Source organism: Rosa chinensis, chromosome 6 (genome assembly GCF_002994745.2).
Source record: "Rosa chinensis cultivar Old Blush chromosome 6, RchiOBHm-V2, whole genome shotgun sequence".
Lineage (NCBI taxonomy): Eukaryota > Viridiplantae > Streptophyta > Magnoliopsida > Rosales > Rosaceae > Rosa > Rosa chinensis.
The window spans coordinates 52,312,457-52,381,838 of NC_037093.1; the positions used below are offsets into that span (position 1 = coordinate 52,312,457).

At 38.6% G+C, this 69,382-nt stretch overlaps 9 protein-coding genes, 1 long non-coding RNA gene and 2 pseudogenes across 23 annotated transcripts; 4 read left to right on the top strand and 8 right to left on the bottom strand.

Annotated features, from left to right (window-relative positions):
• Window positions 1–356: 356 nt before the first annotated feature.
• Window positions 357–2,111, bottom strand: LOC112173574 (annotated as a pseudogene).
• A 2,594-nt stretch (window positions 2,112–4,705) lies between these two features.
• Window positions 4,706–6,448, bottom strand: LOC112173176 (cytochrome P450 94A2). Its single transcript, XM_024310757.2, has one exon. The coding sequence runs from the start codon at window positions 6,357–6,359 to the stop codon at window positions 4,854–4,856; it is 1,506 nt and encodes a 501-aa protein (XP_024166525.1). The 5' UTR covers window positions 6,360–6,448; the 3' UTR covers window positions 4,706–4,853.
• A 1,347-nt stretch (window positions 6,449–7,795) lies between these two features.
• On the bottom strand, window positions 7,796–12,509 carry LOC112173723 (myosin-binding protein 3). Of its 3 annotated transcripts, none has more exons than XM_040508841.1 (4): window positions 12,194–12,509; window positions 10,430–11,613; window positions 8,383–10,218; window positions 7,796–8,293 (listed from the first exon to the last, which is right to left on the bottom strand). In XM_040508841.1, the coding sequence occupies exons 2-3, from the start codon at window positions 11,532–11,534 to the stop codon at window positions 8,411–8,413; spliced, it is 2,913 nt and encodes a 970-aa protein (XP_040364775.1). In that variant the 5' UTR covers window positions 11,535–11,613; window positions 12,194–12,509; the 3' UTR covers window positions 7,796–8,293; window positions 8,383–8,410. The 3 variants fall into 3 exon arrangements, with proteins under 3 accessions (XP_040364775.1, XP_024167169.1, XP_040364776.1); XM_024311401.2 differs by having other exon boundaries at window positions 8,383–10,215; window positions 12,194–12,508; XM_040508842.1 differs by lacking the exon at window positions 12,194–12,509 and adding an exon at window positions 11,902–12,162.
• Window positions 12,510–13,977: 1,468 nt separating this feature from the next.
• On the top strand, window positions 13,978–16,909 carry LOC112172891 (iron-sulfur protein NUBPL). The gene is made up of 8 exons (XM_024310388.2): window positions 13,978–14,136; window positions 14,230–14,347; window positions 14,687–14,809; window positions 14,979–15,076; window positions 15,340–15,466; window positions 15,674–15,759; window positions 15,879–16,004; window positions 16,615–16,909. Exons 1-8 carry the CDS (start codon window positions 14,110–14,112, stop codon window positions 16,783–16,785), a joined length of 876 nt encoding a protein of 291 aa, XP_024166156.1. The 5' UTR covers window positions 13,978–14,109; the 3' UTR covers window positions 16,786–16,909.
• An 805-nt stretch (window positions 16,910–17,714) lies between these two features.
• LOC112174072 (fructokinase-1) lies at window positions 17,715–21,187 on the top strand. The gene is made up of 5 exons (XM_024311770.2): window positions 17,715–18,253; window positions 18,416–18,666; window positions 18,789–19,080; window positions 19,559–19,711; window positions 20,403–21,187. The coding sequence occupies exons 1-5, from the start codon at window positions 17,894–17,896 to the stop codon at window positions 20,787–20,789; spliced, it is 1,443 nt and encodes a 480-aa protein (XP_024167538.1). The 5' UTR covers window positions 17,715–17,893; the 3' UTR covers window positions 20,790–21,187.
• Window positions 21,188–22,011: 824 nt separating this feature from the next.
• LOC112170763 lies at window positions 22,012–25,529 on the top strand. The gene is made up of 3 exons (XM_024308069.2): window positions 22,012–22,189; window positions 22,338–22,391; window positions 22,905–25,529. Exon 3 carries the CDS (start codon window positions 23,011–23,013, stop codon window positions 25,303–25,305), a length of 2,295 nt encoding a protein of 764 aa, XP_024163837.1. The 5' UTR covers window positions 22,012–22,189; window positions 22,338–22,391; window positions 22,905–23,010; the 3' UTR covers window positions 25,306–25,529.
• A 5,679-nt stretch (window positions 25,530–31,208) lies between these two features.
• On the bottom strand, window positions 31,209–33,116 carry LOC112171541 (putative pentatricopeptide repeat-containing protein At1g12700, mitochondrial). The gene has a single exon (XM_024308710.1). It carries the CDS (start codon window positions 33,114–33,116, stop codon window positions 31,209–31,211), a length of 1,908 nt encoding a protein of 635 aa, XP_024164478.1.
• Window positions 33,117–34,795: 1,679 nt separating this feature from the next.
• Window positions 34,796–39,376, bottom strand: LOC112171542 (annotated as a pseudogene).
• A 1,175-nt stretch (window positions 39,377–40,551) lies between these two features.
• Window positions 40,552–44,449, bottom strand: LOC112172570 (pentatricopeptide repeat-containing protein At3g22470, mitochondrial). Of its 11 annotated transcripts, none has more exons than XM_040508981.1 (4): window positions 41,921–44,449; window positions 41,620–41,672; window positions 40,961–41,471; window positions 40,552–40,860 (listed from the first exon to the last, which is right to left on the bottom strand). In XM_040508981.1, the coding sequence occupies exon 1, from the start codon at window positions 44,391–44,393 to the stop codon at window positions 42,261–42,263; it is 2,133 nt and encodes a 710-aa protein (XP_040364915.1). In that variant the 5' UTR covers window positions 44,394–44,449; the 3' UTR covers window positions 40,552–40,860; window positions 40,961–41,471; window positions 41,620–41,672; window positions 41,921–42,260. The 11 variants fall into 11 exon arrangements, with proteins under 11 accessions (XP_040364915.1, XP_040364916.1, XP_040364911.1 ...); XM_040508982.1 differs by having other exon boundaries at window positions 41,620–41,683; XM_040508977.1 differs by having other exon boundaries at window positions 41,825–44,449.
• Window positions 44,450–45,141: 692 nt separating this feature from the next.
• Window positions 45,142–48,278, top strand: LOC112170546 (calmodulin calcium-dependent NAD kinase). 2 transcript variants are annotated; one of them, XM_040508336.1, is made up of 9 exons: window positions 45,142–45,343; window positions 45,451–45,627; window positions 45,729–45,952; window positions 46,077–46,138; window positions 46,228–46,449; window positions 46,635–46,761; window positions 46,907–47,232; window positions 47,362–47,506; window positions 48,039–48,278. In XM_040508336.1, exons 1-9 carry the CDS (start codon window positions 45,334–45,336, stop codon window positions 48,276–48,278), a joined length of 1,533 nt encoding a protein of 510 aa, XP_040364270.1. In that variant the 5' UTR covers window positions 45,142–45,333. The 2 variants fall into 2 exon arrangements, with proteins under 2 accessions (XP_040364270.1, XP_024163643.1); XM_024307875.2 differs by having other exon boundaries at window positions 45,143–45,343; window positions 45,448–45,627.
• Window positions 46,520–48,988, bottom strand: LOC121049912. The gene is made up of 2 exons (XR_005801619.1): window positions 48,068–48,988; window positions 46,520–47,790 (listed from the first exon to the last, which is right to left on the bottom strand). It is a non-coding gene; the product is annotated as an uncharacterized LOC121049912 (long non-coding RNA).
• Window positions 48,989–55,054: 6,066 nt separating this feature from the next.
• On the bottom strand, window positions 55,055–56,536 carry LOC112170547 (histone H1). Its single transcript, XM_024307877.2, has 2 exons — window positions 56,196–56,536; window positions 55,055–56,052 (listed from the first exon to the last, which is right to left on the bottom strand). Exons 1-2 carry the CDS (start codon window positions 56,388–56,390, stop codon window positions 55,327–55,329), a joined length of 921 nt encoding a protein of 306 aa, XP_024163645.1. The 5' UTR covers window positions 56,391–56,536; the 3' UTR covers window positions 55,055–55,326.
• Between the last annotated feature and the right edge of the window lie 12,846 nt (window positions 56,537–69,382).

Consider the following 69,382-nt stretch of genomic DNA (forward strand, 5'->3'; position numbering starts at 1 on the left):
AGCGGCTTATGGATGACTCTTATTTGTTTGTTGGGAAGTGGCTTTTCTGTTGGTACCGCAATTACGCGCTTGGCTAATGGGGATGTTAGTCAATGATTTTGCCCTAGAAGACACGGAGTTGTTCTTTGTTTATGGGTCCGCTTCCAAAGCGAGCTCAAAATCGACTTGTAATGAGTTTACATTACTTAGATAGGAGCGTGGTAGCTACCCCGCCATTTTTCTGTCTTTTAAGTGTATATTAGACTCTGACTTTTTGGCTGGTCATCGAATGCAATGAAACTTTGTTTCAAAAAAAAAAAAAAAAAAAAAACAACCACCCTACAAATAAAGTGTAAAAAAATCTTTAAAATACCAAATTAAAACCGCGGGAAACCGTACGTATATATAGTCTTTAAGAGCTATAAAAATACACACTATAAATAGTCCAATACTCAAGCTCTCTCCACAACGGTCACCGGAAATCAACCTTTCATTTCTTCGGTGAGGTAGGCAAGGTTTCCATTCTCCCTCTTCTCTGGCACAACTTTAAACCTCTTCAAAAACCTCACCCACCACCATTTTCATCTACAAAAACGCCATCTCCTTCCTCAAACAGATTCTCGGCCCCGCCTGAAACACCGGGTAGCTAAAGGAGTCATTCACCGCGAACCTCCACTTCTCCGTCGCCACATCACGCTCCAATCACCTCTCGGGACGGAACTCGGCCCAATCCTTGCCCCATATCTGCTCCATCCGCCCCATCACGTACACGTGGTACGTCACTGTCGTCCCATTCTTCACTTTAGTCCCGTCCGGCAAAACGTCGTCTTCTACCGCCTCTTTGTTGTCAGTCGGAACCGGCGGGTACAGCCTCATGCTCTCACAGATCGCCACGTGTGTGTACACCATCTCCTTCGCTTCATCATATCTGGCTCCGGTCTCCGTTTTCTCATTGATCTCCTTGAGAATTTGGTTTTCGACTTTTGGATGGTTTGAGATTAGCCAGAAGAACCAGGTCAAAGCCGCCGAGGTCGTGTCCCTTCCGGCGAGAGTGAAGCTGATGACGATGTCAGTGACGAATTTCTCATCGGAATGGCCGGTGCTCAAGAACCTAGACAGCAGATCATGAGACTCCAGAGTCTTCTCCTCGTCCATTTCATGCTTCTTTTGCTTGACGGTGGTGTTCGCAAACTCTCGGACGTTAGAGACCACACAGTGGAGATGGCTTTCCGATCCGATTCCGAGAGCTCGTTTGATCTTCCACACCGGGCGCGTGGAACTGAACCTTTCGCTGCTGATCTGGACCTCATTGTCGAACGCCACCGCGAATTTAGCTTGCGGCAGAGAAGGAAGGAGATACTCCGGGTCGTACCCGAACCCGATCCGGCAAATGTTGTCGAAGGCGAACCGCTGGAGAATGTCTTGGAAATCGAGAATGCATGGTTCGGTCGCTGGAAGATCTGGATAGAATGGGGATCAGCCGATCGTAGAGCTCAGTGTCCACCACGTCTTCCACAAATTTCCTGAGGGACTTTGTGTTGAATTCATGGCTGGAGAGTTGCCACTGGAACTTCCAATTGTCACCGTCGGCGTTGAAAATCCCATCGCCAAGGAGGTCGTGGAGAGTTGTACGGAAGGACTCGCCCTTTTGGTAGATGTGGAACTTTGTCTTGAGGATGTGCTGGACCACGGCCGAGTTGGCGGTGACGACGAAGTGGCAGGCTGGCAGCCCAGAGAATGGTGCATAGTAATAGTAGATGTGGGCGAGTCTTGGAGAAGCTCAGTGAACCATGGGAGTCTATTGGCATAGTTCTTGTAGAGGGCTGGGAATGAACTGATTATTGGGTATGATTTGGGGAGCTTGCTGTTGCTGTTGGTTTTCGAGTTGCCGGAAAGCTTGAGGATGAAGAAAAGCAAGGGGAGGATGAGTAGGGAGGAGAAGGCTAACAGCTCGAGAAACATGGCTTATCGATCAGTAGGCTTTAATTTCTTGATGGAGATTGGAGAAGGTGAAGTCTGTGTGTGTTTGACTTGGATAAAGCTCTGTGTCTGTGAATGAGTGGGTGGCAATGGTGGTTCTATTTATAGATAGCCACTGCTACACTTAAATATTTTGTGGTATTCTAACGTCCTTCTCAGGCTGACCAGTGGATTATAATTAAGGACATGATATGGGCCATTATATATTAATCAATGATGTAATATACATCTAACCCCTGCAAACCCACGTCAATTTTCCAAAAACAAACTGGAAAGACTCATAGGATAGGCCACACTTGTAATAGAGAGAAAATTTGAGAGAATCCTCTCCCAGACTCCCACCTAGTATATCTAGAGCTATTTTATTTGATCGTTTAGTCTGGGTGTCCGAGAGGCATTTATATTTAGCCTTCTTCTGTAAGTTTCTTACTAAAAAAAAAAAAAAAAAGGGAAAATGCTCATTTTCACTGTAAACTTTTAAAGACAAATAACGGGCTCTCTTTTCATACATAACTTGACTTGGCTTAATTTTTACATATGGTCTTAGATTTCGCGTGAATATGAAACATGTACATACTATCACCATAAGTGTAATTAATAAAAGGAGTCTCTCTATTTTACAATACATACTTCATGTTTCATTTCTTGATATCTTAAGTTTTGTCTTTTTGTAATATAAATTATAAAAATGTGATGTTAAGATAATATAAAATGAAACATAGAGTGTTGATTGTAAAATGAGAGTGTAAATAATAATTCTCATTAACAATCGAGAATAATATCAATACATACCAGGTAATTAAAGCGTCTGGTTGTTTTATTTGTTAATTTTACTAAAATCGATTTGACGTCTTTAAACTCTCAAGTCCTCAACAAATAAGTAGCAAAATCATAAAATGATATCCACACCTAAGCAAAGTCGTCAGCAAATTTGGCTTGCTTCTAGTTGTTTTTCGGTTTTCCCAATTTAAATTTGATAGTTCTTCTCACTTGATTTTTGCATAAAGATATAGGACCCATTATTCATACAACTACGCAAGCAAAACCGTCACCAAAAAGTTAATGTCGGTTGTTTTCAGCTGGTCAAGTCTTTTCTATCTTTGATGAATTTCGTAGTTCCGTTTCTATAATGGGAAGGACCTAGGAACAATCTAGCAAACAATGTGCATCTCACTGCAAACGTCATCTCTTGTGCTAAACGTTTACATCTCTTAGGACCGTAATGAACAAGTAATGAATAATAAATAATTAAATATGCAATGTTGCATTTCTGTACTAACAACTAGTCAATTTTACAGGATTATGAAGAGATGGAGGAGTTTGAAAAATGAAGAAGAAATATTTATGTGACATATAAGTTTCTGAGAAAAAAATCTATGATTAACTAAATATAAAGTTAAATTTTGTTTTTTCTCACTAAATTTAAAGTGCAACTTAAAACTTAAGAGAGTTTTTTAAATAGTTTTCACTGCGGTTAATGGTGGAGAGAATTTCAAGAGGGTTTCTTTTCCAAGATCTATCAATGTTTGGGTCTTTTTCCTTGCATGAACGGAATGTGCTCTAACATTTTTTTTTTTTTTTAGCACCATTCTAAATTGGTTCTTCAATGAAGGCACCCAATTTGAATTGTTAAGAGGATAAAGAAAGAAGGCTATCAGCTAGTCTCCTTATTATATGGTTGAGAGGAGAGAGAGAGAGAGAGAGAGAGAGAGATTTACGTGACATATAAGTTTATAAGGAAAAAAAAATTATAATTAACAAAATACAAAGTTAAATTTTGTTTTTCCTTTCACTAAATTTAAAGTACAACTTAAAACTCAAAAAAATAATAATAATAATTGAAATAATTTTCGTTCCTGTTAATGGTGGAGAGATTTTGAAGAGAGTTCCTTAGAAAGATCTTTCAATGTGTTAGTTTTTTAACCTTTTTTTTCCTTGCGTGAACGGAATGTGCTGTTACATTTGTTCTTTGAACATCATTCTGATATTGGCTCCAGTGAAAGCACCCAATTTGAATTATTAAGAGGATAAAGAAAGAAGGCTATCAACTTGTCATAATCGTTGATACATATTAGTTTCATTGCAGACATGCAAGGGCAACCCTAAGTTTGGTGGCTTTATGGCTATCTCTCAAATTATGGAAGCCACATGCGGGCGGTGTTGAAAAAGAAAAGAGTTGTCAAGAGGCTTTGCTCCTCTTTGGTGAATTTGTTGTGGTTATTTATTTATTTTTTATTTTTTATATTTTTTTTTAGGGTTTCTAAGCTGCTAATTTGCATTATAAAAAAAAAAAAAAAGTGAAGATATTTTTCCGCTTCTTCACCTATTCACTAGTCCTACAAAATATGTTTTCAACATGCATTTTATTTTCTATATTTCAATGGGATAGATAGTTGATCGATCTTAGCATCTCCAACAGACTAGCTAAATTCAATTTTTAGCTATATATAACTATTTTTAAAGAAAAAATCAACTACAAACTAGTTATACCCAAGCTAAATTTAGCTTTAGCTAAACTGACTAGCTATATTTAGCTAGAAAATCTTGCATAACTAAAACAAAAGTTATATTTCTCTCTCTTCTTTTGTCCACATGTCAGTTTACGATTCGATAAAATTTAGTATATTATTTACAAATAGCTACTACTGCTGGAGCAACATTATTAAATCAATAGCTATGTTTCACATCTTTAGCTAAATTTAACTAAAAAGTAATTACTACTGTTGGAGATGCTCGCTATCTAATCTTAATGTACGTACATGTTTATAAAATTTTATTTTTCATTAAAAAAATAAATAAATAAATAAACCTTAAAGTTCAGATATAATAATCAACTAAATGGCGGGAAGCTCAGATTTGACTAGTCTTAGCTCAACACACACAGAGTCAAATCCTTAAACCCTCTCCACAACGGTGACCGGAAACCCACCCTTCATTTTCGCTGTAAGGTAAGCAACAAACTCCGGCTCTAATCCATTCTCTCTTTTCTCCGGCACCACCTTAAACCTCTTCAAAACCCCAACAACCACCCTCTTCATCTGCAAGAACGCCATCTCCTTCCCCAAACAGATCCGCGGCCCCGCCTGAAACACCGGGTAGCTAAACGAGTCCTTCGCCACGAACCTCCACTTGTCCGCCGCCACGTCACGCTCCAACCACCTCTCGGGTCGGAACTCTGCCCAGTCCTTGCCCCATATCTGCTCCATCCTCCCCATCGCGTAAACATGGTACGACACTGCCATCCCCTTCTTCACTTTAGTCCCGTCCGGCAAAACGTCGTCGTTCACCGCCTCTTTGCTGTCGATCGGAACCGGCGGGTACAGCCTCATGCTCTCGCAGAGCGCCGCGTGTGTGTACACCATCTCCTTCGCTTCATCATATCCGGCTCCCTTCTCCGATTTCTCTTCTATCTCCTTGAGAATTTCGCTCTCGACGTTTGGGTGGTTTGAGATTAGCCAGAAGAACCAGGTCAGAGCAGCTGAGGTCGTGTCTCTTCCGGCGAGGGTGAAGCTGATGACGATGTCGGTGACGAACTTCTCGTCGGAGTGGCCGGAGCCCAAGAACCGAGACAGCAGATCGTGAGACTCCAGGGTCTTCATCTCGTCCATCTCTCTCTTCTTTTGCTTGACAATGGTGTTGGCGAACTCACGCACATCGGAGACCACTCTGCTGATACGGCTTTCCGAGCCGATTCCAAGAGCTCTTTTGATTTTCCACACCGGTCTCAGGAAGCCGAACCTCTCGCTGCTGATCTCGACCGCATCATCAAACGCCACCGCGAACTTAGCTTGCGGCAGAGAAGGAAGGAGATACTCAGGGTCGTAGCCAAACCCGATTCGGCAAATGTTGTCGAAGGCAAACCTTTGGAGAATGTCTTGGAAATCAAGAATGGTTCGCTCGCTAGAAGATTTGGATAGAATGGGTACGAGCCTGTCGTAGAGTTCAATGTCAACCACGTCTTCAACGAATTTTCTCAGCGACTTGGTGTTGAATTCGTGGCTGGAGAGTTGCCTCTGGAACTTCCAGTTGTCACCGTCAGCGTTGAAAATGCCGTCGCCGAGGAGCTCCTGGAGAATTTGACGGGATGACTCGCCTTTTTGGTAGGTGGGGAAGTTTGTCTTGAGGATGTGTTGAACCACAGTGGGGTTGGCGGTGTCGACGGAGTGTCGGCCGAAAGGGTGGTGAATAGAGATAGTGGCCGAGGGAGAGTTCTGGAGAAGCTCAGTGAACCATGCGAGTCTGTTGGCATGGTTCTTGTAGAGGGCTGGGAATGAACCGATTATTGGGTATGATTTTGGGAGCTTGCTGTTGCCTGTTTCCGGGTTGCCGGAAAATTTGAGAATGAGGAAAAGCAAGGGGAGCAAGAAAAGGGCTAAGGCTAGTAGTAGCTCGAGAAACATGGTCAATAACTAGGCCGGCTGTGGTGGAATTTGGGAAAGGTAAAGTGTTTGTGGCTCTATTGAATTTGAGTAATGCTTGTGTTTCTGAATGGAAATGATGTTGGCTTTTGGCACTATATATAACCCTATTTGAGTTCCAGACGAGTTTGGCATACAAGTCACCTTTTTTACCGACATACGTCTCTCTTTTCATTCATGTTTTGGCAGGCTTAATTGACTTAGGTGAATATGCTCATATTTGTTTGACAAATAATTTTAATCAGTAGCCAGAAAGTCAGAAACATGCATTAGATTTGTCTATTTAAAGAACATTATTCACTATTTAATGACATGTGTGCACAAATTAATTACGGGTCCTCGTAAGTGATGGGTTGCCTGGTCCTCCGTGAGTTCCTTGTTCTTTATTTTTGTTTTTTTAGCTGTTTTGAGAGTCTCCTTCCTTGTCCTGTTCATGTCCAACGGAAGGTTGATTTTTCCCCTCTTTTGTTGCTGTGTATTTCGTCTTTATTGGGTCTTCTCCTTGGGCATTTTCTTCGGTGTTTTATTGATTGAAGTCTATTCACCAAAAAAAAAAAAAAAAAAACTATTGTTGTGGTGGCTTAATTGGAGGAGGAAATCCCCATCAGTGCTTCCTTAATTGGAGCAGGCAATCCATGCGGTGGCTTACTACATGAGGAAAGCATTATTTGCTGCAGCTTTGGTGACCCACTCAATGCAAAGAAGGCTAGCTAGTTGCTTTATGAATAGCAAAGCTGGCGCACTAGAGTTGGAAAAGTAAGAAACAATCCCATAAACACAGGTTGGTGGTGGCAGCCGACTTTGAAGATGGAGGAGGCATGCCCAACTAAAAGCAAGCATTGAATCATGAAATAATGAGGAGGCTCGACGTACTTAATTGAGAGAAAAATGCCTCAATTAAGTGAGGAGATCTTCTTGAGAGATAGGGTGTGCTATCACTTTAGTGAAGTTTAGTCACTAAAGTGAGGTTGTTTCTTGTAATCCCATTATTTTACATAGTGGAAGAAAGTACTACTACTGTCCTGGGGACGTGGGTAAATTTTGCTGCCGAACTCGTCAAATTCTGTGTCTCATTGTTTATCTGCTGCTATTTCCATATATCACATGAGGTGGAAAAAGTTAAAAACTGGGATAACCAATTATTCACTAGCCCTTCTTTCCCAACAGTAATGAGTAATGACTATAGCCTATACATTGCATTTCGATACTGTGGAGAAGTAGTAACCATGTCTCATATGGGTCTGCGTAGTGTGATTTGCATAAAGATGAAGCTCGAATTTTTTAGCTAAACCCTAAGTTTTGGACTGTAAAAGCATTAGGAACCAAAATGGGTGCTGTGTGTTGGATTGTCAAGCCTTTAATGGTACTTGGGTGCAAGATTGGCCGACTCTTAAGAATCATTCTAATGAGAATGCAGGAGCTGAACATATTCCTTTCATAGAGACATTCCAAGTCTTCTATACAAAACATTTGTAAAAACTCGGGAGTAAACTCTCTAAATATACTATAAGAGATCTACTTGAATTTACAATGGATGTGGCTTGGCTGTAATAGGAGGTAGACCTGAGAACAAGAAATTTGAACTACTTGGAAATGCCAACTTTACAATCTCGATAAGAACATCAATGAAGTTGACTTCAAAACCTACCAGCTCTCGAATCAAACAAAAATGAAAGAAAGAATAGACCCACAAGTGGAAAAGATGATGGAAAATTGTACTTCTAAGATGATATACACTATGCCCTAGTATAGACCATTTTTTTCATTCCAACAGTTTTGGCAGGTACCTGTACATAAAATCATTTTGATTTTTCATGGTGTTTGGGCAACTGAAGGAACCATTTCTTGCACCCAACTGCTCGCTGATCAAGACTTCCCGTATGTGCCCTGATTTCTGCCTTTAATTTCAATTTCATCTGTGACAAATAATGGATGAATGGTCAACCAAATGTAGGAAAATTTAAGCAGAAAGAAAAAGTTTTTGAGTCCTTCATAACATGCTTACTATGTATTTGAAGTCAGGGAGCAGAATATCATCTGAAACCCGTCCCTATCTTCCGCAACTCTTGCAGCTGATGAGCTATCTCTCGAACAAATTGTAGTCCTTCCGCTCCATTTTGAAGAGAGTAGAGCATGTGCTCAAGAAAATCATGATCAGTCTCAAGTGCCTCCAACCTATCATTAAGGTCTGAGATTTCATTTTCCAGAATAACCAAATCCATTTCTCCAGGATCCATGATATCTTTTTCCCCACGGGAATCAGCATTATTGTCTTCACATTCTAATTCATCACCGCCACCACAACCAGTTGGCCCTTCTTGAGCAGCAGAGCTACCATTAGACATATGTAAATCTTTTTGCCCATGCAGAACATTCTCTTCAAGCTGACCATTTAATAGACTCCTCCCTTTCCTAGGAGTCTCTTCTTGATTTTGTCCATCATTTAGTAGACTCCTCTCTTTTCTAGGAGTCTCTGCTTGATTCTGTCCATCATCCATATGCTTTTGGGAATGCCCACCATTAAGCATTTTGGAGGAAGCCCCTCTACTGGAAAGTTCAGAAAGCTTCCTCTCCAAGCTCTTCAAACAATTTGTAATGTACAATTTTTCATCTTCAAACTCTAAAAGAGTAGTTTCAGAAAAAGGAGGTTGGTTACTGCCTATGGATACCTCAGTAGCCATTGAGTTGCAAGTAACATTGAGATCGTTTTTTACACCGGGCATAACAGTATTCTCCACCGGGTCAATCCCCCCCATCAAATCACAACTTTTGTCAAGTGGATTCTCCATTATCGATTCATCTTGGTAGTCTAACTTAGAAAATTCTAGCTCTGCTTCCAAGTCCTGTATCTCTTTCTCCTTCTCAGCCAGCAGATCATTGGCTTTCTCCAGTGCCTCTACGTCAAACTCAGCCTGCTCTTCCATCATTCTTAAGCAGTGAAGGGCCTCCATATGGAATGCAGCTTTCTCTTCTTGGAGCTTTGTGATCATGGCCATTGCCTGATTTGCAGCAATTGCAGCGGCACTCCTTTCTTCTTCCAATTCCTTATACAACTCCTTTATGCATTTCCTGTCATAATCAATCTGTCGTTTTAACTGATCAACTATACTTTCACCTTCAATTTCACTGACATAGCCTCCATCCAGCGATTCAAGACCAGATTCTACTGATGCTGACGTGTGAAGCATCGGCTTTGCATTAGAGCTGGAGGCATCAGTTGTCTGTTTTTCACCCACACAACCATCTACTGTTGAACTTGTATTCTTTGCTGACAAGTTAGTCTCCCGAGCAGAAGAGTCCTGTGAAGCTAGCACTTCCATTTCCTCATCAACTCTATCGGGTTCCTTCACTGCTGGCTGTTCTTTAGAAACACCAGAAGAATCTCTTTCCTTAACATTTCTGTCTGACTGAGACAGAGGATTTACCTTACCATGTTCTGGTTGTATAAGAGTTTCTGTAGTAATACTGGATGAAGCTCTTTCCTTAACATTTCCCTCTGACTGTGACACAGCATTTACCTTATTATGGTCTGGTTTTATAAAAGCTTCAGTAGTAACACCAGATGAATCTCTTTCTCGAACACTTCCCTGTGACTTGGACACAGCATTTACATTACCAGGGTTTGGTTTCATAAGAGGAGCTTCTGTAGTAGTACCAGATGAATCTCTTTCCCTAACACCTACCTCTGACTCAGACACAGCATCTACCTTACTATGGTTTCGTTTTATAAGAGCTGGATCGTTTTTAACAGGTACTCCGTCTGTTGCATATACAGACTTCAGAAGTTCAACATTCTTATTGATAGATGCATATCCAAAGTCCCCTGTCCCATTAATATCTGCTAAAGGCATGTCAAAAAAAAAAAAAAAGGAGCAATGAAATAATTATTAATCTCATGCATAAGTGCAACGAGTGCTGGTTTGCAGGGATACAGAGACAAAAAAAGAGAGAAAAAAGATTTGTCTGATAATACTCTTAACCAACGAGTGCCATCTACAGAGATACACTCATATAACACAGATGTATTGGAAATGAGAGAAAGTTGAGCTTACCCTTTTCTAGAACATTGGGTGACGAAAGGATGTCATCTAGTGAAATGAGCTCAGGTAATGCAGAAGGGTTGGACTTCCTATTGGATTGTTGACAGTTAAGCTCACTGAGGCCAGTCTCAAATTCGTTATAAGAACCCAAGGATTTTACATCATAGGCTTTCCTAAAAACAGGCCATGGTTCTGAAAGTGACCGCTTGGGTTTGGGGGGACGCTTGCTAGGCCTTCCTGACCTCAAACCATTTGGTGGTGCTTTAGGCCGATATCGTGAAGCACGTACTAAACCTTCCATCTTAGGCTCATGAGTTACACTGGTTAAACCGCTACCATCATCCCCATCAGAAAACAGAAACTCTGAGTCAGTGTCAGAAAAGAACTTCAATTCACTGTATCCTACATGAAACAAGGGATCAACTCCTACTTTTGCAGAACGACAACTAGTGACTGACGCCGGAGACTTATCCCTGATCTTCTTTGAACTATCCCGGCTTCGATTTGAACGGCTACTGTTTGGCAAACGTGGCAAAGGAATATTAGGCTTGGCATGTTTTGTCCCAGATGATTTGAGTTTTAGTCCTTTAAACTTTCCTCTATGTCCCCAAAGACTACAGCAACAAGACCATTGCCCTACACCCACAGAACTGTGAACAGGACTGTGAACACAACTTCTGCTTGGCATACTCCTCCGAGAACCATAACTTTCAACATCTGATACCGAATTACCAACTGAAAACATATGCATTTCTCGGTTGGAGTTGTCCCTTGTGGTGAAAGGAAAGAGATAATCTTCATGCATTCCATTGCCATCATCCTTACCATAAATTTGACTAGCTATCCAAGATGTGAGCTTCGATATGTGGTTGCTGCAAAGTAGATCCTCATAAAGTTGAGAACTTTCATTACCAGTAATATGTTCAAACCTTGAGCACAAGATGCAGGGCTTTTGCAAGTCGCAATAGACCGCAAACTTAGTCAGCAGATAGGATAACAGTGCATCAACAAACAGAAGAAATATCAAAAACCATTCACATGCTGCAGATGTTAGAATGGCTATAAACCTCTTAAAGTTCCTCTGCACTTGTACTGATGACTTCCCCTTTGCTGCCATCTCCCCCGAAAACGCTCTACAATTTCATCATCTTCCACTCAAGTACATCACTCCTATCCCCCTTACTTAGGCCTTCCATCTTCAACCCGGGCGGAGAAAAGAACCAATGAAGCAATTAGGAACATCAAAATAGCTAATCAATTTCAGTTAAGCTAGACAGAAACACAAGAAGGAATTGAAAACAATAACCAAATTCAATGCCACACCACACCCAATTACGCATTATCAACAAGCACAGAAGCTAGTAACCATCCCAACTGTTTGATATAATACCAATCACCAACTGACACCAATAAACTTAAATGAAAACCTAACCTAATCAATGTAACAAACCAAACCCAGATTCAGTTCAAGCGCCCCCAATTACCTGTGATTCATGAACAAAGCAAGAAACTTGTTCCCAGATTCTAATTCTTCAAGCAAACAAACGATTGCCCTCATATCAATTTCTCCCCAGGATTTCAATAAAATGTAAAAGTTTGAAAATTGTTTATGATAGAACACAATGCAATGCATGTTGCCATTTCAGAATCAGATTAAAGATTGAAACTTTACATGTTGCATAGCTTTATTAGGTACAGATAATGATGACACAATGTTGGAGGAAAGAGAAAAATCGAATAGAAAAAGGGAAGGAAAAAAAAAAAAAATCTGTGTACCTGGTGTGGAGCTTGATGATTGATGTTGATGGAGGAACAAAAAAGCGGAGGGGGAGGAACAAATGCGATACTATGGATTAAAACGATTAATGGGAAAAATGGAAGGAGAAAATAAAAGGAAAGACGCGGAATTACGAGGAGATCCTTCGCCGTTGAAATCAACTGTCTTGGATTTGTTTGGAAGCAAATAAAGGCCAAGCTGGAAGCCTCTGATGAGATCTTACTTTCAAGCTGCACGAACGACACGTAATCAAACATCCATAGTTGGGCTGAGCTCGGTGGAAGCTTCTCGGTTTGAGTTCCAACAAAATTTTGTTGCTAATACAATTGCTAATTTGAGTCATAATACTAATGTAGATGCTTCTTGGAAAAATAGCGTTCCAATTGAGGCATGTAGTCTCATTTATTATTTGATATTATAAAGTTTGATTGTTACAGAGGTTTTTACTTTTACTGTATTTTCCTTTTTCTTTTTTCTTTTTTTATTTAAATTTAATTCGAACAAATTAAAAACGCATATACTTACTTTTATAGTCTTTGCATGAACATTGATGATTTGTGATCAGAAGTGTTCAACTTATGCATAACTCTATGCGATTGAGAAATTTAAGGGCAAAAAATGTACATATTTGTGTCATCACTATCTAAAACTAGTCACAAGAGGAATTTATAAAAGAAATAGTGAGCTAAAATAACTTTGAGGTATATTTTTAGATAAAATAAGAAAATTTTAGATAATATCATTGAAATTGGCACGCAAAAGGAAAATAAACCCAAAAATTAATTTTTCTAACTGTCTTCATTCTTCTCTTTGGTGCATTGAAATATATTCATATATATGGTAGTTGGGGGGCACGACTGGTGCACCTGTAAAGAGTATGGATGTGCCAGCTGATCTTACCCATGGCAACGTTGACAATTTTAGTTTTTTTGCCAAAAACAAAAAATAAGAAGAAAAAAAAAGCAGCATGAGTGATGATTGTCCTTCCGACAATCATGATGAATAATACGACTAAGAAAGGAATGAACCAGACATAGCTTAAAGTGAGCTTTCTCGCTTCATGGCTCGATTTAAATAATCAGGCATAGTTTAAGAGCCTTGGAAATGATCACAAAACATAACTCCACCCCTCAAAGGCTGAAAGATTCTCCAGGAAAATCTTTACATCAGATAAAAAGCCTTGACACATGACTACGCACAAAGATACTTGGAAGGCTTTGGGATCAAAGTACCATTAGCCTAAAAAGACAAATGATTGAATTTGAATCTTGGGGACCTCAAACAAGGATTAAGATAGTACTGGCCAAAGAAACTGAAGAATGTGGATCATGATCGGCACAATAGATATAAAAAAGAAAGAAGTCACAATTTAGGCAAAACAAGAAAAAAGTCACTAGTTTCTTAGAGCAAATTCACCCGTTGAGGTCACTGGATCAATACTGTTCACTAATTTTTGCCATTCATTTCCAGCATCTAGGTCACTAGGTTAGATATTGTTCACAAAATATCGCTGAATGTCAATTTGTTAGTCAAAAAATTGGCAAAAAACAATGAATAATATTGACCCAGCGATCTCAACAGGTGAACTTGCTCTAAACAAGAGGAAAATAGATTCTCTGGCAAACAGCAAACTCATTGCTCTAAAGTCATCCCACCATCCTCGAAACATAGAATATATCACGGTATCACCATTGGGATGAATAGGGCCACTCGATTACAATATTTTTACTTTTACCCGCCGAATGAAGTGAAAACTAAAAAGTAAAAGAAGCAACAAAATTGAAGTATGTCTCAGTCGGCCTATTCGACCCCATTTCATTTCAATAGCCACGACACAACCGTCTAGAAAGCTAAAACCCCAGAAACGAATAAACCCCACACAACATTTCGGACTCGGTTTCGTCGCCTGGAATTGATGAGGCAACTACTAAGGTCCTTCACGGTAAGTCCTTTTCTGTTTGTGGGTGAATCTAAATTCGTATCCTTTTTACGCTTCAGTGTGAAAGTAGCTTTCTTTGATTGATTGAACGCGCAGAGACTCGGAGGTGTTAGGAGTTACAGCGCGGTGAAAAAGGACCTTCGGATTGAGGGTGTTAAGCATGCCATAGCTGTTGCTTCTGGTAAAGGCGGTGTGGGCAAGTCCACCACTGCAGGTATCATTTTGCCTTTTCTTTGTCTAAATGTTTTATACTGAAAAAGGGTTCAACTTTGCTGAGTTTTTGGGCGTTTTAGCTTTCTGGGTGTGTAAAGATTAGTCCTTTTTGTAATTACATTTAGTTTTTGAAGCCTGTTTTGCTTGATGATGATCAGCTATTTGGCTTGTCTATGGGCGTTGATTGGCATCAATGTTAGATGGTCAGATTAGAAATGATAATTTTGACATCAATTGAAGCATTGGAAGTGAACTCTGATGCGGCGATGTTTATTTCAATGCTTAGTTTATATATTGTGCTGATTCAGAATGACTTATGCATAGTGGTGGTAAATTGCAGTTAATCTGGCTGTTGCACTTGCTAACAAGTGTGGAATGAAGGTCGGCTTGCTTGATGCTGATGTATATGGACCAAATGTTCCGATCATGATGAAGCTCGAAGGAAAGCCAGAAGTGACCAAAGGTATTGATTTATTTTTGCTTCAGTTCATGTAAGAGGTGAAGCATATATCCGCACAGTTTTCTGTTCTAAACTACTTAATACATGAGCACTAGACATATACATTTCTTACTATTTATTGAATCTCTAATTCACGCTGGAGAATATTGACATTACAATCTTCTTCTACCAGATAAAAAAATGATTCCAATAGAGAGCTATGGAATCAAGTGTATGTCAATTGGACTTCTTGTCGATAAGGATGCACCACTTGTTTGGAGAGGTCCTATGGTATAAGTGGTAACTAGTCTGAAAGTGATTTTCTTTCCTTGCAAATTGTGATGTTAACTAACTGATCAACACTGAGAGGGTTCAACTGTGGGTGTTATGTAATTTCTTGATACCTTAAGTTTCATCCCGTGATCCAACTCTAAACAACATCATTATTCATTGGACCTCAATATGTTTATACAGTTTATTAGTGATGACTTCCGGCAATAATAGTGTGATTTTTCTTTTCAGTGTTTCTTATTGATTTGAATTAATTCTTGCAGGTATCAAGTGCTCTTGAAAAAATGACAAGGGGGGTTGACTGGGGAAATCTTGATATTCTTGTGGTAGACATGCCTCCTGGCACTGGTGATGCTCATATAACTGTATCCCAAAGGCTGCAATTATCTGGTACTTTAAGAATTTAATGTCAAAGTGTTTCTGTGATGGTTTCTTTTTTTCTCCGCTTAAAGCAATGATAAAAATCAATTACTGATAAACATCCCCACTCCTGTTCTGGTGAAGCACCCAATTAGAAATTCATTTACCTTTCTAATCTTAGCTTCGGTTCAGCAACTATCATTTGGTTTTTCATCACAACTTTTGTTTCTTGTACAGGTGCATTGATTGTTTCAACACCTCAAGATGTTGCACTAATGGATGCTCGCAGAGGAATTAATATGTTCTCTAAAGTTGAAGTGCCGGTAAAATTATTCTTCAGTATTTTCATCTTTTGATATGTCTGCTTTGCTATTTGTAAGTTTGGTTGATGTCATCAACAAAATAATTTGCTAAGACAGATTTTTCTGATTGATGTTTGCAGATTTTGGGGATTGTTGAGAACATGAGCTGTTTTAAGTGTCCAAACTGTGCTGAACGATGGTTCATCTTTGGGGAAGGAGGATCTCGTAAGACAGCAGCAGAGATGGGAATAGAAGTTGCTGGTGAGGTAGGTCATTTCTTATTTTGTTTGATCTGTTTTATGAGTACTTACTGTAATAACTGTGCATACTTCCTGTTGAAGTTGATTCAGTTCCTTTTGGGTCTAGATGCTTCTCTTATCTCTCTATCTCTCTCAATTTCCCTTTTAAGGAAAGTCTTTAGTTATTTGATTTTGAGTATAAAGGACAAGAAGTTTTAGATCTTAAAAGTAAACCTATTGAGTGGAGGAATCACTCTTGGATGGTCTGTTGTGAGTTTCTATATCTCTGTCTTGAACTCATTTTGATTAGGTTTTGCTGCAAACAAGATTTCTATTTTTGGACTCATACCTGGAAGGCTTGAATGCAAATTTGTATTATATTTACACCTCATGTCAGTTCTTTGCTGACAGTTGAAGTACGTTGAGAGAAGCTTTAATGATCATATATGTTTCATTTTTTCTGTTATCTGTTGATCCCATATTATTGTATTACAAAAATTGTTCGATTATATAATTGAATTATTTCACTTGTGGATAACTTTAGCCATCCCCAAGTAGTTGACAGTAATCACCTTCTTAGATGAGTTGCACCTATGTTCATTAATCTTTCTCTAATCATAGATGCACAATGTTTCAGATACCATTAGAACTGGGCATCAGAAAGGGCTCTGATGATGGTGTCCCAATAGTAATATCGGCTCCTGATTCTGATGTCTCCAAAGCATATATTGAGGTGGCTCAGAAAGTTGTCAGCAGACTTGAGGAATTATCAAAGGAACAACATTCACGTCCTGAGATTTCCCTTTGATTTTCGCGGTGTTCCTGTCTTTATCTACAACTGATGTTTTTGTGCTGTTCAGTGAAGTAGAATTTATTCAAAGCATAAGAATAGTTTGCCTGACAAATTATTCAACTGTCTATATTCTGCATTATCCCATTCCCATCCTAACCTTCTTGATTTAAATCATTAAATCATTCTCAGTGTGCACCCACTCAAAAGTATAGAAGGGGAAAATAAGGGGTGAGAAAGGAGGGTATCCACTTTGTAACTTTGACGCATGACAGAACAAGGCTCCTATCTTTTTCAGGTCAATGACAGAACATGGTTCATATTCCAAATTGAAAGGGTAGTGTCAACTGTCAAGGAACATTTCAGAATATGCATCATGCAAATGAACCTCTACTATTGGACGCATCTTTCAGATCTTTATTAAAGCTAACACAACTTGTCAACCAACTTTTATGCACCCTATGGAAAATGTAGAGCTATAAGTTTTTTGAATCAACGAGCTAGCTTTATAGTATGAACATAGTTATCCTGTTCTGTTTTTGACAAAGAATTAGTAATATTGTTCAGCTCATTAGATAATACATTCATGTATGACAAAGAGAGTTTTAAGAATTTACTCATTTGATCATAACATCCAAACTAATCACTTAAAACCAATTGGTCGTAGTATTATAGAAACTAATCGGTTTCAGTAAAGAATATCTTAAGTAGAGCGATTTTATCACGTGACATGTGCGTCCGCCTAATCAAAAACCTTCTTTTCAAAATCTAATACTGTTATTAGGCGCAATATCAAAAATACCCTAAATCGCCTGACCATCATACAGAAGATCTTCTCATCAATGCAGTAGTTTTTTTTTTCTCAATAATTTAAAAAAGGAGTCAAAAAAAGGAAAAGAAAAGAAAAGAAAAGAAAGAAAAGAGGAAAATATGAAAAAGAAAGGGAGAGATAACAACCGGTGGGTGAGTGGTGTGGTGGGAGCAAACAACTGAAACTTGCAGAGCGTCAAACTGGAGAAACCCAACCCGTTATTCCTCTCTTTTCCTTCACATTCTCATCCCCCGGATTTCTTCTTCTTCTTCTTCTTCATTTGCTTGTCTCTCTGTGTATGTGAGGCTGGTCTGAATGCACACCATAACCCTCAAAACCCCAATCCCCTACCATGTACCCTCCCTTAAGTCCCACTCCATCTTCCCCCAAAACCCTAGACTAACCCGACCCCACCTCATTTTCCCGCCAATTCACCACCGCCCCCACTCTCACTCCTCCGTCACCAAAGGCCTCGGCATCTCCGTCCCCAACTCCACCCCCGGCGCTCTCAACGGCTCCCTCCACTCCGAAAACCTCGCCGTTAAGGACATCGACGTCGCAACTCTCGGCAATCTCTGCGTCGATATCGTCCTCAACGTCCCCCAGTTGCCGCCGCCCGATGCCGACCGCCGCAAAGCTTACATGGACCGCCTATCCGCCTCGCCGCCCGATAAGGTAAATCAATCTCTGCATTTGTCACCATTGAAATTAACCCCTTTTTGATTCGATAGGTAATAGAGTTGAGTTTGCATGTTTGGAAGTCTGTGTTGTGTGGAACCGTGTTTATATGTATATGTTGGTAAATTTATTGTCTTTGATCGTATGGATTTAATTTAGAAATACTGGGAAGCTGGTGGCAACTGCAATATGGCTATAGCAGCTGCCAGGTTGGGGCTTCGCTGCAATGCAATTGGCCATGTGGGTAATGAAGTGTATGGCCGGTTCTTATTAGATGTTCTTCGTGATGAAGGAATCGGTATGGTTGGGATGAATGAGGATACTGATGCTAACAGTTCAAGTGCTTCTTCGTATGAAACACTTTTGTGCTGGGTTCTTGTGGATCAGTTGCAAAGACATGGTTTTTGTAGGTACAAGTTTCCACATTTTTTTCATGCCTTTCGGGTTGTAGTTCAGTTCAGTGTGGTTACTATTCATTATTGTCTGCTATGTGTAGAATGCTGATCTGAATTTAACGTGTCTTATTTGTCAGTCGAGCTGATTTCAGTAAGGAGCCTGCATTCAGTTGGTTGACCAAATTATCCGTACAAGTAAAGACGGCGATAAAACAGTCAAAGATCCTGTTCTGTAATGGTTATGGCTTTGACGAGCTCTCTCCTGCTGTAATAGCCTCAGCTGTAGAGTATGCTGTTGAAGTTGGAACAGCAATTTTTTTCGACCCTGGACCCCGCGGAAAGAGCCTCTCTGCTGGTACACCTGAAGAACAAGGAGCACTTAACCTGTTGTTGAGGATGAGTGACGTTCTTCTTCTAACTTCAGATGAGGTAAGTGCTTTTTATCTGTTGTGAATTGTTTTATGACTCAGAGCATAGTTGCCAAATTGTTGATTTGTGATCTCTACTGACACATGCCATGGTTCTGCATTGTTAATGGTCTCCAATTCCTTAGAAAAGTGTTAGATTGCAGATGTATGATCATTCTGTATGACTCTGTCGAAGTTGTGCATTTCATATTAACACGTAAATGACATACAAATCAAGATTGTGAACTGTTCTCTCTAGAAAAGAAATAGTGAGACAATGAAACATAAAAGAATTTTCCAATGGCACGAGTATACCTTTGATGCTGTTGGTGTAGGGTCCTTGCTAACCCCCGCTCCACCACTCACCCCTCTTCCTAGGAAGGAAAAGAAAGAACAAATTTTTTGTTTTAATATTGAAATCCTATCTTAAATTATGCTGCATACTCTTTAGTTATCTTGCTGCTCTGCTAACCCATTTTCTGGTATTAATCATTTTTCAGGCTGAGTCATTGACTGGCATTAAAAACCCGATATTAGCAGGGCAGCAGTTGCTCAAGCAAGGGGTGCAAACAAAATGGGTGATTGTTAAAATGGGGCCAAAGGGTTCAATTCTCATAACTAAGTCTGGCATCTCTTGTGCACCAGCATTCAAGGTATCACTTTCTAACTTGACATTCTCTTATGACGTTGCCTTACTTTTTTACTAGCTGTTTTATGATATGGAACTGATACTGTGTTTCTAGATTTAAATCATACTTTTAGAATGGATTGATCAAAGGAGAATAGGACTTGAATTTGATATCAGAGCTAGATGGAGTTTAAAAAGACTATAAAACATCAAATAGAATGTACTATATACTACATACAATACAAACTTGAATGGATTTGGAATGACTGTAACACAGAATCATTTGAAATCTTTGTGTCCTTTCTCTTTTGGATTCAGATATAGGTGTACTCTAGTAGATGATGTGCAACAGTCCAATCAAGCAATTTAATTATAATATTAAGAAATCCATATCATCCTTCCAAATGGACCCTATATGTATTTCTTTTTGTTCGATCACCATGGATCATGGAAGCCCTGTCATGCCGAATTCATGTTTTTAGTCAACAACAGTTATATGCATGCTTGGGTAGGCGTATTTGCTATCTGTGTGAGTGTGTTTATATGTATCTTGACGTTCCTGTTAATAATATTACTGGACCAGAATTTTGGCTGTAGATATTTAAGAGGTAGCAAATACACATATCCTGTTGTTCTATCTGGTCTGAATCGTTCCAGCTTTCTTTATTGTCCTGATGCAAGACTAAAACCTAAGTTTGTGCCCTGAAATGTGACAGGTAAAGGTCATGGACACTGTTGGATGCGGAGATAGTTTTGTAGCTGCCATTGCATATGGTTTCATCCACAATATGCCAATGGTAAATACATTAGCAATTGCAAATGCAGTGGGTGCTGCAACCGCCATGGGTTGTGGTGCTGGTAGGAATGTGGCGACGTTGGATAAAGTACTTGAAATTGTGGAAGCTTCGAATCTTAATGAGGATGATGAATTTTGGAATGAAATATTTGATGAAAATTTGGGTGTTCAGGAAATTACGGCCGTCTCAAAATTGGTCATTAATGGAAGTGAGAGTCAGCTGAATAGTGTCCCTTTGCAGAAGGTTGTATCTGAATTGCTTCCTAAGCTCAAATCTGCAGAGCTAGAGAGAAAAGTGCCATGTTGACAAATCACAACCCACATCACTGGGTCTTAGCAATGAACTTTGTTCTGTTGGAGCTATTTCATTCTCCAAGTCTGATTATACTGTTGCAGTTTCTACTTCCATGACATGAGGGCTGCCCTATACACAGTGAAACCACGCTGGGTTCATTGCAGAATGAAATTAGTGAGCTTTCATAGGTCGAAGTTTACCCTTTGAATTAGTAGGCGATGGTTTTGATCTGGTAAATCTAGGATGCTTTGGCACGACATAGGTTTGCACTTTTGCAGTTTGTCACTCCTGCACAGGTGTTCCATTCTTTGCACCATTTCGACACAATGCCCGTGTGGCTGAATTTTGTTTTGGTTAACTGTATGTATTGAATGTTCCGGTAAAGTATCTGCTTTTTGGCCCGATCATCAGTTCCTCTTATTTCTCAGACACCCGTCCTCTTCTGTTCTACAAACACATTTACAATATAACATCACAGGAACTGCTGTTTCAGCTGTTCGATTTGGTTTTGGCCTTTGAGTTCTATGTGGTCAATGCTGGTAAAAAGTTTTTCAGAAAGAGAAACAAGGAGGGAGGGCCTGGTTTTGATGTCAATTCGCAACAAAGCCAAGCAAGTGGTGGCGGAAGTACAAGAGTGCCCTTTCTCCGTCGCAATTTATAAATGCCCCTGTTGGTCGTAGCCCTCACCTTCTAAGAAACAACGAGCGTACCATCGCTGCATTTGCTCTCTTCCTTTAATGCCCTTCCCCCCTTCTCATTGGCTCTCACTTCTCGTGATAGCAATGAGTGATCCTAAAAGATGATGGAGACAACTAACCTAACAAAGATAAAGGCTTCTATTTAATCTAATCTAAATAGAACCATAGTAAAGTTAACGGGATCAGATCGTACACAATCACACCCTAATTATCCGATACATAAAGAAGAAGATGAGGATAACAGTAAAATAAGTGCACCAACTATCGTCAATATCTAGCATAATATTATTTGTATATATTTAAAGAGTGATTCGTTAAACTTTGTTCATATATTTTTATTCAGACTCTGATACTTGTAACATTAACTTACAATTCTAAATTAGACTCCATTTTCTTTTCATAATTATTATATCGATCTTTAAGGTGAGTTGTTGTTTTTTTTTTCTTTCTCATTTTAGGAAAAAGAAAAAAAAGAGATTTAAAAATCAAGAAAATATATAGTATTTTAATACTCGCTCATTGTAATCTCCAAAAGTAGAATCAAAAGCGGGGAAGGTGAGGGGGCCAATATCGGAATTTCGGGAAAAATAGAGGAGAAGAAGAACTAGGATGACATAAATACCCTGGAAATTGGGTAACCCTAGAATCTCCGAAGTCCATTGCGCTGCCCCTGCAAAATTTCTGTTCCATCTTCTCTACCCTTCCTTGTTTCAGGTTTGTTTTCCCTCTCACCCACCCGCCCAAACACTCTCACTCTCTCTCTCTCTCTCTCTCTCTCTCTCTCTTTTTTCCTTTGAATTCAATTTGTTATTTTTCCATTAATACCCTTCTTACTCGTACTTTGTTGGCTTTGATTTTGCAGGTTCACTCTTTGAGCTTCTTCTTCTTCTTGTTGGTTCTGGGCAGACTTAATTCTGTGAGTTCTAACCCACGTTTTGCTTAATTGCCTAGAAACTCTGTAAAGTTAGATTCTTTATGTTCCTCAACTCAATTACAGTGAACCCAATTGGTTTCTGGGTTCAAACTTGATTTCAATTTCGGGGTTCGTTTGTTTGCGATTTCTCGCAAACCCATTACAGTATAGCATAGCATATTGAGTTTCATACTTCAGTTGAACAAAACCAATCAGAATATCATGAATTGTTTAATCTGCCCTGTTCATGTATCTGTTTGAAGTCAAAGAGTTCAGTTTTCCTCTCTTGGGTTTTTCAGCTTATTGATTTAGTAATTCAATGATTCAATAGAGGATACTAAATGTACTGATCTCGATCTAGTTGGACTAATTTCACTGATTCCCTAAGACATTTAGATTTAGGTGATGTACTGTAGTTGTACTATAAGTTTGGAATATATAGATAGTATCTCATTGTTCAGTGTCCTTGGTGAAAAGAATATTAATTTGATTCAAAACGCATTGTTGGTGACACAGGTCTACTTCGGAACAGTGACACATAGTAGGCAGAACCTTTTTCAGCTGTAGGCCAAACATTTGATTGAATTGGAAGGGTTTGGTTCTGCTAATCTTGGGGCTTGTAATGGCAAATGATAATCTAATCATTGGGCAGAGTCGTGATTTTCCGTTGAGTCAGAATCCACAGCTGGGACTGGGGCATGATCACAGTATGATTATGGGCCAAAGTCATAATTTTGCACTGGGACAAACCCATGATCAGGATTTGGAAGTAGGGCATGGTACTAATGATGATAAGCAGGGTCTTAGAGATGCCCATGAGCATGGATTAGCTTATGACCAGACAAACGAACATGTGATAGCTCTACAAGATATACAGAATCTTGAAGAAGAAGAAGCTTTGGGGTTGGATCAGGATAATGATCTTGAACCCGATCAAGAGAATATTGATGTTAACAGCCATGATAGTGATCTTGGTCTTAGCGTGGTGAATCACGAGTTGGTTTTGATGGATAGTCATGAATTGGCTGTTGCGGAGAACCATGATCTTTCTGAAAATTTAGATTTAGAGATGGATCAAAATCAGCACATGAGTATTCTACCTGTCTCAGGCATGTCATTGGAGCAGTCTGAGAGTATGGATAGTCCTCCTGTTCTTCAGTGTCGAGCGCTAGCTAATTCAAATCACCAGCTGGCTGTTGGGCAAGAGTTTCCTGATGTCCAGAGCTGTCGAAGGGCACTTAGAGATGCAGCTATTGCGCTTCACTTTGAGATACAGACAGTCAAGTCTGATAAAACTCGTTTCACTGCCAAATGTGCAAGTGAAGGATGCTCTTGGCGAATTCATGCTGCAAAGCTTCCAGGTGTGCCTACCTTCTCAATAAGGACCATTCATGAAGAACACACTTGTCGTGGAATCACCCATCTTGGTCATCAGCAAGCCTCAGTCCAGTGGGTGGCAAATACTGTGGAACAACGCTTGAGGGAGAATCCTAATTGCAAGCCAAAAGAGATACTAGAAGAGATCCACCGTGTTCATGGGATTGCGTTAACATATAAGCAGGCATGGAGGGGGAAGGAACGGCTCATGGCTGCTGTTCGTGGATCTTTTGAAGAAGATTATCGCCTCCTTCCTCAATATTGTGAACAGATCAGAAGGACCAATCCAGGAAGTATTGCCCAGGTTTATGGGAATCCTGATGATAACTCCTTCCAACGTCTATTTGTATCATTACATGCATCAATATATGGATTTTTGAATGCATGTCGGCCTCTTCTTGGACTTGATAGAGTTCCTCTGAAAAGCAAGTATCTTGGGACTTTGCTTTTTGCCACTGGATTTGATGGAGAGGGAGCTTTATTTCCATTGGCATTTGGAGTGGTGGATGAAGAGAACGATGAGAATTGGATGTGGTTCCTCTCTGAGATTCGGGTCCTACTGGAAAATTATGCAGAGTACATGCCAAGGCTTACAATTTTGTCTGATAGGCGGCAGGGTATTGTTGATGGAGTGGAAGCAAACTTCCCAACTGCTTTTCATGGGTTTTGTTTGCAGCATTTAAGCGACAGTTTACGGAAGGAATTTAATAGTACTCCGCTTGTTAATCTTCTATGGGAGGCTGCTTATGCTCTTACTCACTTTGAATGTGAACAAAAAATTATGGAGATTGAAGAGATCTCTCCAGAAGCAGCCCAATGGATTAGACAAATTGCACCAACGTTGTGGGCAACAGCATATTTTGAGGGTACAAGGTTTGGACAGTTGACGGCTAATTGGGCCGAATCTTTAAATTCTTGGATAGCAGAGGCATCTGGGCTTCCAATAATTCAGTTGATGGAGTGTATCCGACGACATCTGATGACTTGGTTCAATGAGCGTCGTGAAATGAGCATGCAGTGGACAAACATACTTGTTCCTTCTGCTGAAAGCTCTGTGACAAAGGCAGTTGAGCTTTCTCACCCATTCAATGCTTTCCGTGGAAATGATGCTGATTTCGAAGTTAGGTTCCCTGAAGGATCACATATAGTGGATATTCGTAACCGTAGATGTACATGTAATGGATGGCAGTTCTGTGGGTTGCCATGTTCTCATGCCGTGGCAGCTCTCCGCTCTTGTGGGCAGAATGTGTTTCGGTTCACTGAAAGTTGTTTCACTGTGACAAATTATCGCAAAGCCTACTCGGAGACAATACATCCTATTCCAGACAGAACTCTTTGGAAGGAGATGGCTGGATTTGAAGATGAAGCCAATGGAAGTTTATGGGTCACGATTAACCCACCAAAGTCGCTTCGGCCACCTAGCCGACCAAGGAAAAGGCGAATTCGCGCAGAAGATGCTGGTCGTGCTAAACGAGTGGTGCATTGCAGCCGCTGCAATCAGACTGGACATTTTCGAACAACTTGTTCAGCTCCCATATAGTTCCTCGATACTGTGCAAAGAAGATATACACTTTTCTAATTTAAATTTCTTTTTCTTTTTCTTTTTTGGATTCTCTCTCTTGATTTGTATTCTTTTCTGTGTTCATAGAGTTAAATCAGAGCTCTTAGGTATTTGACATTCGCATAATCATTGTTCAGTAAGACAGTAACTTTGTTTCAGGTCCTAAAGATAATGTTTTAGTGATTTTTGCACCTTGGTCCCCATATGGCTCTTTTGACTTGTATAACATCAAGCCACTAATTTTTCTTTGTATTTGCTTCAAAGATGTGAAAATGCTTGTAAGTTTCCTCGCAGACGTGAAGAAAGTTTCTAATCAGAAGTTCAAGCAAGAAGTCAACAGAAAAAAAAAGTCCGAAACTTTTGAGGAAGTTGAATATATGCAAGTCAAATATCACAGCCGTGTCAGACAAGGGATTGTTTTTAATACAGATTGCTAGAACTTGATCCAGTTTACTTTGTGATACTGATTGTCAATATTTTAAGGCGGGCGATGGAGAGGGGGCTAAGACTTAGATGTTTAGGCGGATTTTAATTTTAATCTAAAACTAATAGTGCATATACTTAAAACAAAAATATACTTTTACTGTTGAAGCATAAATATGCAAAACAGAATGATTATATAACGTACTGTAATTGATTAAAAACATAAAAAAAATCCTTTGTCTGCCCTTTTAGGCAATCTTAATTCCTTGTTCGATTCTTTTGCGATTTTCAATTAACCGGGACATATAGCCAGCAATTAGCGTCTAGGCAGGGCCTAAGCAACTGCCCACGAGGATTTTAAGAACGCTGCTGATTGTACAAGTTTTAAGCTGAAAATTAGGGAGAACATGCTTCAAATGTGGGAATATAGTGCTACTTGGAAAAGCGTTTTGACTTGTGCTTGGAGCATATGATGATCTTTGATATGCATGAAGGTAATGATTCCATCAGCTTCTGGTTCCTCATTAAAATTTGATTGAGTCTGCTACTTTTGGTAGTACATATACTTGATTAGGCCACCAATTTCAAACAAATATATTACAAAGCTCATTTCGATTTCATTCCCTACAAGGACTAATTTGTTTATTTCACTTTTGCATTATGTATCGCCTCATAATATTTATGTTGTGGTTTTCTACTCATTTTTCTTAATTATTAGGGACCTCTTTACTGGAGAGTTAGAGACATATTTATTGCGATTTTACCTACATGGACATATTTTATTGTAAGAGTAAATACACTAAATTCTTGGATCGATGAGTAGGGTTCGATTTTTCTTATGTGAAATGGATGTCAACATACTAAGAGGATTGATACTCAAACCAATTCCTGTGAGACATTCTAAAGGACCAACATAATCACCAGATTATGACATATGTGGAAAAACTGGAATAGTAAAAGGTGGATCAAGACAAAACATTAGCTGGTGCATATTATGCATAATGACTTTACATCCCACCTTTGTTTCTGTCCCTTTGGCTTTTCTTTACCTTTAAATTCTTTGGTTGTGTTACTAATGGCTTTAACGTACAGGCCAGGCCAATGTGTGTTAAGCTTGGGATTTAAGCTTGGCATCTCATTTTCTGCTATTTGCTGCGTACATTAGGGCATCTCCAACAATGGAGTCAAAAACCAAAATGACTAAGGGATTTTTTTTTCACCATCTCCAACCCAAATCAAAAGGGTGTCAAAATGGCTTTTGAGCCATACCTTGAGTCAAAATGACTAAAGAATGAAGGTAGAAAGCCAAAATGGCTTATGGGAAGAAAGCTGGGCCCCACCTTCTACTATTCAAAATGAGTGACTCTGATTCACTCCTCATGAATTCGATTCAAAATGGAAGGCTAAGATTAATTGATACCAAAAATTAAAAAATATATATATAATTACTTCATTTCTAATCTGACAGTCAGAAAAATGCGATGAATTAAATTCAATGGCTAATAATAGAGTAATGTAGTTTTAAGCGAGAAAAACTTGAAAAAATAAAATAAAATTTTCTAAAAAAAATTTAAACGACGATATATTATATAAGATTATTATGTATGATATATAAATTCATATTATAGTTAAATAATTATCTAAAATAATTAAAATTATGAAATGGCTATGACTTTAGACTAAAAGGGGTTGGAGATGCAAAATATGAATGAATAGTAATGACACTAGGGGTGTCAGATTTTCCAAATGACTTTAGTTTTTGACTAAAGGGTTGGAGATGCCCTTATGCATGCCATCATTGATGTTGAAGGTTCTCTTCTCCACCTGCTCTCACCGTCCCTTTACTCTAGTGGCAAGCAAAAGACATATCCTTTGCTTGAGACTTGCAATAAACCAATTAAGGTCAAGATCCTTCAAGGTTCAAACTAATTTTGAACTGTATCATGGTTTATGATTTGTTTATGTTTTTGGCCAGATATACATGGCATTAGTCCAAGATTGATTAGCTTTGATGTTAAAAGCAGCTTAAAGACTAGATTGTATACAATTTGGGTTGACCTTTCTCTCACAATTCACAATTAGATGCATGAGGAGAAAAATTAAATAACCTTTGAGGTCAGTTTCATAATTATAGGGCAATGTTATTCACACCATATTTTTACGAATGGTTAAATATAACCTGCATATAAAGTCCTCAGATTTGGTATGTGAAGGTATGAAAAGCAAGGTTAGGCAGGGTGTAGAAAGTGGACTCCATGTCCACGACATGTGACTGGGGAAATTAAGAATCTCGTTATTTTCATCCTTACCTTACGTATATATAAGGACCCCATGAAATATACACAATGCATGGCCATATCAAATCCACCTCTCTCTCTCTCTAGATGTCATCTCTCTCTCTCTCTCTCCCTAACAGTTGAGGTGAATGTCGTCTGGTTCGAAATCTTTCTGTGAGCTTAAACATGATCTATCAGGAAGATTTCGGACCAGGCTTCATTCCCCTCAAACTAGGAGAAATTCACACACCTCATGCACTGATGAAGACCTCCTAGCTAGGGGTGTATATATGTTCTGTGTTCTGAAGAACATAACAGGTTAGCTGTTATGCAGAAGCAGAGATCTTCAGTGATAAAGTAGAGATCGAGTAGCTCGAATTGGCAACCGGAGCAAGCAAACATCAGGTAATTTGTACGAGGCAGCTTTCTTTTCCATCTCTTCCATGCTTAGCTCAATCTAATCTGTTGACAAAGATGTAAAGTGCCGATGTGTGAACAGATGACTTGAGGAATGAAATTCTGGCTTGATTGCAATTCCTTCTCTCTTTATATATGAAGGTTGTTTTTGAGAAATAGGGAAAAGATAGACTAATTAATGACAGTCAAATCCCAGAAACATTCCAGGCTCCTCTGCAAACATGCATATGACTTCTTCATGAGCTGAGCTTTTAAGTTTATATTTATATATATGCCAAACCACACCTGCAAGATGGAGCAGGTCAACCCCATATAGGGGGGAGTAAAAAAAAATGAAAATAATGAATTCCATGGTGGCTCAGATTCACATGTGATGCTCAGAAATTCAGGTGGGTCAATCTCCTTGGACATTAGCTTCTCAATTGCTGCTAGATGTGATCTTATTTTGTCCGGATTGTAAAGGAAAAAACATGCACAAGCGCTCAGTAGTAGTGTATCCACAAAGAGAGATCACAAATGCAAAACTGAGATATGTATACTTGTAAAGTATGATAAGTTATAATGTGGTTCTGATTTTCATGTTGAAAGTAAGGTTTGGAATCTAAGTACTTGTTTGTGGGGTTTGTTAGGACTCAAGAGGGATGAAAATTGGGGATGAAAAGATCAGAGTGAGAAAAAGCAAGGGGTGCCAACCAATACCACCTTGTCTGCTTATGTCTATTTACTCATGCATGCTATGAAAGCCTGTTTCATGAATAGTGCTACCAAAATCATAGCAATGAGACTAAGCTATAAGAACCTACTCTATGTACTAGTTTTATGATGGAGTTCATACTGGTCCTCCTGGCAGTGAAGTTCTTGATGACTCTGCTCTCAGTCCTTTCTCAACATTCAAAATTGCACTCAGACCAAAAAAAAAAAAAAATTATTCAAAATTGCACAATCAGAATAATAACTCTCTTGCAAAAGCTAACATTCATACAGTAAGCATTATAAATTTTACCCAAATTTTTTGTACTTGGCAGGGGAAACAAGGACTTTCAAAATGAACAACAGGAGGAAACAAATGATTTGGCAGGAGAAAGAGGCCAAACTAAGTACCTAACATAGATCTTCACAAGGTTAAAGTTGGGTTATGAACATATGATATAATTGATTACTTTATTGACTTATAGACTAATGATACTAAAAAGCAGACAACAACAAACATAGAAATCTATTCAAAGGACGCGTCTTTATGGGCTAGTCTTCCCTGAATGACCTACACACCTTTAATGGGGTTCAAATCATCAACAAGATTGATTAAGCTCCTATCTCCACAATCATTTAGGCCTCACAATCCAAGTAGAATGTAAAAGATAAGAGGTAGTAGCTTTTACCATCTAATACCATGAGCCCTCACCTTCTGCTGGTCTTCTATATGCTCTAAGGATTACAGCAACAGCCTACCTTAATGACCCATAAACATAAAGGAAAACTTTGTTTAGTGGATTGCGCACCAAAGATCAGCGAAATGGGACCCTTAAGTTATCATTTCAACTACTTTAATTGCTGAATGACAGTGAAAATATTTCTGAGTGACTCCGGCAATGTCTAAGTTTGATTGGAGAGAGAGCGAGGGAGGTTGAGGGAGATCTGATAACATGGATAATTGGTGAAGTAGATTAGGCTTGAATCCTTTGGGAGTGTCTTTCCGGTCTCAGCAGTGTTGCTTCCTTCAAAAATGGAAACTACTTGTATTCATGCGGGTGTGATCATTGTTCATGTTGGACATTGAATCTCGAGCATGGTGAAAAAGAATATTCACTTTTATTAGTTAAAGTTTTTTTCTAGTTCCCCATCTAAAGTTTTTTAGTTCCCCATCAACCAGGCATAGCAAAAGACGAGTAAGAAGCTAATGTTAAGCTTAGGGCAAAGCAGTAAGGTCAGCTGATAAAGGGGATACATGTAAGTCTGTAATCTATGAATACACCAAGTATACTCGTATATAGACACATGCACTATAATAGCCTACTACATTTCACCCATCTTATCCCAATTAGAAAGGCCAGACTCTCAAACCATTTCATCCTGCGTCTTTTTTATGGTTAGGACTTGGGTTAAATGTTTTCTTTTTTCTGCAACGAAATGGATTGGAGATTTTGCCAGCCTGCAATCATAAACCGGGAATACTTTGTGCTCATGAAGAAAAGAAATCAAACAAAAGGCTAGGGAAGGACTTGCAGCAGAGAATATATTGTAAAATTCCGATTCTTATTAAATGCTCATCATGAATAAAAATCCAGGTACAATGAATGCAATGGAAAGAAGTTAGAACCTGTATTACAACATTATCAAGTAGAATATGGGATGGACTGGTTACTACAACTTCGCAGATCACAACATTGAAATGAAGTCTATAGAACAATGTAGGTAAGCATTTCTTCTAGTAACACCATGTCACAGTAGAAGAGACCAGGAGAAAAATGAAATTCTGATATGTACAGCCTGAGCATTATATCTTGTTTCTTGCAACCTTGATTTATGCGAGTCACACGCAGACTGCAGTCACTAATGAATGCAAGTTCAAATCCATCACACTTGACCATCAATCTGATCTTCCCTCTAAGATTCCACTGCTACAGTTTATTGTACATAATACAATAAACAATTAGCAAACGAGACAATGGCAAATGCAACTTCACCATTTCTAATTTCTGGCTAAATGTGTGAGCAACTGAGCAACCAGAATTAGAAGAACTCCAGATGAGGAGTAATAACTGAAGATCATGCAAATGACTTGAAATTTGTCACCTCAGCTTTCAATTCGCTACTGGCAGGAAATGTTGGAAGCCAGTCCAAACATTTCCGATAGTTTTCATCCTTTGAGAGCAAGTCTATGACAATGGAGGTTGTAGAGTTATCTGGTGACAGATTTCTTTCCGACATCTTATGAAGAAGTTCAACAACCTTTTCCAAGTTATTATTTTGGCAGAAACCACGCATAAGGGTATTATAAGTGACGATGTTTGGAGCACAACCCTTTCCTTCCATTTCCAAAAACAAACCATTTGCCTTTTCGAGTTGCCCTTCTATACAGAGCCCATGAATCATCATGCTATATGTTATAACATCTGGTACCAGGCCTTTTTTTGACATTTTGTGATATAGGTCCCAAGCAATTTCGAGCTTCCGTGCCTTACAATACCCATTAATAAGTGAATTAAAAATTTCTACACTAAGTTCACAGCTGCTGCTATTTTCTAAAGTATGAAAAATTTCCATTGCCTCTGGTATGCAATCATTTTTGCAAAGCCTGTCCAACAATATTTTATATGTAGATGAACTTGGTAGCACGTTCTGAGTTTGCATCTCAGCAAACAGCATCTGTGCATCCTGAACTCTTCCCAACTTAAACAGACCAGTTAATAAGGCATTATAAGTTACTACAGTTGGCCTAACTCCTCTGCGGATCATTTCCTCGTAAACATTGACAGCTTCATGTATCTTCCAATTCTTGCAGTATCCATTGATCAACACATTGTAGCTAACAGCATCAGGTTGACACCCTCTACTTGAAATAGTATGAAACAGCTCTCTCGCTTCATTAAGGCAACCCACCAAACAGAAGCCATCTATCAAAGTGTTGTATGTAAATAAATCAGGACTAATGCCTCTGTGTACCATAAGCTTTAGCAAATCACTGCTCTCTTTCACATTTCCCCTTCTGCAAAGTGCCGCTATTAGCACATTGAACGTCACGAGATTAGGCTTGATACCGCAATGCACCATCTCATGTAACAGAGCTTTACCCACTTCCCACTTTTCATAATAGTACAAACCATGTATCAGAGCACTATACACAACCACATCAGGAAGAATCCCTCTATCTTTCATTTCTAAGAAAAGGTCTTTTGCCTCATCTATCATGCCATCCTTACAAAGCCTATCGATAATAATCCCATAAGTAACCACATTCGGCTTACAATAAACACCAAATCCGCCATTCCCCTTAGACATATCTTCATGTAACCTAAGTGCCACGCTAGTCTTTCCTGCCCTGCACAACCCATTAATCATAGTACCACAAGTCATCACAGTAGGCTGACACTGAAACTTAATCATTTTCTCCAACAACCTCAGTGCCTCATCAATCCTATCCTCCATACAAAACCCTTTAACCAAAGAAGTAAAAGTAACAGCACTTGGTTTATAACCCCTCCTAATCATACTTCCCAGAGCCACCAAAGCATCACAAACCCGTTTCACATTACAAAAGCAATTCAGCAAAATATTAAGCGTAATGAAATCAGGCAATAACCCAGAAGATGTTAACTTGATGCAAAATGAGAAAACATGAGAGTAGTGCTTACTCTTGGCAAGTCCACCTAATAAACGATTGAACGAGGCCATTGGAGGAACAGGTTGCATAAGAATCATGCGGTCAAAATAGTGAAGTGCTTCATTGAGAGTGAAATTACCTGACTTGCAGTTTGTTTGGAGGAAATGTTCAAGTGGGGTCTGGATTGGAACACTGGGACTTGGTGCTTCTGTTGAGGTTGTAGGATATGAAGAAGTGGGTCTAGGTATAACTTGGGTTGTGAAGAATAAAGATGAAAGCTTGGATGAATTTGAAGAAGTGGGTCTTTCTGGGTTCGTGAATAAAGATGAAAGCTTGCCTTTTGAACATGACATCTCGAAAAAGTTGCAGAAACACAAGTTGGAGAATGTGCTTGATCACCAACCTGTTTTGCTACTCTTTTGAAAAACCCGAAAAAGAAAACCCGGCCCAAATTTAAGTCCGAGCCCACATGGAGCAAATAAATAAAGAAATATAATAATTATAAATATACGCGGCTTTTCCCTGGGTGTTAACGCGCTTTGTGTTTCCGCGTGGTTTTCAAGTTTCCCAATCCAAGAAGGACGAGGAAAGACAATCGAATCTATCCCCATTTCCCTCGATTCTCAAGTCACTGAAAAATCTTCCCCAATTCTATTTTCCCGTATCGAATTAGGGTTTTCTTTCCCGGCCGGCCATTCTGTTCACCATCGATCCATCAGTTTCAAAATTTCGATTGCAGATCGCCACTGTGCAAAGACCCAGAACCAGAACCATCAATCGATCTTATCCTAGTCGGTCGTTTATCTCATAACTTTCGCCACCCGATCTCATTCCAATGGCCATGTACATCGGGCTTGATGATTTTAGACCAGTGAGACCAGAAGAAGAAGCCAAAAAAGAAGCGAAGCGTGCTGGAATCTGTAAAGCGGATGTGTTCTGGAACGGCGACGAGTACAAGACTTGTAATGTTTGTTCTGAGGAGCACTTAATGGGTTCTCTCTGCCCTTACTGGGAATGTGTCCCGCCGGGCGCAACTGTCGGCCCTCAATATCATGTAATTTGTCGGGGATGTGGTCGTATGATTCTCGATTGGTCTGAGACTTGGGTTTGCAATTACTGTTTTTCGGAACAAGCAAGGGTTTCTCAAAAGTCGTGTACCATTTGTAACACCTTTTCTATGCACAATAGCACAGATTGCCCAGTTGACAAGGATAGAGCTGCCAGGTTCAAAAAGCTTCTCATAGCTTGTCGAGCTATGCGAACACGACGACCCGAGACTTAACGTTTGATTCCCTAGCCTGCACCCCTCCAACCGCCGGGTACCACTTCTGATTATAGAAGAAGCTAGCCAGCCAAGACAACTTCTGTGTCTCTTTCTCGTTTTAATTATATTCTTACTTGATAGGATTTGGTTACTGTAACTTTGTGATCAAAGATTAATTGAAGATGCCTTCTTTTGTTTTACTTTTTTGATCTAATTAATTGTATGAAAGATTTAATTTGGTCCAATAACATTTTTCGTTCAGATGCTTTGTCTTACAAGTGCATACATGCAATCTCTTTCTTTTCTTTCCTATGATTAAAAGAAAATTACAAGCCATAAACTATGAGTTCAACCAAAAGAAAATTTAAACCAAATGCTCCGCTAATAGATAGAATACAACCTTGCTTTAGTAGACTCTAATGAGGCCCTTATGCTTGTACCTATTCTGCAATTGTTCACCAAACAAGATCTGTACTCTACGAAGTGAGAACGAAACCGAGAGGAATTCAGGTTGGTTTTCACGTTTCAATAAAGAGTCAAAAAAGAAAGAAAGAAATACTCATACCAGTTTGACAATCACACTGATACACCAAATGACAATTTTTACTTTTTTTAGGGGTTAATCTGAGATGTATCAAGTATGTCTACACCGCACCAACAGCCACACAAAAAGAAAAACACCTACACATAATAAGCTAGAGAGCCAAAAGTATAACTAGATATAAGCGATCAAGTTCAGCTGCGGGGCGGCCAATGGATTTCACTCTCTCAATACAAGATTGTAACCAGTTTCATCGTCTTTCGGTCTCTTACATATAGTATTTTGTAAGACATACTCCTTAACCCTGCTATTAAAGCCTTCAGCTCCTGCACCACAAACCGAAAAATAAATAACAATTACGACATTTCATAGTATATCCAATGGTATGCACGTTCCCCGAACATATTTCAATTTATCATTCTTCAAATATCAGCATATATCAGATAAACTAGAGAAAAGGGAGGTATTCAATAAAAACTAATTCCACTTGAGTATCTTGATTATTCTTATTCTTCTTAGTATACCTCAGTGATAAAATTGACAGTTGTAGAATTAACCAAAATGAATTATTCTTACTTGTGATATGTCGATGAGAGCAATGCGTTAGAGGGAAAACTATGAAGTAACCATGACAGACGATACCTCATTCGATTCGACTCTTCCTGGATAGTGGTCAACAAGGTCTTGTAAGGAAATTGCTTGTTCTTTCTCAAAAACAGCCCTGATTTCTTCCTCACTGATAGGACTAGCAGATGCAGGCTCTTCTTCTATGGAAGGTTTTTGATCCTGATTCTTCCACAATATAAATGAATATGATCAGTAGTGAGCGTGGTGGCTCCAAGGTTGTCCAAACACAGAGCTGAATGAGAAACGAAAAAAGAAAAGAAAAAGTTATTAACAAACGTACATTTTCGGTCTTCAACTTCTTGGAAGGTGCACAGCTAAAGGCCTCGGCATCATCATCATATCGTTTTCTCTTATGGATCATCTTCGCTTCGGTTTCTGCCAAAGCAAGTTGCTTATTATACTGTTGAACTTTGTCAAAGTTGAACCTGGGAGAGATTCTCAAAAGAAAGTTTGATTGATAAGTAAATGCACAAACCAATTACAATGATATTTGGAAACATTAGAACAAGAGTAATGAGCTGTAAATGAAAAGCAATGCTAACAACAGTAAGTCAGGAAATCACAAACCAGGAACCAGCAGGAACATCTGAAATCTCCTCTCCTTCTTGCATTAGTAGGTAGTAAGCTGAAAACGATTCTTGAAGATGACCATGGTACTCAGATCTATCCTGAACAATGAAATAAGGTTCCCGTTAGAAACATACTAGAAATGATACCCGCACATTGCTGCGGGATTTTTGTTAACAATTTTGTATGAAAGGCTTGTTGATGAGTTCATTCATCCAGTTGAAGCATTTGCAATAAACTGAATGCATTCATTTGTCATGATCAAGAGACTGGTAATAATGAGAACAAAATGCATGTAGAAAACTAATGTATGGCACAGAGCTAAGGGTATATGCATATAATTATTCTTTTTTGAAGGAAGAATATTTACAAAATGCTAAGACATATACATCATAATATATATTACCAAATCCAAATTTTTTAGCTAGTCAATAAATATAAGTAATACTTTCAGCCTCAATAAATCATCTTTGCTACAATAACTTAAGTGCAACATCTGTCAATAAATATAAGTAATACTTTCAGCCTTAATTTATTACGCCTATTAAGAGAAACCTAATATTTTCTACATTAACTTAAACGAAACACAAATTTTATTAATAAAGTGAATTATACAAGTGAGGTGAATGAGATATCCACTCAAACAATATATGTAATAAACACTAATTGGCTCCCCACTCAACATAGCCTAACACCAAAAAGATTTATCGAAATATGTACAAGGATGCCAAAAGAGAACGTAAAATTGACTCTATCGCGGAGCAACTCCACATCCTCACCTTTCAAGAAGGTCCAACTGCTTTCCAAACACAAGATCAAGGACCACTTACCCCCAACACAATAGCTGCCTTCTCATGAAAGAGAACTAATCAGCCAACTAATTTGAATTACATAAAAAATAAAAAAAATAAAAAAAAACTCATAACAAAGCCCATATCTTGTCTTTTGGATGCACAATGGAAAAGTTGTTACTCTAGCGATTTACTTTTTGATATTAAGAGCTCATTTACCTTATTCATCCAGACATAAGAATGATAAAATGAAGTTCAAAGTTGTGAGCAAAGAAATCATGTACTACAAAAATACAACAACAACAAAAACAACAATGGGAGAACTTTGAACGATAATTTATCCTGATTCTTCCACAATATAAATGAATATGATCAATAGTGAGCATGGTGGTTCCAAGGTTGTCCGAACACAAAGCTGAATGAGAAAGAAAAAAAAAAGTTATTAATAGACGTACATTTTCAGTCTTCAACTTCTGGGGAGGTGCACAGCTAAATGCCTCGGCATCATCATCATATCGTTTTCTCATACTTTTGGATGGCTTGGTCTGAGCTGATCTAGAATGACTGTTCTCTATAATATTAATCTGGACAAAGCATAAAGAATTGAGTCATTGGGGGAGAAAGGTCCTAGTCCATGCATTATATACCAAAGCTAGTAGCTTATCAACATAGATTACCCAAGTCACTTTGTAGAATGCAGTTGACCAAAAATAAATCATTTAGGCAATTACAGCTCTTAACTAAAGGCAAAAGCAAGAATAAACTAAAATTTGACACCCCTAAGAATAAGAAAATAACCTACATCCTCAGTTTCGTTGTCATCCTGTGTATCTGACTCAATGAGATGCCCAAATAGCTTCTTCAACTCTTTTCCGGATTCACTGAGTCAACCCTCCTCTTCATTATTATCATCTTCCTCATCATCCTTCAAAAACCAACAAATACTCAGAAATAGCAACAAAAGGATAAAATGCTCATAAAAACTAAAAAAATGTCTTTGAAGAAAATCTCTTCCAAAATGATATAAGTATGCCAAAATACTAAAATACAAGGATCGAAGACACAAAGCAACTTAACACATATCTACCAAAGAAACCTCATATTAAACAAACATGTCAAATGCGTAAGTTCTTGTGGAACTGGAACCTCAGTTGCAAAGTCTTCTATTTCCTTGGTATTATTTTCATCATCATCGCTAAAAATCTCCTCAAGCTTCCAGTCATCATCTACAACAAATACAGAAATATATAATGATGTCAACAGTACATTGATTATATTCTCATTACATAACAATTGAAGCATGAACAAGAAAAATGCTTACCCTTCTCACTATCATCATTATCAAAGTCATCATCTCCACTTGTATCTTCATCATCGCCACCTATTCTCTCAAGTTCAAGTCTGTTTTTCCTTGCTACATCTTCTTCCTCATCACTATTATCTGAGATGTTTCCTTCATCATCACCATCTCTTCTCTTGAGTCCAAGTCTATTTTTCCTTGCTCCCTCTTGTTCCTCATCATCATTATCTGAGATGTTCCCTTCATCATCATCATCATCAAAACAAGTTTTTTGTTTGCTATGCTTGCTCCCAAAGTTGTTCACTTTTCCAAATGCAACAGCTCCATTAGTTGCAGCTTTCATAAGCCTTCTTTGATATAAATCTTGTGTCTTTTTCTTATTGATCATCTTTGCTTCCGCTTCCTCCAAAGTAAGTTGCTTATTATACTATGCAATTTTGTCAAAGTTGAACCTCGGAGAGATTCTCAAAAGAAAGTTTGATTGATATGTTTTTTTTTCCCTCTTCTTTAATTAAAGAGGATTAAAGGATTTCACTTCTACCCCCATGGTGACTCGAACCCATGACCTCGATCTTAGGTAGTGGGTGCTCTAACCACTGAGCTAACACCACTGACCTTGATTGATAAGTAAATGCACAAACCAGTTACAATCATATTTGGAAACATTAGAACAAGAGTAATGAGCTGTAAATGAAAAGCAATGCTAATAATAGTAAGCCAGGAAACTACATACCAGGAACAGCAGAAATCTCCTCTCCTTCTTGCATTAGTAGGTAGTAAGCTGAAAAGAATTCTTGAAGATGGCCCTGGAACTTGGACCGTCCAGTCTCATCCTCCAAGACCCACGGCGAATAGGTCAATGAAAATAAGGTTCTAATAAGAACAAGTAGTAAATGCAAAGAATGGGGTTTTTGTTCAGTTGCAGCCTACAAGTAGTAAAAGCAAAGAAGAACAAGATTCTAAGTAATTGCCTTGTTTTTACAGAGAGACTTGTTCTTGGAGAAGTTGGGCAGTCCTGTTGAGAATCTACCGATGAAGTAGTTCTTATCATCATTGTTTGCACGCACAACATCATACTCTTATTACAACAACAACATGAACCAATCAATGTTTGATTCCAAAATCAGAAATTCAAAACAGAGAGAGGCCAATCAGAAATTGAAAAACGGCAGTGAGCGGTGATCTATTAGTAAGTTATAATTCCAACATTATAAAGATCATGGGTTCGATGGATTCGATGCTCATTGAAATATCTAAAGACATATCTAAAAGTGAGGTGGGCTAACGGGGTTTTTTTTTTCATAAAAATAAAAATAAAAAAAAAATCAGAAATTGAAAACAGAGAGGCAGAGACGTACTCGAATCAAGCGGGTGAGAACAGCACCACAGTGAGAACACTTGGCTTTCTGCTAAGCCATTGATATGTCACATGACAAGCCAAGAGTCAAGTGCTTGCAGCCACTTCCGTACAAGTCGGAGGATGAACCGCAGTCGATACATGAAAGCTTGAGCACCAAATCCATTGTCATTGTTAGGGCTGTCAATTCTGACACGACCCGATAACACGACTCGAAACCCACACGAAATAAAGAGGGTTGAACTCACACGATTAAAAAGCGGGTTAGCCATGGGTCAACCCGCCATGACCCATTTAATAAATGGGTTGGCCACGGGTCAACCCGCCAACACGAAGTGAACCCGTATAACCCGATTATGTTATACTTCATCCTGAAATTTTAGACGTTGGGAGTATTTGATCATAGGATTAGACAATTTGAAATATTTTGCTTTATAATTATTAATTAACTTCGTCTTGTGGAGTTTTTAGTGAATTTAATCAATTTATGAATTTTTTTTAGTTAAATGGGTCGCATTGTTAACTATTAAATGGGTCATTTTGTCAAACACGACACGAACTATTTATTAAATGGGTTAAGTGGGTTGGAAATTGGTAACCCGTTTAATAAATAGGTTGGGTTTGAGTTTAAATTTTTGACACGATTATTAAATGGGTTGGGTTTGGGTTTGTATCTTATGACACGACAAATACTTTGACCCGACACAAACCTAACCTGACACGACCCATTGACAGCCCTAGTCATTGTCATTGTCATTGTCATTGTCATTGTCAGACAAAGAAGAAGAAGAAGGAGAAGAAGAAGACAACTCCTACTGTCTCCTCTGTGCTTACTATGGAAAACATATTCTGCGAAAAAGTTAAGCGTCATCTGTTTGTCAGTTTAAACTCTTAAGTTGTTTTGGTTTTTTCCTTGACGTAAACTCTTATTCCCGTCTTTTTACAGTTTTACTATTGAGATGGGTCTAAGTAAAAGCCACTCTTCGCTGTATGGTATTATTCTACACCTCCCATTTCTCCCAATTTTCTTCAGATCACAACTGCAGCAATGGTGCCACCTTCACACAGCCCTAAATACTTTCCACCGCCATCATCATCACCCTTGCACTGCAGCATCGCCTTTGAAAGATTAAAGGGTCCATGCAATATGGGTTTAGTCGACTGTCTAGAAACTTTCTCTAATGAGTACATTCTCTTCAACCTTGGTTTCATTCTTCACATGCTCTGTCTTACAAGTACATGCACTGTCCTTGTTGGGTTCAACTAACTAACATGGTTTTATTAGTATACAACTATATGCTCTTCTTCCCCAACATTCAGGGACATTTAGCAAAAGATACATCAAGAGTGATCTATTACTTTCGATTATCATAGAAATCAAAGACCAAGGAACTCATAGAGAATTTGACAAGAGGCGCTATTACCGGTTCTGCTTACTGCAAAGCAACTAAGTATCTTAAATATGATAACAGCAAATACTAGTATTATTCTGTAAGTACATATGGACATGATAACATTCACACGTATTCATAGGTATACACTATACAGTTTTCCCAAGCTGCCCAGACTCAAATTTGCCAGCCTGCACATCAGTTGAGAAATATTTGTGCCCATCATGAAAAAGGAATCCAACAAAAGGCTTGAGAAGACCTTGCAGCAGAGAAATTTAGCGCATAAATTTTCAATTCCAACATGAATATATCACCAAAAAAAAAAAGTGAAGCAGAACAGGAGATTGGCTGGTAATTACCCACAGCTCATGTTCACTCATCAACTTTTTGAGGTGAGCCTCTCTTCTATGTAACACCATGGCTATGCGAAAACAAGATATCTGCAAATACGCTGCACTAGATCTTGTTTCTTTGCAAACTTGATTCAGAGGAGTCACACGGACTGTAGCTGGCAGCTGCTACTTGAATGTAAGTTCAATCCATGAGCATACAGTGATCTCATCTTCACACAGAGCCCAGTCACTCCACCACAATAGTTTCTTGCTTTGAATACAATAACTATTAGCCATTGAAACCATGGCAATGCCCTTTCACATTTTGTATCTGCAGTTCGAATGACTGAATATTATGCTAGCGACTTGAAACTTGTCATGGCATCCTTCAATTGGCTAGTGGCAGGAACTGTTGGCGGCAAGTCCAAACATGTACAAGATTTATCATCCTTTAAGACCTACTCAATGACAAGGGAGACTGTAGAGTCCTCTGGTGGGAAAGAGATGCACAATAGTCACTGCCGCAGTGCATGATCGTCTAGAAAGGAAAAGAATCAAAGAAAATTAAAACCCCATTATCAATTAGTCCAACCGAAATGAAGGAAAGCACCTAGGTATATTAAATGTGGCAACTGTAAATACTAAGTATTCTATAAGTGCATAAGCACCCAGCTGTATATACCCACATTCATATACTCCAGATTTTACCCATGCTGGCCAGACTCTCAAATTCACTAACCTGCACATCAGCTGGGAAATAATTTATGCTTGTCAAGTAAATAAATTAAACAAAGGCTGAAGGGGGCCTTGCAGTGGAGAATTTGACAACATTAAATAATGATTAACTGCTAAATATCTTTCACGGAAAAAAAAAATTCAGTCTAGTAATACCTGTTTTACAACAGGAAGTGAAACAGGACATTGAATGGTTACTATGCGGAATCGACAAAAGAGTAATATTGAGGAGAAATTCCACAGAACATTAACCTTTTCAGGTGAGCCTCTCTTCCATGAAGCACCATGTGATGAGAGCCAGACACATCAGTAAGTACATTGCACCAGATCTTGTTTCTTTGCAACGTTGATTCAGGGGGGTCAAACACGGACTGCAGCCGCTAGTGAATGCAAGTACTATCCATGATCTCCTCTGCCCTGACAAATCCCCACTATTCAAGTTTTTACTTTGAATACAATATATTGGCCCTTAAGACCACGGCAATGCACCTTCACATTTCGTAACTTCTGTTAAAATGTGTGAGCAAACAGAATCAGAAGTATTTCAGGTTAGGAGGAATGACCGAACATCGTGCTAGTGACTTGAAACTTATCATGGCATCCTCAATTGGCTGGTAGCAGGAAATGTGGGTAGCAAGTCCAGACATTTACGTATCCTTTCATCCTTTGACAGCAAGTCTACGACAATGGAGATTGTAGAGTCATCTGGTGACAGATTTCTTTCTGACATCTTATGCAGTAGTTCAACAACCTTTGTCGAGTCATCATTTAGGCAGAAACCCCGCATAAGGGTATTGTAAGTGATGACATTTGGAAGACAACCTTTTCCTTCCATTTCTAAGAGCAAACCATTTGCCTTTTCCAGTTGGCCTTCCATACAGAGGCCATGAATCATTATGGAGTATGTTATAACATTTGGTAGCAAGCCTTTACTTGACATTTTGTGAAATAGGTCCCAAGCAATTTCAAGCTTCCCTGATTTACAGAACCCATCCATAAGACAATTAAAAATTTCAACACTAAATCTAAAATTGGAATTTTCTAAAGAATGAAAAATATCCATTGCTTCTGGTTTGCAATCATGTTTGCAAAGGCCATCCAATAATATTAAATATGTAGCTGAATCCGGTAGCACATTCTGAGTGTGCATCTCATGAAACAGTTTCTGTGCATCCTGAACTTTGCCCATCTGAAAAATACCAGTTAATAAGGCATTATATGTTATTACTGTTGGCTTAACTCCTTTGAAAATCATTTCCTCATAAAGATTGATGGCTTCCTGTATCTTCCTATACTTGCAGTAACCGTTGATTAACACAGAGTAGCTGATTGCACCAGGTTCACACCCCCTAGTTGAGATAGAATGAAATAGCTCTCTTGCTTCATCAAGATTACCCACCAAACATAAGCCATCCATCAAAGTATTGTAAGTAAAAATATTGGGATTCATGCCTCTTCGAATCATCAACTTTAGCAAGTCACGGCTATCTTTCACATTTCCCCTTCTGCAAAGTGCCCCTATTAACACATTGAATGTTACCAAATCAGGCTGGATACCGCTATCTATCATCTCATGTAACAAAGCTTTACCGGCTTCCCATTTTTCATTATAGTACAAACCATGTATTAGAATACTATATACAACCACATCTGGAAAAATCCCTCTATTTTTCATTTCTAGAAAAAGCTCTGTTGCCTTATCTATCATCCCATCTTTACAAAACCGATCAATAATAATCCCGTAAGTAACTGAATTCGGCTTACAATCAACACCATATCCACCATTCTCATTAGCCATTTCTTCATGTAAACTAAGTGCAACATCTGTCTTGCCTGTTCTGCAGAACCCATTAATCAAAGTACCATATGTAATCACGCTAGGATGACACCGCAACTTCTTCATTTTCTCAAACAAACTGGTTGCCTCATCTATCCTATCCTCCACACACAAACCCTGGATCAAAGATGTAAAAGTCACAGTATTCGGCCTAAACCTAACACCATTCCCACTATTCATTTCTTCATGTAACTTAAGTGCAACATCTGTCTTGCCGGTTCGGCACAACCCATTAATCAAAGTACCATAACAAATCACACTAGGCTGACACCTGAACTTGATCATTTTCTCAAACAACTTGTTTGCCTCATCAATCCTATTCTCCATACACAGCCCTTTAACCAAAGATGTAAAAGTCACAGTAGTTGGTCTATAACCCTTCCTAATCATACTTCCCATGACCACAAAACCATCACAAACACGGTTCATATTACAAAGGCAGTTAACCAAAATATTAAGTGTAATCAAATTGGGCAATAACCCAGAAGCTGTCAACTTATTACAAAATGAGAAAACATGAGAGTAATGCTTACTCTTGACAAGTCCACCTAATAAACGATTGAATGATGACATTGGAGGAGGAGGTCGCATATGAATCATGTGGTCAAAATAGTCAAGTGCTTCACTGAGAGTGATGTTACCTGACTTACAGTTTGCTTGGAGGAACTTCTCAAGTGGGGTTTGGATTGGAGCTCTAGGAAATGGGTTTTTTGGTGAAGTTTTGGGATTTGAAGAAGTGGGTATAGCGGTATTACTACTAGCTTGGTTTGTGAAGAAAGATGAAAGCTTGGTTGAGCTGTGGGAATTTGAAGATGTGGGTCTTTCTGGGTTCGTGGATAAAGGTGGTAACTTGCATTTTGAAGCAGCAGTTCTTGCAGAGGATGACATGGTAGTAGCAGCTACAAGGACCAAACTCAGTTTTTGCCTGTTTATGCCGCTACAACTTTTCCTTTTGGTTTCGGTGGGTTGTTGTGGTCATCGTTTCAATTTCTATATATTTTTTTTTTAAAAATCTGATTAAATCATACTACTGTTTTTATTCAACTGTCATTTTTTATTTTGTTTTATGTATAGAATTATCGAATTTTGAACCTAAGTAGTAAGTACCCAACATAATATGTGTTTATGTAAATTTATATACTTTCACTAAAATTCAACTATATCCTCACACGTGTAGAAGTGTAGCAGAATTCAAGCTACATATGTAGACAACTTATATATGTGACATGCTAAATATTTAGATAACTTAAATTACAAAAGTTGTACAAATAATCAATTAGCAATACATGAAGAAGTTTTTTTTTTTTAGTTACACATGAAGAGACTCTATTTCATTTCACGTAAACATTATGTAAATTTATATGTTTCCACTTTCCAATGTCAGACAACATCCACATTTTTACATTCTTGTACCACATTAGATCACCTCTTCTTCTTTTTCTTTCTTTTTTTTCCTATATATACCCCTCCGCCTCTGTAGAATAGTTAACTAAATTCATAATAACTTCTTTTTTTCAGAAGAAATTCAAAATAGCTTAAGAAATGAAACACTATATATTTTAGAAAAATTATTCTGTCAAACCCGTAGTGATCGAGAAATGCAAAGACTAAGTTTTATTGTATGCAAGAAATGGGCCAAACGTGTCATTAGCATCACTGTCTATTTGCCTCCCCAAACAACAAACTAAACGATTAACATGCAACTACACAAAGCATTAGCCAAACCCAAAACTTTCTTTTTCTCATTTCCAATTTTCTCAATCCAAATCGAAAAGTAAAGATTCTTTCCTCTTCTTCTTCTCATTTCAATCTCTTGGAATTCTAAGACATGCAGACAGGTAAGCCTCTTGATATATATTGGCCTTTTCCATGGCTATATGTTTCCAGCCTTCATGCAAAAAGCTATGTAATTTGTCATTCCTCACCTCTCAATTTTCTTCAGAAGAAAACAACGGCAAAACCACCTTCGCACATATCCTATCAGCCGCTGCCATCGGCATCATCATTGCCGCGGCGGTGCATTATCGTCAACGAAAGACAAAGTATGAGAAGATCATCCCACGCTTAAGGGTCTCGGACTCCAGCCGCGTTCATAAGATTGAAAGGTTCCCTCATTATGTAGGTAAATTACATGATCCATTTTGTTTTCATATAACCATTGTGATCTATATCAAATCGTCATATGGATTTTATATCTTTTGCATGTCTACATTGTTGATGCAGCTAGGCAGCTGGGATTTAAAGATAGAAGAGAATGTCCACACCTCTGCAAATTGGCCACCGAATACATGAGAAAATGCGACGGGTTTGAGGATGACATCTACAGTTTCTTTTCTAGTGAACCGGATGCGGACTCGCTGTTTGTGAAGCTTCTGGAGGAGTTTGAGAGATGCATCCTCAGTTATTTCGCATTTCATTGGAACGAAGCTGATCTGATGATTAGTCAGGTTTTAGATCACAGAGTCTAAATTGATTGATAATACGAAAGAAAGTCGAAAATACTTATGATGCATCTGCTTTGCAAAATCATATATGTACAATGCACAATCCTAAGGTCTTGTTGAATTTCAGGTCTTGAGTTGTGATACTGAGCCGAGGAAGAAGCTCAAGAACATTGTCATGGCAGCGACCAGGTGTGTGCATGTGATACATGGAAATTGTCATGGGAAAATTGAAGTTGCAAGGATTGAAAACAATCAAATAACCTGACTTTGTGATATAGGGAACAGAGATTTGAAAGGGTGACCAAAAATTTGAAGGTGGCTAGAGTTTTCACAACGTTACTGGAGGAGATGAAAGCAATGGGACTGGCCACAGCGGATGACTCAACATGTACAGAGGTGATGGCTCCGGTGGCTCATGCTGATAGAAGTCCAGTCCTCCTCTTTATGGGAGGTGGAATGGGAGCAGGGAAGAGCACCGTGCTAAAGGACATTCTCAAAGAGTATGAATTTATTGAGCAAAGGATAAAATTTTAAGCTTGTTTTGCTAATGGAACTTTGAAGCGAGATGCATGAGAAAGCATAATGTGCTTGAATTCACTCATCATCTAGTAACAATATATAATATGTAGAATGTTAAGAGAAGCAAGTATCTAACATAATCTTTCTGGATGAAATGTGTCCGCAGGCCATTCTGGGCAGGAGCAGCAGGGAATGCAGTAGTGATTGAAGCAGATGCCTTCAAAGAATCGGATGTCATATACAGAGCTCTCAGCTCCAGAGGGCATCACGACATGCTTCAAACAGCTGAACTGGTACATATCAACTCTCTCAGATTATCTTCAATGAAGCACAACCCAATTCTCAATCTTCTCCTTTCAGCACCCATCTCCTGTTTCCTTGGCATCGTTCATTGAAATAGTTGATGGCTCATAAGTAACAAGGCCAAATATAAAACAGGTACACCAATCATCTACAGACGCAGCATCATCCCTTCTGGTCACAGCACTTAACGAAGGGCGAGATGTGATCATGGATGGCACACTCTCTTGGGTACCATTTGTTGTTCAGACTGTAACAATGGCCAGAAATGTCCACCGCCGCCGTTATCGCATGGGAGCTGGTTACAGGGTGAATGATGATGGAACTGTCACTGAAAACTATTGGGAACGAATTGAAGATGAAGAACCAGAACAAGTAGAAGGGGGCAGAAAGAGAAAACCATACAGGATAGAGCTTGTTGGAGTTGTGTGTGATGCTTATCTGGCTGTTATAAGAGGAATAAGGTAGAGTCCTGGTCAACTATATCATTTATTTCTTACATTTGTTTGCACCTTCAAACTTTACCAAGCAAATGCAAAGCATGTCCTCTTGAGATACTGATGCATAAAAGTTGGCATCCTCAACCATGACAGGCGAGCTATCATGTGTAGAAGAGCTGTTCGAGTAAACGCACAATTGAAATCCCACAAGAGATTTTCAGAGGCATTTAAAACATATTGCCAACTAGTTGACAATGCTAGACTGTATAGCACTAATACGTTGGAAGGACCACCTAAGGTACACCTGCTATCCCTTCTCTTAGTTTATCTTCCTTTCCGGTAACAACAACCTTCAAAACATGCTCAACTAAGACTTCAAGACATGGAATTCAATGTTTAAACAATAGCATATGTACCTGCACAATTTCACTTAAGGAAACTCAAAAAAGTCGGGAGTTTCTTGGTTCAGGCTCAGAAATTATCATAGTAATAAACTTACAATTTGATACCATGCTTGGATTGCTGTAATTAGGCCTTGCAACGTGAACCCCACAAGACCTGTTAAGAGCTTGCTCCCACCATCTGAGATGAAAAGAACCATGCTTTAGCCATTTAGAGTCCTTACATAATTGTACACACACACACACACATGGTATGTATATGTATAAATAACTTGGTCAATATAGATGAAAGACAGAGCCTGACATAGCTTTCCAGGACCAGACTAACAACATAAAATTCTGTTTGGAAGTACATAGAACGGAACGACAAAAACGAGATATTGAAATCTTACACTAAATATCTGATACTAAGATAGTAATTTTGTGTAGTTGATAGGATGGAAAGACAAAGACAAGACCTTGCTGGTTGATCCAGATGAAATTGATTGCTTAAAAAGGGTGGCAAGTTTGAATGACAGAGCGACTTCCATATACGAACTCTACAAAAACCCTAATCCAGCTTGTCAAAAGGGATCAGTTTGGAAGGACATTGTCCTGTCGCCTTCAAGGTTAAACATTCAACAGGAGCTGAAGTACTCTATCCAGAAAGTAGAGAGATTGAAACAATAAGGCAACAGTGCTTGCCATGGCTCAGAAGATGGAGACAGAACGAAGCATCAAAAGCTTTCAGTGGATCCAACAAGTATTTTGTCAATGTTGTACCAAAGATGTGGAGCTTACATATAGACAAAGTTAGGGAAGATTTTTCAAAGTTAAAAATTCAGACTTATCTTGGTTGAAGATCATAGGAATATATATGAAACCAATTTTATCTGAATTTCCTTTTTACTTTTTGTATGACATTCATTAGCAATTAAACCTGTTGATGTAGAAAAGATGCTTTCTATATTTTTCCTTTCTTTCACCTTCTAGACAAAATTATACATGGTGACAATGGAAGCAAACACCAAAAGGATTAAATGGAAATCATAAATGTCAAAGGCATGTATAGGTTCAGGCTTATATAATAGATGAATGGATACACATAATCCAATATTTTCCCTTTAGTAGCAAAAATTGTAACATAAAAGAAACATAATCAATAAAATCTGAAGAAAGATAAAGGAAAGCCATCTCATAAGGAGCTAACATCTGTAGGTTCTTTATATTGCACTGATCAAGTAAAATATTTTGTGATAAAAAGAGGATGGATTTATCCAGCAGGAGAAAATATAAGCCTAAAAGAAGGGAATCTGAATGTTGGATTAATTGCAACTTGTGATCTTAGAAGACCTAAGTTTCTCAAACAAGAAACATAGTAGAACATAGCCTTCAATTGATTGCTTAATAGCTTTCCAGCAGCTTTTGTGTCATCTCATTATTCATTTTGGTATTCCTGGAGAAGAGTTTCAAGGTTGTTTCGATAATTTGCTGATGACCAGCATTATGCAATTATCTACATCTGAGTAAGGAATATCGTCCCTTGCCGGTTACGGTTGTAACCCACATTCCTCATATGGATTACTTCCATGTTGTGATGTACTATTGCCTCTAATTTTAATTGAAGAAACTGAAACCAAAAAACAATATTTCAATTAGAACCCCACTGGGAAGACATGACTTTTCATCCAACAACTATAATTTTAGCAGTCTTCCAACGAACACAACATATAATTTTTTCTAACCTACTGCCATACACATCAAGCATCAAATTTTATATCGACAGCATATGGATGAAATAAATGAGGATCTGCTGGATATGGACCCCTACATTCAATGTACCTAGATTTCAGGGAGAATACGTATAAGGAAAATGATAAGAGGGAGAGATAAAGGAAGTTCAAAACTACACATTGTTAAGCTGGTTAAAGACATGCCTGGATTTGTTTCTGTAATTGCAAGAATAATAAAAAATATTCCTGATTATCAAGCATCTTTCTCTAACCTTCAAAGAGTGATGAATCCTTATACCTACCACTGAGTCCTTGTTTACTTGGTCATTGCATTACTAAGTTTAAGCCCCAGATATTCATCGATGCTGTTGTTTAGTAAACTCACTACTAATTCTTACAGTTATCCTTCAACTCAAACCTCAATGAAACAGGCACATCTAACTTGTCCTGTACATGTGCATTAGCGCATCCAACAATAGCAGAACTGCAGAACCAAATGCAGGCCATTGATGAAACCCAATAGATGTAGTATACATGTGTCTCTTCTCCAACTTATCTAAATCTTCTTTCCACCAAAAAGGTTAACCGAATCCATAGAGGGCTATCATCTTGATAAACCTGGAACTCCATGCTGTCCTCAAATGAACTAGGCCAAATTATCTCCTCAATCTGCCGCCAACCAAACACCTCCAAATCTTATCAAGAGTTTCCTAGAAGCTTAATCTTGAAAACAAGTGCGGTAGAATATATAGCCAAGGTCCTGTTAGCAATAACTAGTTCCTAATAGGTTAATTTCTAACCTATCTCTCAATCGAGAAAGATGAGCAAAGGCAAGTATTTAATTTTGCATGGCATTGCAAATGTAAATATAACCAGAATGCAGAAAATGGTAGGTTTAGTTAACAAGGTAAGATGAAACCGAAAAGCAACTGGATATTACCGAGGAAAAAACTTCAGCAACATATCATTATCAAGACACGAAGTTTTGGGAAATAATGGAAAAACATTGAAAAGAATACAAAACCTATGACAGAAATGCAGACGGCCTAGGAGACAAACGAACATATAAGTTCACAGACTCGCATGTACTTTCTCTAATCAATCCATAGGCTCACCTTGTTTAATTTATGGTTTCAATAGATACCTCCTCTATCTAGTAGGATTCAGTAAGGTAATTTTCAGTTCAATCCTTGCTGACTGCTGTCAATACATTTCCTGCAGTATATACATGCATCACACGATAAACATGTTTCATGTTCTCCATATTTAAATGTCCAAAATTCTTCCAATGTCAAAATCTTGCAGCTAGAGAATCCCCAACAATGAAGTTACATATTCTGCTAAATTTAAGTTAATAACTTAATACCATAACTCGACATGAATATTTTACTTCCAAAAACAAGATTTCACAATATAAGTCAATGAATGCGAAACGGCCAAATAAACAGGAGATCAGAGTGTTATCTTTTCTACTCGTCTTCAAATAGTCCTTGTTCTGTATCAAGAAAATAAGATTGAACATCGACTTACTGAGCATATTGCAAGTGAAAGGGCCCAAATTTTCCAGTCACCCTAGTCCATTACTCCTGAAAAATTTTAGCAAATCACAGATGACTTACTGAGCATATGCAAGTGAAAGGTGCCCAAATTTTCCAGTCACCCTACCCATGAGTCCATTACTGTTGAAAAATTTTACCAAATCACAGATGACTAATATCGACTCCCAAGAGACAATATAAAGATGCAAGAACTAATAGAGTATTAGAGTGAATGGGAAATGTTACAATCTCAGACCCTACTACTTCCTTCTCTCAGCTAAAGTACACCTTTTCCTCAATAACATTCTACCACTACTGAACATGGCACAAAAGAGAGACTTCAACTGCAACTACTACACCTTCCTTTTGCCATAATGCTTTTCACAAGGCCTCAAGCTCATTCCTTGAATGATTCCTTTCCAACACTGCCATGATTATTTGTTCCTGTAAAACAACATAATGGCAGTGAGCAGGGGTTGTCCTAAACTAGAGGCCATGCTGTAGGCGCATTTTACATGACTTCTGGAAAGATAGAGTGCTTATGAATTATGGCTCAGTTCCGTGGTTTTATTGACCCCCAAGTGTCCTCATCATGAGTCTCATCTCAACAACTCTATGCTATTGATGGTTCACTGGTATTATTGTACGGTATGATCTCACTCAACAGATTACTAGATGTTGGGGTTTCAAAATCTATATTACAGTACTTACTCTATGTCAAAAATAAAGTGATAACTGAATCTGACTGGTACTTATTAAATGTCATTCATCTCTACTCTCTACCATAGAATCAGCCACATATCAAAGGATTCTCTTGCTGAACTTATCAATACCAGCTCCATAAAATCATTCATATGTGAAGGGATCTACAAGTTTATTTGGTCATATTTGTCTCCTTCTCAGACAACATTAAAAATCAAAAAGATACTCCTAGTTTAAAATAAACTATTAAGTTTATGAAGAGGGATCTACAACTTATCAAGCAACCTTCCGAAATACACAAGATTATCGATAAGAATGCCTCATTAACATCAATCAGTATATCATATTACCAAGATATATAATCTCCACTTCCAACTATTTAACATAGAAGCTTTCAAAATTTTGCAAAGTTGCAGACAAAAGATACAATACTTGCATAAGAAGGTTATTAACTGAATAATGAACAAATGTAGTTCAAACTAAACCATACCAATGAACCAAGTATTGTTGCAGAAATCAACTCCTCAAGCTTCGGGACAAATATTACATGAGAAATAAGATTTAGAATAGAAAACAACAAGCATATCAACCTACACAGAGAGAGAGAGAGAGCTGAAAGCAAGTTCAAAAGGAAACATAGTTAAAATGATTAAAGACATGCCTGGATGTGTTCCTGTACTTGCAAAAACCAAAGATGTTCCTGACTAACAAGCATCTTGATCTAACCATTTAAGAATTGCTGGATCCTGATAGTCACTACCAAGGATTCCTTGGTCATCAGCAATTTCTTGATTTAGTCATTGCATTACTAAAATCAAGCCCCACATATTGTTTAATTCCGTTGCTTTGTAAACTCGAAGTACTTAGTTACACTCATTTTTTAATTCTAACTTCTACAAATCAAGCAACATTAGGACTTCTCCAATAATAGCAGAACCAAATACCAACCTTGATAAAATCCTATAGATGCAATATACATGTTTCTCCAACTTCTCTATATCTTCTTTCCACCCAAAAAGTCGTCCAAATCTATAAAGGGTTCGTCCACTTGATAAATCTTGATTTAACTATTTTGGCCTTTCATGCTGACCCAAAATGAACTAGGTCAAATCATCTGGCCATTCTCAATCTGCCGCCAAACAAACACCCCAAATCTTATCAAGAGTTTTCTATATAAGTATAAACTTGAAAACAAGTGCAGTAGAATAAATAGCTGAAGTCCTGGTAGCAACACCTGGTTCCTAGATAGGGAAATTGGATAACCTATTTCTCAATTGTAAAAGATGAGTAGATTTAAATACTTAGAAAGGGATGTACGTAACTTTGCATGACATCGTAACCATAAATAACCAGAATGCTGAAAAAGTAAGGTTAAGCAGAAAAAGGAAAGATTTAACCGAAAAGTAACTGGATATTAATGAGGAAATCTGAAACGTATAGATAACGAGATAGAATGTTTTGGGAAAGAAATTGCAAGCAAAAGCAAAATATTAAGATAATAAATAAAAACCTATAAGAGATATGCAAACTGACTAGGAGACAGACTCACCTGTAGGTTCTAATACAAACATAGGCTCAACTTCTTTAATTTATTTACTACCTCTATCTAGCAGGACATAGCAAGGTAACGGTCAGTTGAGTCCTTGCTGACTGCTGATGATAATACTCTGCCAGCAGTATATACATGCATCTCATATTAAATATGTTTCCTGTTCTCCATATAATCTGTCCAATATCCTTCCCATTTCAACTTCATGCAGCTTATAGATTCATCAGCAACGAAGCTACATATTCCGCTAAGGTACTACCATATTTCGACAGGAACATATTACTCCCAAAAACAAGAGTTCACAATATCAGAGCCAATGGATGTGAGAATGCAAACTGAAGACCTCTCAATGCTATCCTTTCCAATGTCATCTTTCATACATTCCTCATCCTATATGCAAGAAAACAAGATTGAACATCAACTGAGCACTTGCAAGTCAAAGGAGGCCAAATTTTTCAGGGCCGCCCGCCAACCCACATGATTAATATCGACTCCCAAGTAGACAACATATAAAGATGCAACAGTTTATAGAGATAAATGGGAAATGCCCATATCTTGATCTATCTCAAACACTACTGCTCCCATGTTGCAGATAAAGTAAACCTACTCCTCAGAAACATCCTACCACTAATGACATGGTCACAAAATATAAAGACTTAAACTGCAACTGCTACAGTTAGTTCGCCATTGAGCAGGGGGTGTGCTAAACTAGAGGCCATGCTGCAGGCTGCATACAACATGACTTCTGGAAAGAGACGGTGTTATGAGGTATGACTCAGTAACCTGGTTTCTTTCATCCCCAAACGACCTCACCATGAGTCTCATCTCAACAACTCAAGTGTGGTTTCCAAGGTTTAGTGGTTTTATTGTATAATATGATCTCACCCTGACAGGTAATGAGATGTTGCCCTTTCAAAAACCAATGCATATTTGACAATTCTATGTTAATGACATAATGCTTACAGCTTACTAACCGTAACTCCTCCTTATTAATGTCATTCATCTCTACTCACCACCATAAAATCAACCACATATGATATATCGAAGGATTTCTCTTGCACGGTTCATCAATACCATCTCCATAAAATTATTCATATATGAAGAGATTTACATTTTTAGTTTGGTCATATTTGTTTCCTTCTAAAGTACATTACCATGTAAATGTAGAAAGAACCCTCTGGTGTTTTAAACTCATACCATATAACGAAGATCATCTATAAAAGACTCCATCAATGAAGAAATATCAAATAAATACTTAGTATTTCAAATCAACATAACGTATAAGAGATTAAGAGGGATGCAAACAACCTTCCGAAACAGACAAGATTTTGGATAATAGTCATGCTTCACTAACATCACACCAAGTCTATTAACTTGCCAAGATATGTAATCTCAGCTTCAAACTATGTCTAAAATAGTAGCTTTCAAAAACAATGCAAAGTGACAAACAAAGTAAGTAGAACACTGTCATTAAGTTGAAAATCACAGATAAGAAAGTTGCCAATCAAATAACAAACAATGTAGTTTTAACCAAGCACTGCACAATAAACTAAGAGTTGTTGCAGATATATCAACTCCTCCAGCTTTGTGTTGCAGAACACATAGAGACTTGGAATAGTAAACAACAAGCATATCACGCCAGCATCACACTGATAATTCATAATTATATTCAAATTTAAGTCTTCATTTTCCAGAAATTAATATAAAATTTGAAATAAAGTCTAGGCAGAGAAGTTTACCAAGCTTGGAATCAAAGCAGGCAGAGTGAGATTTGACAGGGTTCGCTTCAAGCTTCAATCACGTACACCACAGTTGACGTCTGTGAAACGCAGAGGCTTTCTTCCTTTTGGGATTTGGTTCAGAAATTGGGCCCAAATATTCCCCATGACCACACACACAGTGGGAGTTGCAGAATTGAAAGAGTGATAAAATGGAGAGACTATATAAGATAAAACTCATCTGCTTTCATTCAACTCTGAAATTTTACATCGCAAACTGTGTTTCCCAGAAACCCTAGAGAGACTAAGGACATAGATTTTCATGACGAAAAAAAAAGGAACTCTGAAATTAAAAGTAAAAAAGAAACAAAAAAAAAAAACCTCCGATTATATATTTCTTCTTCAGCTGCAAAGAGACCTAAAATATACCCATAAAGAAGAAGAGATTTACAAGACTACCCCTAAACCAACACTAGCCTCTCTTCCTCTCTATCCCTCTCACTTCCTTCCCTTCCTAGCTGGTGCTTTCTTCGCCGGCGACTTGACGCTTCTCGGCTTCACAGTACGGGTGGGTGCCTTCTTCGGTGTCGCTGCCTTCTTCGGCGCTGGCTTGGCCGCCCTGGCCGCCGGAGCCTTCCTCCCAGGCGATGACCTGGTCAACGTCCTCGCAGCCTTGGCTGGCTTCTCCTTAAGCTTGGGCTTGGGAGCTGCTGCCTTAGGCTTGGCAGCCGGGGCAGCCTTGGTCTTGGCCGGAGCAGCCTTTGCCTTAGCGGGAGCAGCCTTGGCCTTGGCCGGAGCAGCCGCCTTGGTCTTGGCCGGAGCAGGCTTTGCCTTGGCCGCAGGCTTGGCTTTGGGCTTCGGCTTTGGCTTAGCAGCAGCGGCCTTAGCCTTGGCCGGAGACTTGCTCGCCGCCTTGACCGACTTAGTCTTTCCCTTTGGCTTCGCAGCAGGCTTGGCCTTGGGCTTGGCCGCGGCGGCAGGCTTCTTCTTGGCCGGAGCAGCAGCGGGCTTGGGTGGAGCTGTGGCGGACCGAACCGACGGAATCTTATAGGAGCTTTTGACCTTGGCGAGCTTGTCGGAGCTGACGAGCTTCTTCAAATGGTAGAGCAGAAGCTTCTTGAAGTTTGGAGGGAGCTGCTTGTGCTTCTCCTCGATGAACTTAGTGATCGCATACTGGCTCGAACCAGTCCTCTCCTTAAGAGTCACAATCGCATCCTTGATCATCTGCGGAAAACAAAAAATCGAAACGAAACGAAAATCGTTAGAATTATAAAAAAACAGATCCGAAACCCTAGTGTTCACAACCCTAATTAGAGAAGAAATGCATTTCAATTTCGAATTTCGAAAATTCCACATGCAATAAATACCTCTTCATAAGGAGGATGAGTGGGAGCAGTCCTGGCCTTCTTGGGCGCAGCAGGCTTCTTGGCCTTGGGCTCCTTGGCCTTGGTGGCCTTGCCGGACTTGGCCTCCGGCTTGTCGTCGGCCGGCGGGGGGTCGACGGTCTCGGTTGCGGGCTCGACGGTCTCGGTGGTGGCGACGATCTGTTCGTCCTCAGCCATTGGGATCCCCAAATTAGGGTTAGGGTTTTGACGAAAGGAGAAAGGGGGAGACTGGAATTTTGGAAAAGCTAAAAGGAGGAGAGATCTGGATCTACACAAGTAAATGTGGTAGTATTGCTGGGTTAATTTTCGTTGTGAGAAGATGACGGAAATTGAGCGGTTTAAATAGTAAAGAGCTTCAAGGAAGATATCCCAGACACGAGCGCTGATTGGTGGAGAGGCCTAGCACGCGGATCGCTGCCTTTCGTAAGTTTGAATGTGAGCCTTTGGATGGGGGGGTATGGACGGCTGAGAGCGACTGGGAGGGGAGGCATAGATGGATGGGTTTGGGGAAATTAGGTCTTTATTCTTGGTTTGGGTGTGCTTTTCTCCTCGATTGATTTGATTATAACTGGAGACATACTAGATGGATTTGAATGAGACTTTTTTCATCTGGTAGATTTTTATCTGAGCTTTCTAATGAGTGGTTTTTTGTGGTTTTTGGGTGATGGGTTTTGGAGTAATTTGGTTTTGAAGCCACAATGGTCAGGATTAGGGTTTTTAGTGATGTTATTGTGCTTCCGATGGATTTCCGGGGAATGCTCGGAACCAACTCCGGTTTTTTTTGCCATATCTGATAGGCACGTAGTTGAGGAACGTAACGGTTCAAGAATTACAAAAATCGGACCGGATTTGAGTACTGAAATGTGGAGTGCAATGCCAATGAAGTTGAACATCTCATCTCCCTTTGTGCAAGGTGTGACACATTACATGTGGTGTGTATCCTATTTGCAAACAATGAAATCACCCAGCACCTTGACACTAAATCTAGACATATTATGACATGAAAAGTGATCAATGAACTTGAATTCAAGTGAGTTCTAGATCTATGGTCACCGGGTTGTTTTACAATCAAGTAAAGATGCTCATCCTAGAGCATGTAGAACATTGACACATATGTTGCCACTTGCAACCTGGGTAATTTGACATCTTAGCTATCTCACCCATCTCCGTATGCCTCAAAATTGTATATAGCTCCATGCCGATGAATGATTTCACTGGAATATTGCATAGTAAACCAAGTAATTATCGGTCAGCTTACATCATTCACTACTTTAATTACTAACTGCACCTCTATGCATCACTACACCATATAAGGACTTTACATACCCAGATGTTCTTTGCAGCTCTTCAAGCAGCTTAGATACTAATCATTTCATTCACCTATTGTTGCCCCAAAACATGTCATACTGGAACTCATATGCTACTTTAAAGCAATAGTAAATTTCCAGATTGGTTTTACCCAAGTAAAAGACTTGGACTTTTTACAAGAACAATGATAGAATTGTCTTCATTTGGGGATAGATCTCTCATTCTGATGAGTCTACAATATCCATTCCATGGATATTAGCTTTTGTGTATAGATGTTTAGGTTCTACATCTCGTTCAGTCATGGATTCACGGTTCAAGATGCACAAAACTAAGGCAACAATCTGCATCAAATAGGATCTGAAAATCGTTTTACTGTTGGTGTTACAGCTTGTTCACCCTTGTGTGGTATCATTGTCATCAACTAATTAAGCTTTCATTTTGATGGGAAAATGAAAATGCTAAGGCAACAATCTAAAGCCTGGAGCGTTGTAAGATATCGGATCCAAACTGATCAAATTTGAGAGTCAAGATGGCTCGCACAATAACCAAATGAACCCGAATTTTCCACAGCTCTTACTAGCTAGTATAGGCATAGCACTAGTTACTTGTTACTTGTATATTGACACTAAATACATAAGACAAAGCACAAATTTACTAATGTTAACCTCAAAGTCTTCAAAGTTTAACCGGAGTAAACAAGAACGGTGCTGGTTCATGTAATCAATGGATTGAATCCAGCACATAATTTGTGACACTATTCAAACATATTAGTTGGACCTATATGGCTATCTATATGCGTCAACATTAAATAGGCTTTAGATGCCCAGATTTATATATGCTCTTCCAGCTTCTGTTGCAGTTTATATACAACTATATATCTTCCATAAGAGATCATGTAATATAAATTATGCAATTGATTTCACGGGTAAAGTGGTACCAGATAAGATTTCCAGGTCGGTCTCTTACAGCCTAGTGCGTTGGACTTGTTCTAAGAACAAGATATATATACCTTAATATGTTAAAGTCATCATAACCATCCATTTGTTAGGTAGTCATTTAAGGTTCATTCTTCTTAAGAATCAACTAAATTACATGTTATTTACTAATCCAACTATCACCAGGTAAATAGACAAACACAATGTTCACAATAAACATTGAAATGGTGATCGTAATAATCAAAAGGTCAAATGATTTTCAGTTTTGCTGATTTTTGGCAAGACTGATTCCAAGTTGAACAGACGTTTCGGATTATTTGATCAAACATATTGCAGGGTGACACCAACTATATATGAGATGTTTTGTGGTTTCTATCAAAACGTATTCCTCTAAAGAAGAGGCTATAGCTTCATCAATGCAGAGTCTCCATTTTGTGGCAGATCTATGCATAAAAACATGGCAGCCACAGCCAAACGTTACATGGAGTTCCCTAATCAAAAGATCATTGGCTTTTGCAATAGATAGTTGATTCGAGTCATGTAGAAGAGCAGCAATTTGTAACATTTATATAGGATCTGCAATTTGTTGATATCGTTTCATGTCGAATCTTCTAACTCCTTTAGTTGTGTGGTTACATTATCGTCAACATAATTTAGTTGTAAGTGTTAACAATTGGAATGAAGAAAGCTTAACATTCTTCAGAATGAATTATAGTATACATACTAGCCGGAGTTACAAGAGCAAAGTTGTTGATGCGATCATGTCAACTATGGATTAAACCAAAAGCACATCACGACTCTCAACTTTGACCAATTTATGATCGACATCTTATAAGTCGAGGCTGTAGATTCTATATCGTCGCTTTTGCATTTTCGTTTTCACATCAAACTGAAAATCTAGTAGTTGATGAATGATGACAATTACCACACAAGCTAGTGAACAAGTTGTTACAGAAACAGGAAAGTGATATTTAGATTCCCTGTGTTACGAATAGGTGCCTTGGTTTCTTGAACCATGACTTAAAGAGATATAAGACATGAACGTACATCTATATATACCCAAAACCAATTTAAATCCTATGATACATGGAATGGATATCTTTTTCACCAAAGCGATTCTCTCACGTATGTTCCTTCTTCTTCTACTCCTCTCTCAAGAAAATATCGTCAGTGTGAAAATTGTTCTCCTATTAAAATTCACCAAACCACCAATTTAAATGACACAATTCAAGATGGCAATTTTTAATATGACATGATAACTTGACAGACAAGATTAAGGGCTACTTTGGCCCCGAGGTGATTAATTTAAAAGCAGATTTAGTGCTGTGAGAATAATCAGCTGTGAAATTAAGTAACTGAGTGTTTGGTAAGCTATGATCTTAAAAGTGATGTGAGTACAAAAGCAGATTCAAGTGTTTAGTAAACTTTTTTTTTTATCAAATAAGAACTTCATTAAAATGAACTGCTTACAACGAGTTTTAGGCGACATCTCTTACTCATAAATGGCCACTAGACTTCACACTGGAACTCTATAATGACTGACTCTAAACTTGCACTACAACTGTACGGCAAAGACAATAACCGCAGGAGCAGTGAATCCCTGACATCTTACCTCTCATCCAGCCAGTAAGAACTCTAAGACTAGACAACTCACTTGTGTCGACACTATCTCACCAACCAGAGTCCGCCTGACCAGTTTTTGATCGACCAAGCCAACACTCGTTGTGACCTAACCTCGACCAAAAGGATTGCCGGACATTCAAACCTGGGACTAAAGAAAACCCAACACCATCACCACCCTATTGTCAACACCATCAATCCACCACTGCTCCAAATCGCCATCACCTCCAACCTAACCCAGACAGGAACGTCCTACTAGAAGGCCAAGGATGATTGTCTATGCAATTGCCAGACATTTTTGCCACCGCTGCTGACCCAACTCCAGAATAGGAACAACCCTCTAGACGGTGAAAGAGAAGATTGTCTCTGGCACACACTTAGTAGCGTCTTATTACTAACAACACACTACTTGCCAAACAAAAACTAAAAGCTTTTTTAAAAAAAAAATAGCAGCACCTAATGGACCTAGAAAAGTACCCGAGTCCCAAATACCACCAGGCCCAGGCCTGGCCCACACTCGCTTAAGGCCCAGACCGCCACCACCTTCAGACCCCGACTACCGTCAACCAAGCATCGCCGGCCAAGCATAATCAGCCAAGCCCCGACAGAACACATCCCCCAGCCCACCACCTCCACCTCTATCCTCGCAAGCCCAACAAACCAGTGCCGAAGCACTCGCCGCCACCTCTGTTGCGCAATCTTAGACACTCGCCACCGGAGACTGACCACCGCCAACATCATGCCATCCTCCCTTCCGCACCGCAGATCCACACCAGCCCAGCCAACCAAAATCCATTCCCAGGTCAGGTTGAAGAGACCCAATCCTGGACAGAACAGATCTGCACCCCTATGACCACGACGCGCCCCTTGCCATGGAACTGCACGACCACCAAGCCTCGCCACCACAGACACAGCACAAGCCAGCATGCTCCGACTACACTCGGTCCAGATCAGCGAAACACTATAAAACTAAGAAAAACTAGGAAAGCAAAGACCCCTCCCGGACCGAGACGCAGCAGCAGATTCGCCGGCTACAGTCGGCCAGGAGAGCCAACCCACGAGATTTGGTTTTCTTGTTCTTTGGCACGTGAGGTGCGTTCTTTCGGTTTAGGGTTTTATGTCCATAAACCTGATTTTTTTAAGTGTTTAGTAAACTTAAGTATAAAAGTGTTGTGAGTTTAGATAATGACCAAAAAGGAAGTTAAATGGTGTTAGTGTAAAAGGTGATGATGATATTAGGTAATATAACATATTAGATGAGGGCACTATAGGTAAAGTCAATAAATAATCTCAACTTCTAAATCTCTTAATCTAGAAGCAGCAATATACAATATAGCAGCTTGTGAATTATACATTAGGAAGTGGGAGATTGAATTATAATTAACAAGCTATTGTTTTACCAAACAACTAATCTGACTTAAATTAATAAATAGGGAAAATGTCCATCTACCCAAATTTAAGTTCCACTAACCCTACTTACCCAAATATCTTATAAGATTGCTCACTTACTCAATAAATAACACACTTTTTGCCTTAATACTCAAATAAGTTTTTTTTTTTTTAATTTATTTTTTAGACAATTTTTCCCTTCCTCCCATTGTCACTTAGAGAGAAGCCAACGGAGACTTGACCGAAGTCCAGTCAATGCTTGCCGGATTCCGGTCACCGAAGTCCGGTCACCAGTGACTTCTGTAGGATTCCGATCGCTGGAGTCCAGTCACCGGAGAATATTATTGCTCCACAATAATATTATTATTGCTCCCTAATAAAAACATTATTGCCCCCCAATAATATTATTATTGACCCCCAATAGAAACATTATTGTCCCGCAATAGAAACATTTTTGCCGTAACTTTTAAAGTTTTAAGGTGAATTAAACCTAGTAACTTTTATTTTTTCTTCTCCACGAAGTGTTTGAATTATTTTCTCCTGCTGAATTCATCTACTATCCATTACTTTGGAAATTATTCTATGCACCGACGGTGTAAGTGACCCAACCCTTATAAAATAATCTCAACCCTTGATATTTATTATCAACTTTATTTTTAATAAACAAAAAGTGTATTTAATGCAATCTAACCATTCATTTATGTTGGTGCAAGTGCACGGCGGTGCTCTGAATAATCTCTCTACTACCAAATATTTTGAATATTGCTCCTAATTTAATCCTCCTTGTTTGCTTGTCAGATGGACGGGCCCCACAACGGATAATTGACTAATTGTGAATTATAACTCACGGAGAAACCAATAAATTATTGAATTTAATTTCCAATTTTGAATAACCCCAGCTCAGTTTCCAATAGTTTAGTGCAGCTCAGTTTCCATTTTTTTGAGTCTGAATCCTTAACTCACAGTTTTGGTATTTGCTTACCAGGCCTTCCTTTTGTTCCCATCGTTTTATCCACTCCTTTTCAGACTCGAAAAATACAAAGGTGGGATAGAAGGTAAGGATTTAGACCATGCATGTGCTTGGCTTCGGCACGGCATCCAACAATTTACAACCAGAGGTTTTGATAGAAGCTGTTCTTGAGGCCATCAATCTCCGCATCCGAACCACTACATCCGATGCCGCTCAAAACCTCGCCGTCTCAAGTACTCAATCTCCGACCAGCCTAGTCTCCTGTGGCTTCTTCCTCCACTGCACCATCGCCGATCGACCTCAACCTCAACCACCTTAACAACGTCTTCGTCGCCTTCAGGTTACCCAAGCAGGACCTGGCCAAGAACCAGATCGCTCTAGAACACACTGACTCAGTTCTCTGGCTCGAGTACGCCAAGACGAGTGCTCACTTCTCACGTCGTTGTCTTTGTCATCACCGCCAAGACTGCTGCTGCTTACGGGTCCGAGCAGGATCTCTTTCCTCGCCGGAAAGAGATCGGAGAGGGGAGGGCAAGTGAGAAGAGAGAGAGAACGTGTAATTGTGAGTGATTTGTAATTTCATAATTTTTGAAGGTTAAAAGTGACATTTTATCTTTAAATTAGGTAAGTGGGCATATTATTCTCTTACATGAGTAAGTGGGTTCATAATGATCTAAAATTTGGCATTTGGTCAAGATCCCTAATAAATAAGCAGCTTAAGTTGCCTCAACCTCGGGCCAAATTGGGCCTAAGTGAATAAGTGCTATAAGACAAAGTTTACATTATATTAGGGCACTTTCTGAGAATTTTGAGTCAAGGCAAAATTCACGGCTGTTGAGACCTTTCAATATATTGAACTTTCTTAATAACTGATATAACATAATTATTAAATGAACATAAAATATAAATTGAACAGCATAATGTTTGAATGTATTCAAATCAAAAGTTCTTTTTCTTGCAATTGAGAACCTTAATTAAACTATGAAAAACCCAATAATAGACAATCTAATTACTAAAATACATATTACAATATAATTACAAGTGAAGAAACTTCAAACTTCAATAATAAAGAAGTAAAGAGAATGGAAAATGTTGGAGTTGAAACTAGGGCTTCTAATCATTCTCTTATGTTTATGAATTTTTACCTTTTAGTAGCGAGTGAAATGGGAACAACCTAAATAATGAAGAGAGGGTGTGAGAGAGCAATACGAGTATTGTGTTGCCATGCAAAGTGGTGAAGTGTTGCACCCTAAATGGTGGGAGATCTGTTTTTTTTTTTTTTTAAATGGTTTTTATGATGAAATATTATTAGTAAAAGTGTGTCCGATATATTTTATTTTCTTATGGAGACTTCTGTCGATGAAGCATATCTTCTTATGCGAAATATTTGCTGACGCAATATCAGTATCACATTTTTATTTTATTTTATTATGGGAGGTTTTTTTTCCCAAAAAAAAAAAAAAAAAAAAACCTTAGTAAAAAAAAAGAAAAAGGCAGAGGTACATCACTTCGTTTTTTTTTTTTTTTTTAAAACAAATGTTGACAAAGATTTTGGGACCCATTGCGTGGGTAGCAGCCATGGCCTAGACATAGTCTGCCTAAGCTCAGGGTCGTCGCCCTGCATTATGTGTGCATGTAATTACAATTTTCTTTTACTATAAATTGTTTCGACCGTACAAAACTACTAATCTTCACATTATACATGCGAAAAAATAAATAAAGAAGTAAATGATTTTGTTAAAAGGGTTGCGGTTTGACGAAGCCGAATCCTCATGATCCATTACTTCATTTGGATAACGCTCCGAACAACCCGTAGCTAGACTCGCAGAAATCCTGCCAAAAGGAGTGAGGGTTTTGCTTCACCATCTTCAGCCATTGCTGCACGTCTCACATGCCTCAATTCTTAAATTATTCTTGTCCGTTTCATGAAATTAAAAGTGAAGGAAACCATCAGAAAATTTCTCGTAAAAGGAAACAATTCAGAACAATTTTTCTTCTCGACTATATCGTTAAGTTCTTCTTTTCCTGCAAATATTCAAGCCGTTGAGTAATCTGAATTGAGAATGCTATTGCAACTATTTCACATGATTTCTTGATTTGATTATGGATTTAGGATTTACTATTAGTTAGAGATACTCTAAGCTTGGGTTCAGCCACATAATGGAATCCATTTTGTTCCGAGTAGGTGAATGGTGGACGTACGTACACTACATGATATATTGATATGTATGAGCTTTACTTAACCTTTCATTTTAACTTTTAAGTATTAGCTAGCTTGTTTGGTTGTATTCACTTCCATATGATATGCTTGATACTGATTTGGGTGGACTTTACTTGAATATGTACGTGTAATCTTTTATCTTTGCGTTTAGTTTTTATAATTACAAGCATCGTTACAAAGTGCCTTTACTGATAATTATCTATATATGCTTCCAGTGAACATCTGTTTGCCACTTGTAGATGGAATGTATGCCCATTTTCCAAATTAAGTAGTCATGTGATCGGGGTAAGTAGAATGAGGTTTTCTCAGATTTTCGACGTGAGATTTTAACATGCTTAGCTTAAGAAATTAAGTAGTCGTGTCTGGAGTATTGATTCTCATTGATATTGAGTGCTGAATTAGGACACTGCTTGTGATTATTATAAACAGCTTTACTGAGTTTAAGATATATGCTAAGGTAGAACTAATGGAAACTAGAAAGTTGCACATACATACCGGAAAAAGATTTATTGATCTAATTATAGTTTGACAAAGTAAATCACAAGTACATTCTTTTGGTATAACATATACAGGTTTTTTCAAGGGTCTAGCCTTGCTAGTATTGTCTGTGGAATAAGGTTAAGAGGGGACATTGCCTTCTGTAAATCGATAATATCGAGTCTCCTGTGTATATATTTAAGCATGGAATCTTTTGTGCCATTTGTAGATGGACTATATACATTGTCTAAATGAGTAGTTGTGTGATCAGAGTAGAATGAGATTTTAACATCATCAGCTGAGGGTATGTGTGCAAGATCCTTGGTTTTCGTTCATATAAGTGCTAATTTAGGACACTGCTTTTAATTAGCAGGATGCAAAGCCACGTTAAGAGGCTAGACCGCTGGAGTGATTTGCACACGAGATGGCAATAAGGGAAAGTAGAAATTTGCACATGGAAACTGACCGCAAATAGTTTATTTTACTCCAAGTGAATGATTGCCATAGTTAAGCCGTTTCTGGTCTGGTTAGTTGAATCGGGTTTACAGGGGAGACTGCCTATTAGGGCTGGCTGAAAATGCCGAACTTACCGAAACCAGCCGCAAACCGGCCGAACCGCCGCCGTCGGCGCCGACAAAACTGGTAGCCGAATGACCGGTTCGGTTCTGCCGAACCGTATATACCTACTCGGCTCGGTAACGGTATGGCTAAATGTATATATACGGTATTACCGAACCAGCCGTATATATCTAATTTTATTATTTTTTATTTAATTTTTAATACAAGGTATGTTTTGAACCGTTGATTTATAGCATCTGTAAACAAGAGCCGTTGGATGTTAGTTTCGATTGAGATAACCCTAGGGGGTCAGTTAGGGTAGACTCATTTCAGTCATTCACTCATTTGTGCCCGCAGCCTCTCTCCCTCGACTGTTCCTCTCTCTTCCTCTCTCTTCCTCTCAGAACCCTCTGTTCCTCTCTCCCTCGACTGTTCCTCTCTCTTCCTCTCAGAACCCTCCCTCGACGCAAGATGCAAACCTCACCACGATCTAACCCCAATATCATTTGATTTTCGAAATCCCCAAATCCTTCGACCCAACCCTAGGCGTATACGGTGTTGAAGTGGTGGTATACGGTGTTGAAGTGGTGGTTCAGAGCACAACAAATTAGGTAAAATCTATATCCTTTTAGTCTTGAACTGTTGTTACTCATTTTAGTCTAATTTCTATGAAAAAAATTGTAGTCTGTTGTTGTTATTTTTAATTGATTGTTTGCAATTGATGAATTGATCGTGGTTATCTAATATATATGTTAATATGTGTTTTGGTAGGAAAGTCCGAAGCTTCAACATATTGAGTTATTGACAGAGAGTGATCAAGGTATTTGATTAGGTAACTAAACGTCTAAACTTGTGTGTGCTTCGATGGGTTTTGAACTTTTGATTCTTTCATGCATGCACTATCTGCTCCAGATCTGTTAGGTTTTGGTCGTTTGATTGATTGATTGATTCTTTGAACTGTTTTGCATTTTTGATTGATTGATTGGTTGGTTGCAATGTGTAGCTTGATTGTAATTGATTAAGCTAGCCTAAATTTGGGAGGTGCGAACTCTTCTACAACAACTGCTGCTTGAAGATTTGGATGCTGCAAAGTGCAAAGTGCAAAGTGCAAGCATTAGTCCGAAGGGATTGGAGTTCAAAGATATATTGCTGTTTTTTTGTTAAGTGATTGGAATCATCAAACCATCTGTAGATTTTTGTTTATTTCAGATTTCTAGTTCCTATTTGCAGTTATGTAATATTTAAGTAGTTTTAGACTCAGAAATCAGTTGCATATGTTTTGTGAAATCAGTTTGCATATGGAATAGACTTGATGAAGATGTATTATTCAGAAAATTGCAGAAAGAGTTGAGTATTCAGCTAAGAATGAATAATTGGGCTGAAAAAATACCAATAAATAGTAGGCCCATTCATCCAATTCGGTTGGGCCTTAACCGAAATTATACCGACCGGGAAAGTCGGTAACCGACAGTTTCGGTACCAATTTTTTTGGTACGGTATTGGTACTGCATTTGAGCAAACCGACATGTTCTGGTCGGTAGTCGGCTCAGTCCCAAAAACCCGGTAACCGTACCAGGGCCAGCCCTACAGTGCCTATCAGCCTCTGTCTTGAATTCTTGATACTATTGAGTGATTAATGGAATGTTTTATTTCAGAATATGATGATAAAGTTTATTTGGTGAATGGATGGTAGAACCATCTACTTCATAAACTCGTTTTAGTTTGCATTGCTTTCATTACTTCATCATTCGATCTGTACCGTGACATTTAACTTCTGATTTGATAGAAGGTTGTGTTTCAAGTTAAGATAGCGTAGATAATACTGGTAGGGAAAGCTAATTACTATTTATAATTTTATATATGATGTGCTTTTGCTTATTAGTCTAATGATTACTGTGGACATGGATTACCATGTCGTTGGCATTGTGATGACCTATAAGGTAATTAAATGGGCTGCATTTGTTAATTTAGGTCTAAACAGAAGCTGCAGGTAAGACATGGTGAGAGCCAGAGCCAGATTGGACTCAGTCCCAACATGATCGTTGTTCGTGAGATAAGTGGTAGTCCCATTTCTCTTAACAATGGCAAACCCTTTAATCAAGTGGAAGGCAAGCCGGAAACAAAAAGGCATTATCCAGTTGAAGTTCTTGGTCATTTGCAGGCCGGTCAAGCATAGAAGGCCCGGTATTAATGTTAGTTGTTACTAGCCCTTCCTCCAGGTTCATCTCTCTCAAGTAAAATGCTTATAAACATGCCTCTCTCAGTCTCATTATTACTCTGGTTAGATTGTTGACTTGGTTACCAGGCATTTACTATGGTAAGTTGACCTCCTTTCGGTCAGGTGGTCATGGTGTATATTTTCGTTTTGAAACTCTCAGTTTGTCTGAGACAGCATCCCTAGCAAGTGGTGATAATGATAGTGTGGTTCTCTGAAAGTTCAGGGTTTACATCCTTTCCTATTTTTTCCAGAAAACAAAGGGGCTGCTTCTTGATTTATTGGAACATATAAGAGAGTAATTTACTTTTACATAAATCGACCAAAATTTGAAGGGAAGTTATACGGTACATTAAGTAAATTTAACTCGATACATATGTAGATTAGTTTGACGCAAAAGTAGAGTAGTCTCAAACCAGTTTATCAATGCATAGAGTCAATCTACTTTTTAATCAAACTAGTCTATTTAATATTTCGATACATTATTTATACCCAAATTTGAATCCCGTATATCCTAACAAAAATAATGAAACTTGTGTCTCATTTATTTGGGTCCTGAGTCCTGACCGATTATGCAGCCCAGACTCAAATTGTGCTCAGATCTTTGACCTTAGGCCAGCCCAAGACCATCACTAAAGTCCATCTTCAATATTTCCAATTTCCAATTTTCCATTGTGTAAATGGGGAGAACGTATTTTGTTGCCTTTCTGAGGTTCTGACTTTTACCACATCTCTCTAGTTTAGTCTACAAACTCTTTTATTTTTATTTTTAAGATTGTCTCAGTAAATTTTACTGCATTTTTGTCAAAATAGCTTTTAATATGAGAACCATCAATTTTTTTTAATGAAAACCCATAAATGGGTTAGAATAGTACAAAGACGAGCACTCCATGATAATAATATGAGCACCAAGTAGTCTATACTAAACAAAAACATTTTGTCTTGTTGGCAATATATTATACTTAACTTCATATGCCGTATATGTAATTATGGTACGATGAAATCAAGCATTTCTATAAAGGCTTCTAGAAAGTTTTCACTAGCATAGACATAATAATCAAAACAAACTAGATAAGTAGTTTGTGTGCAATCTCAAAAGGACTAGACCTAATCAGCTAGCCAAACCATGTGAACTTGCACCCGCAAGACCTAGGCCTAGGCCCAAAGGCCCGAACCCAAGCAAAGCGACAGGAGCACATGCAACCTGCATTATGTGCCAATCTATCTCGTCAAGATTTCTTGCAGTCGACTCTTCCAACAAATCATGGTCCTCCAGCTCACCGACGACCTCCGATGAGTTGAAACTAACAACTGATCAATCACAACCAAAGCAGATCAGCAGATCAGAAGATCTACCACAGACACATGCCACTAAACACCAGACTGCTAATCACCAGCCCTTGATGCCGATCAAATCCGCATCAAGGCCTTCGAACCAACCAAAAAGTCGACAACCTAAGATCCCTATAAGTTGGA

Coding starts and splice junctions, on each gene's coding strand:
- LOC112173176 (XM_024310757.2), bottom strand. CDS start 6,359: ATGTTTCTCGAGCTACTACTAGCCTTAGCCCTTTTCTTGCTCCCCTTG.
- LOC112173723 (XM_040508841.1), bottom strand. CDS start 11,534: ATGGCAGCAAAGGGGAAGTCATCAGTACAAGTGCAGAGGAACTTTAAG. Junction 10,219..10,429: donor ACCCAATGTTCTAGAAAAGG/GTAAGCTCAACT, acceptor ACATGCCTTTAG/CAGATATTAATGGGACAGGG.
- LOC112172891 (XM_024310388.2), top strand. CDS start 14,110: ATGAGGCAACTACTAAGGTCCTTCACG. Junction 15,077..15,339: donor TTGTTTGGAGAGGTCCTATG/GTATAAGTGGTA, acceptor TAATTCTTGCAG/GTATCAAGTGCTCTTGAAAA. Junction 15,467..15,673: donor CCAAAGGCTGCAATTATCTG/GTACTTTAAGAA, acceptor TTTCTTGTACAG/GTGCATTGATTGTTTCAACA.
- LOC112174072 (XM_024311770.2), top strand. CDS start 17,894: ATGCACACCATAACCCTCAAAACCCCAATCCCCTACCATGTACCCTCC. Junction 18,667..18,788: donor CAAAGACATGGTTTTTGTAG/GTACAAGTTTCC, acceptor CTTATTTGTCAG/TCGAGCTGATTTCAGTAAGG. Junction 19,081..19,558: donor TTCTTCTAACTTCAGATGAG/GTAAGTGCTTTT, acceptor ATCATTTTTCAG/GCTGAGTCATTGACTGGCAT.
- LOC112170763 (XM_024308069.2), top strand. CDS start 23,011: ATGGCAAATGATAATCTAATCATTGGGCAGAGTCGTGATTTTCCGTTG.
- LOC112171541 (XM_024308710.1), bottom strand. CDS start 33,116: ATGTCATGTTCAAAAGGCAAGCTTTCATCTTTATTCACGAACCCAGAA.
- LOC112172570 (XM_040508980.1), bottom strand. CDS start 44,393: ATGTCATCCTCTGCAAGAACTGCTGCTTCAAAATGCAAGTTACCACCT.
- LOC112170546 (XM_024307875.2), top strand. Junction 46,139..46,227: donor ATTGTCATGGCAGCGACCAG/GTGTGTGCATGT, acceptor TTTGTGATATAG/GGAACAGAGATTTGAAAGGG. Junction 46,762..46,906: donor TGCTTCAAACAGCTGAACTG/GTACATATCAAC, acceptor AATATAAAACAG/GTACACCAATCATCTACAGA.
- LOC112170547 (XM_024307877.2), bottom strand. CDS start 56,390: ATGGCTGAGGACGAACAGATCGTCGCCACCACCGAGACCGTCGAGCCC. Junction 56,053..56,195: donor CTCATCCTCCTTATGAAGAG/GTATTTATTGCA, acceptor TGTTTTCCGCAG/ATGATCAAGGATGCGATTGT.